Source organism: Diceros bicornis, chromosome 7, assembly GCF_020826845.1.
Source record: "Diceros bicornis minor isolate mBicDic1 chromosome 7, mDicBic1.mat.cur, whole genome shotgun sequence".
Classification (NCBI taxonomy): Eukaryota; Metazoa; Chordata; class Mammalia; order Perissodactyla; family Rhinocerotidae; genus Diceros; species Diceros bicornis.
In genome coordinates this window covers 61370471-61442559 of record NC_080746.1, presented here as the reverse complement: position 1 = coordinate 61442559, position 72089 = coordinate 61370471, and the positions used below count along the sequence as shown (strand labels likewise).

The window sequence follows — 72089 nt, the reverse complement described above, 5'->3', positions numbered from 1 at the left end:
CCACTGGGAGCACTATAATTTGTGTCTTGCATCTTTTTGACATGTGTTATTATTCTTTTAGCACTTGTTATTATTATTCTTATAACATTTCTTTGCTTTTTAGTGCAACAGTATATTCAATGTACTTTCACCAGCCTGGCCATGTAATTATCCATTTTTCCAAGAACTAGGTCTCATTATCATGGAGACTACTATATAGAGACTAAGATTTGTATGCTAGACAGGTCATTTCTGTTGGGGAACCAATGTTCCCAGGCTCTTTCAGAGAACTGAGCTAGGGTATTGCATCTACATTTATTTCTCTAACTAGTTACATATATTGGAAACCTTAAGTGCACACTTACACAGTTAATTCTCATTACTCATGGTAGTTGTGTTCTGTAAAGTTGCCACAAACACTAAATTAGTGAATACAGAACTATTGCTGCTAGGGAAAATACAAAGTTAGGTTTCTACAAGCCTTGGTCACAATATTTTTGCATTTAACAGCATTTTGTGTTTAATAGCATCTAACAGAAATGCCATTGTGTCCTATAGTTCCACTTGCCAATGTCCCTGTAAAATAAGCCAGTCTTTTGCCCACTTTTTGATCAGGTTGTTTGTTTTTTTGTTGTTGAGTTGTATAAGTTCTTTACATATTTTGGAGATCAACCCCTTGCCCGAAAAATGATTTACAAATATTTGAAAATTTGGTTAGCGGTTTGTCTTTTTGTTTTGTTCATGGTTTGCTTTGCTTTGCAGAAGCTTTTTAGTCTGATGCAGTCTCATTTGTTAACTTTTTCTTTTGTTTCCGTTGCCCAAGTAGCCATGGTATTTGAAAAGATGCTGCTAAGACCAATGTCATATAGTGCACTGCCTATATTTTCTTTCACGAATTTTATGGTTTCAGGTCTTACATTCAAGTCTTTAATCCACTTAGAGTTAATTTTTGCGTATAGTGCAAGATAATGATCTACTTTCATTCTTTTGCGTGTGGCTGTCCAGTTTTCCCAACACCAATTATTGAAGAGACTTTCCTTCTCCATCGTATGTTCTTGGCTCCTTTGGGTGAAACGGATAAAGGGACACATATGTATGATGACAGACAATAATTAGACTCCCAGGGGTGAGCACGGTGAAGTCTATCCAAAAACTGCTAAACAGTAATGAACACAATGTTGTAAACCATTATGATCTCAATAGAATTACTGGAGAAAATAGAAATAAAAAAATTAAAAAAAATAAAAACAAGCCAGTTTCATCAGTGTTAAAAACTTGCTCATGCACAAACCCTTTTCCTGTATAATATTTAGCAGGCATTTTTAAAAATTTTGTCTGCAGTTTCCTGTGCTGTAGTACCTGCCCTGCTTGAGGTTTAACATTTTCCCTGCCTTATCGCCTTGTGAAACACGTGAGCCAGCCAGCACTAGCTGAGAAGGGTTAACATTCTCTTAACCCTGGGTATTGTGATCATAAATTCCTTTGGCCTTCAGCCTCACAACAGTGACATCCACTATGCAATTTTTGTGAGATGTCATCTCATGAATCACAAATTTAGCTGCTTTTCCATAATTTCATCACACGCTACAGATGTTACTTTAGCACTTCCCAGGGAGTCCTCACATACAGATCAGGGAATTTTCTCTTCCTTCCTCTGGATGTACCATGTCGTTGATTCATTAACAACGAACTCGCGTACAACTGCAGTCTAAATCACGCCTGAAGGAAGCTCATCTAACGCATGCATTTTCTCTGTAAGGCACATCACAGCCTTCTTGAGTTCAGAGACACTAGACAGCACTACAGCACTATGCTTGGGGGCCATTTCAAACAGCAAAATTACCACCAAAAGCTCAAAAATGTTTAAAACATGGCAGTAAATAGACAGTGAAGATGACAGTTGTTTATAGTATGACACCTGAAACAAGAAAGAAGAGTGACACCTTGTTTGACCTCCGTTGGGAACATGCACATCAGGAAACTCAAATTTTTGCCATTCTCTGCTTGTCCACGAGTGACTACAAAAGCTCTGAATATGAATTTTGGTGTTACAAATAAATTTTAGCGAGTAGGCAAATTTGCAAATATAGAATTGTGAATAATAAGGATTGACTGTGCGTTCAATTCTGATTTTAAAAACCACAGATTTCATTCTAGTGTTTTTTCTTTTGGTGATATCTATAACTTCCGTCTTCAACAGTGAGAAATCTGGCTCCCATTAATTTTAATAGATTCACTTATTTGTTTATTATCCTTCTATATGACCATTTTCTTTTTGCCCTACTGAACGCTCTCCTGTGTGGACACTCATTCAACTTGGACTTTGACACCCAGCACAGAGTCACCTGCCCATGTGTCCTCCCTCAAATCACTTGGGTTCCATGCTCCATGCTGGCCCACCTCGTTCTCTGATGGAATTCTGTCCTCTAGTCCCTCTGGCTCTAACTCCTCAGCCTGAGAAAGCCCACATATGCAATACCATTCTCCTTCTGTTGGGCTCTGATGATTCCCCATGACAGGCCACTCCACATGTAAATACCTCCCTAAACCTTCTCAAACACTGACACCACACATGTCTTTCTTGGAAATGCCCTGTTCTATCCACTTGGACTCTGGCTCCTCACCTGGAAAGCTATTCCTCCCCTCCCAAAATAGAAACCCGCTCAATCTGCTTAATATCAGACATCTCATGTTGGAATTCTCCATCACTAGGCATCTTCCTCAGCTCATTCAGGCTATGCTACTATGTTCTGGTCCATTACTGATATCCTTTCCCTACTGTCTCTCTCTCTCTCTCACACACACACACACACACACACACACACACACACACACACGCATACACTTAGCTGCACAAGTAGTTACTGTGTCTGCCCCAAATAATGTCTTTCCACTGTAATTCCACTGTGGTCTAAGGACATACTTCGGGTAATTCCTATTAACTACCTTAAGATGTACCTTATGACTCAAAATGTGGTCTATCTTATAGAATGGATCTGTATGAGCTTGAAGAGAATGCCTATTGTGCTGTTATTAAGACTGAGTATTCAAAAAATGTCAATTGGGTAATGTCATCGTAAAGATAATGTTAATTGATAATGCTGTTCAGTTGTACTACATCCTTACTGATATTCTGTCTGCTTGATCTATTAACTACTGAAATAAGAATTTTCAAAACCCCAGCTATAATAATGGATTTGTCTATTTCTCCTTGAAGTGCTATCACTTTTTGATTATATATTTTGATATTCTGTTTTAGATATACATTGAAGACTGTTATCTCTTCTTCAAGAATTGACCCCTTTTTTACTATGTAGTGCTCTCATTCATCTGACAGTTTTCATTGTTCTAAAATCAGTTTTCTCTGAAAGCAATATAGCTACTTCAGATTTCTTTCTATTAGTTTTTTGTGGTATATCTTTCTCTACCCTTTTACTTTATTTTGGGGGAGGGAGGAAGATTGGCCCTGGGCCAACATCTGTGCGCATCTTCCTCTAGTTTATATGGGACGCCGCCGCAGCATGGCTTGACAAGCAGTGCGTCTGCGCGCAGCACCCGGGATCCGAACCTGCGAGCCCTGGGCCGCCAAAGCTGAGCACACGAACTTAATGCTACACCACCGGGCCAGCCCCCTCTACTCTTTTAATTTTAACCTGTGTCTTTATATTTGGAGTAGCTTTCTTGTAGACAACACAAAATTATATCCTGTTTTTTTCTAATCCACTCTGATAATCGATCTTTATTTCTTCTGATATTTAGATTATTTACACCTGAAGTGATTATTGGTTTAGTTGAATTAAAATCTACTGTTTGTAATTGTTTTCTATTTGTTGCACTTGTTCTTCTTTTCTTTCTTTTTTTTCCTCTCGTTTTTGGCCTTCTCTAGTTTTAATTGAGCTCTTTGGATGATTTCATTTTATCTTCTATCTTAACATATCAATTTTACTTATTTTTAGTTTTTGTTCAGTGGTTGCCCTAATCCAAGTCTACATTCCACTAACAATATACACTTCAGAGGTATTTAAGGAAACTTACAGTACAATATTCCCAATTCCTAATTCCTCCCTCCCATCTGATATAACATTGCTATCATTCATTTCACTTATCCATATGCTATAATCACAAAATACATTCTTACAACGATTACTTTGAACAAATAGCTATCAATTATATCAATTAAGAGTAAGAAAAATAAAAGATTTTGTTTTAGCTTCAGTTGTTCCTTCTCTATTGCTTTTCCTTTTTAATAAGATCTGAATTTCTGACAATATCATTTCTCTTTATTCTGAAGAGCTTCTATTCACATTTCTTGCGGTGTCAGTTTATTGGCAATTACTTTTCTCAGTTTTTGTTTGTCTATTATTTTATTTCACCTTTACTTTTTTTTTTTAATTTTTTTTGTTGAGGAAGATTGGCCCTGGGCTAACATGTGTTGCCAATCTTCCTTTTTTTGCTTGAGGAAGATTGTCTCTGAGCTAACATCTGTGCCAATATTCCTCTATTTTGTATGTGGGATGCTGCCACAGCAAGTGTTGATGAGCCATACGAACTCGCGGATTCCAGGCCACCAAAGCAGAGCGTGCGAACTTAACCCCTACGCCACCGAGCTGGCCCCTCTCTTTCACTTTTGAAGGACAATGTAACTATATGTAGAATTTAGGGTGGTGTTATTTTCTTTCTTTGAATACTCAAATATTTCACACCACTCTTTTCTTGAGTGCGAGAGGGGAAAAATTCTATAATCTTATGATAACTCTCAGTCTTTTAATGGGCCTGAGTCTTTAGGTTGTGACTTTCACTAGTGTTTATTTGCTCCTTGCTCCCTTTTAGGTGAGATAAGAAGAGTATCGGGGTTGGAGTTGGGTAATTCCCCTTCTCTCTTCTCCCTAACTAAGATAGGCTCTAGTAAAGTCTTTTTCACTGGAGAGTTGGCCAATGAACAACACACTGGGTGTATTTTAAAATGGTTACCTTACCCTCCACCTGCTAGATCCACAAGATGATTTTTTTTCTTGACTTTTCACCATGAGAACTTTTTGGGGTTCTTGGAGGTAAAGATTACGAAAGTATGCCACTCCAAGATTACAGTCCTTAGAAGCCTCTAACTCGCATGCTAATCCATACTGAGCCCCCAGAAATTTATCAAAAATGCTGGTTAAATATTTCTCCCAGTTTATGGCTCCTCAGCCTTTGCTCCTGGCAAGCTGGTGTTGTGGTCACTCTCTTAAGTCACCTTTCTCTTTGTATTTCTGAGAGGTGGTTCGTCCTGTGACTTTAATTCTCTGACAGATTCAAGACAAGTCATGATTTTTAGTTTGTTTTGTTGTTTTTGCTGTAAAGAGATGGAAGTGATAACTTCCAAAGTCTTTACATGTCAGAACTGAAAGAAGAAATCTAATGATTTGATTTTGAAATTAAAACATTAATGCCATTATAATTGCATCAAAAAGCATCAAATATTCAGGGTTAAATGTGAAAATATTTATTTAAAATCTGTAGGATAAAAACTCCATACTACCAATGGAAAAATCAAAGAATACACAAAAAATTGAGAGATTCCATTTTCATGGACTGGAAGACATATAAATTTTCCTCAATTTGATTTTTAGATTCAATAAAATCTCAAGCAACATCTCAGCGAGTTTTAGGCACATTTGACAAGCGTATTCTAAGATTTATATGTAAAGACAGAGGAACTATAGTAAACAAAACAAATTTGGAAAAAAAGAACAAATTCAGAGGACTCACTGTACTGAATTTTAAGACTTCTTGTTAAGCCACAGCTATCAAGGTAGTGTGGTATTTGTGAAAGGATAAACATATACATTAATAGAACAGAATAGAGAGCTCAATAGACATCAATGTATTCAGCAGATTTTTGGCAAAAGTTTAAAGACAACTCAATTGAAAAATAATAGTCTTTTCGAAAAATGGTGCTGGAAGATAAAAATAATTTTGACACCTTATAAAAAAATAAACTCAAAATGAATCATAGACCTAAAGGTAAAATGTAAAACTTCTAGAAGAAAACATATGAGAAAATCATGTGATCTCGGGTTTAACAATGAGTTTATAGGCATAAAAAAAATAGCACAAATCTTAAAAGAATAAAATAAATAAATAAGATCTATCAAAATTTAAAAAAACAGCAACTTTGCTTTGCAAAAGTCAGTGTTAAGAGAAAGAAAGGACAATTTACAAATTGAAAATAAATAACTGCAAATCCCATATCTACTAAGGGTTTTGTAATTAAAATATGCAAAGAACTCTCCAAAATCAATAAGAAGAAAACAATCTTACCACAAAAGGGAAATTTATTTGAATAGGCACTTTACCAAGAAGATGTATATATGACAAATAAGCATATGAAAAGATGCAAAAGCAGTATTTTTTATAAGGGGAGTACAAATTACTACCACAATGATAGATCACTACACACCTATTCATATTAAAAAACAAAAGAAAAAAACAAATAAGAAATTTGACTATATTAAGCATTGTCCATGATGCTGAGGAACTATAATTTTCATACACTACTGGTCAGAAGGAAAGATGGAACAGTTGCTTTGGAAGACACTTAGGAAGTATTTTGGAAAGTTGAATAAATATCTACCACCAATCTAGCAACTCCATTCCTGGCTGTTACCCAAGACCAAATATTGGCTTAGTACTTTCCAGTTTAAAATGCATGCTATTTATATTGTGAGAGATCAAGATTTGGCAACCCTGAAATCTATCTCTTTACCTTGATTGTTTTCTCTGAGGGACATTTGACCTCCCCCACTAACTGCCTAAAGAATTTGACATGGTGGATCCTTCCTGGAATAGATCTTCTATCATGATGGCTGTAAAGATAATGTAGGATAGAGGTTATAATAGGAAAGGCACCAACAAGCCCATCTTATCGGAAGTTCTGTCTCTCTGGCCACATTCTCTGGATGGCCCTGCAAGGAGTTGCCAGACCAACATTTACATTTATAAGGGAAATCTCCATTTATAAAAGTATCTCCCTCTCTGTTTTGGGAAAAGGGGGGATGGCCTCATTTCTAGAGGCTTATCAATGTGGAAGGTGAGGCCTTAAATCTGCATAATAACCTTACTCTTGTTTACTGTGCTTTAGTGGTAATCTCTTGTAACTGACTCCCCCCACCCCCAAAATCCTCCTTTGTCATTGGCTGAACATGGTATTTAAGACGAGAATTTCCGCTATTGTGTTGAGAAAACGCAGTGTCCCTGCTTTCTCCCATGTATACATGTTATTAAACTTGGTATTATTTTCTCCTGCTAACCTGTCTTGTTAATTATTTGGCCAGCCATAAGAACCTTAAGGAAAAGGGCTGAGGGAGATTCTCTCTCTTCCCCCGACAATATTATATAGAAGGATCTAAGAGGTAAAATATTGTGAGGGTCAGAAAAGGTATAAATCTGGTACAGGACAGAGATGTATGAAAATAGAGAAGAAAAATATAGAATATAGAGAAAAAGTAAAACTAAAATAATTGCACAAAGGTAAATAATTTAGAGGGGTGCTAAACAATGTGTGGTGTGCAAAAAAGTTCTCATTCTACTCAGTTTGTTAAGTTTCTGTTAGTTCAATTTTATGTTCTGCAAAGTTCAATTGCTTTAACTAGTTCATTTCCTTTGGGGTCTTATGACCCTTTGGGGTTAGTGAAAGGAACGGCTATGGTACCCAAGAGAAAAATTACCCATGCATTTCACATTTTCCTGAGGATGCTGCCAGCTGTGAAAGCAGTACACATCTGCGATCATACATTATCTTCCTTTAGAAACAAATAAAGATTCCCAGCAGTCTAACCCCAAATCCAAATCCCATGTGCCTGTTAACATTATTGTTTCTGCATAAAACTCCTTAGTCTTCTGGCATTCCTAGTCACTAGCACTGGAGAATCTATTTCTAAATGATGGTTTTTTGCCCCAAAATATGAAGAATCAGGTCTCTTTTTTGCTGAGTTTTTAATAATAAAAGAAATTGTATTATATTATATTTTATTTTCTTCTCAAAAGCAGACAAACAGAACTAGAAATTAGGGGGATCATAAACTGATCTAATTTGCAACATCTCTCTAGAAGTATTTTTAGACCTGTATTAATGTCTGCTATCCCTACCTCAACCATCAATAGTTCTAGATTTGTTCTCACTGGTTTTCCTGGCTTGGAGGTTGAATATCTCTGGCTCTCCATCCCTTTCTCCTCCATCTATGCTATGATTTTCCTGGGAAACTGCATGGTGCTCCATGTGATCCAAACTGAGTCAAGCCTACACCAGCCCATGTTCTACTTCCTGGCCATGCTGGCTTTCACAGACCTGTGCATGGGACTGTCCACCATATATACTGTGCTGGGAATCTTGTGGGGATTTATTCAAGACATCAGCCTGGATTCCTGCATTGCCCAATCCTATTTCATCCATGGTCTGTCCTTCGTGGAGTCCTCTGTCCTCCTCTCTATGGCTTTTGACCGTTACATTGCCATTTGCAACCCACTACACTACTCCTCCATCCTAACTAGTGACAAAATCATGAAAATTGGAGTGACCGTCTTATGTAGGAGTTCTTTACTCATACCTCCAGTCATCATTCACCTAAAGTTCTTAAATTATTGTCGTCCCCACGTCCTTTCTCACTCTTTCTGTCTGCATCAAGACTTAATTCGAATGGCCTGTTCAGACATCCGCTTCAATAGCATCTATGGTCTGGCCCTGGTGATCAGCAACCTGTTGTTGGATGCAGTCCTCATACTTATCTCCTATATCATGATCTTGCATTCAGTCTTAGCTATTGCATCACGAGAGGAGAGAATCAAGTCCTTGCAGACCTGTGTTTCTCACATCTGTGCTGTTTTGGTTTTCTACATTCCGATCATTGGTCTGACCATGGTGCATCGCTTTGGAAGACATCTCTCACCATTGGTTCATGTCCTCATGGGCAACATCTATATCCTTTTTCCACCATTGATGAACCCCATTATTTATAGTATCAAGACTCAGCAAATACGAAAGAGAATCCAGAGATTGTTCTACGTGAAAGGAGTGTAAGTCTTGAGATCAAATGTGAATGTATTTAAAAGTCAGCAAGTGAAGCTCAAAAGGGTAAGAGTCAGTAAATAATTAAAAATATATTTAATGACTTGTATTTGTAAAAGGTTTTACATGTTGCAAATACTTTCCTCTCCATTTTCTTTCACAACATTCATAAGTCAGTGAAATTGACATGGGTTATATTGTGATCAATTTTATAAATCAGAAAATACAGCCCTTTCAGAAAGGGCTGAGAGTCATATTAATGTATGAAGCAGACCAGCTATTAAAATTTATATCTTATTATGGCCAGTTGAGTGAAGATAGTTTGAGATCCAGCAATCATGGAAAAAGTAAATTTTGCTGTTTAAAGTCTTCAAGTAATTACTAAAGGATCAATAATTATCTTAGTCCATTTTCACTACTCTAGGCAACATTCTTGTTTATTGTTTAGCCATCATCCCTGCTATGCAGTTTAGACACGTGGTCATGTAATGGAGTCAGCATCATAGGGAGATTGGACTATTTGGAGCATTTAAAAAGGAGTAAAACAAACAACAAAAAACTAGTCTTGATACTAAGTTGCCCACCAGCCAAATGATCTTTTTCCACTCCCATCTTATGAATAGTGATTGAACTGGAAATATAGACAATCAATAATTGCCAGAATAGAAATAAATAGACTTTTTGTGATTAGTTTGTTTATCCAAATAATAATACAAATAGTGGTTACCATTTGAAAATGTTTCCTGTGAGTCCATATCTCATTTAAATCCCCTGTCTCAGTTTACAAAAATAAGAGAGAGCATAGAGTCTTATTTGGGCCAAATCATGTAAATATGTTTCTAATTTATCTCCCTATCAAGACTCTGTGGTAGATATTATTTTCTAATACATACATGGATAGTTTAAAATGCACCAAGGTTAAATTATATGTCAAATTTTTAGGAGGTAGTAGGTGTTAGGATTTGGATATATTCTCTGTTTTAGTTTCAAATCATTGGCAAGCTCTCTTTTCCTTACCTTCCTTCTGTACTTTTTAATATGAAGTTTATTAAATGATTATGCAACCATCACAAAACATTTATATAATACAAAAATGTAGAAAAGTCATCAAAGTAAATCATGGATGGTAATATACTTCACGTATTTGAGTTTGTTGGTATATGTCAGTTTCCTCAAAATATTATTGCCACAATGATATCTATATAATCTACTTAATATATTAAGGCAAATTTTTCTGAGGTATAATTACAAACAGCAATTCATTTTGTTTAGATGTACATGCACCATTTGATGAGCTTTGAAAACGTTTACAGTCATATAATCACCACCACAATCAAGTATAGAATATTTCCAGCACCCCCAAAAGTGCCCTTTTACTTCTTTGTTGTCAGTCTCCTCCCACAACCTCAAATTCCTGGCAACCACTAATCTGATTTCTGTCATACAGTTTTGCATTTAAGAGAAAGTCATGTAAATTAAATCATAAATCATGTAATCTTTTATGTCTGGATTCTTTCACATGCAATAATGCTTTTGACATTCATTCTTGTTGCTGCTTGTATCCCCTATAAATAAAAATAGTTTATTTTCATTGTTGAATCCTATTCCCTTGTAACACATACAGCAAACTGTTTATTCCTTCATCAGTTGATTGACATTTTTGTGTTTTATAGTTTTGATTTTGAATAAAGCAGTTATAAACATATACATCATATGGTTATAAAAGTATTTTCCTAAAATTGGTAGAATTTATTTTTAATGTTTCTATTGTTACTATTAATAATACAACAATTACAGTAATAATATAACAACAATAATCGTTAAAAAATACTTAGTTTATATTTGTCAGATGCCTGTTGAATGCCAGGCACCTTGAAAGCACTTGATACTGATTCTTGCTATTAATTTCCTGAGAAAATCAGTGGGGTAAATCATAATCATTCAATTTCACAGACAAGGAAATGGAGGAAAAGGGATTTTAAATTACTAGAAAATAATGGTGAGGCAATTTAATTTCATAGCATTTTATCACTGTTGCTAATGTTCCATTTTACATCGCAGTTATTTCCTCATTGTCCTGATTGCTTTTGTTGTTGGTGGTGTTCATAGTGTGAGTTAAGAATTTTAAATTGTGCATTGATGTAAATATACGTTTTCAAATGAGTTACCAGTTGAAACAATGATTTAATGAACCACTCTTTTCTCAGGCAGTATTATGATATACCAAATTCCTATTTATTGGATTTTGTTCTTTATTCTCAAAAATTCAGATGTGATATTTTGTTTTTTAGTGTTCTCTTATTCCAAGAGACCCTATCTATGTCAATGGTTGTCTGAAACTCCAACCTTTCCCTTAAAGGTCGATTAAAGTGTCAATCCCCATCCAAGTCCCTTATCATATGCATTAAAGGAGAAGCCACATGTCCCCGAGGAATTGGATGAGAGAACTGAATGAACCTCTGGTCGAAGTCTGTAATACTTAGCTGACTCTTGTTCAACGAACCTCATCTTACCTCCTCACTCTGTATAGAAGTCTATCCTTTCTGTACCCTCTGCCAAATGTTGTCTGATTATTTTCTCTTGAATTCACTTAGTGGCCCATCCATAATGTTGGTGTTTACTTTACAAGCCCTTAAACCTAACCCATTTTCTCTTACTTCCTTGACTCTAACATTTGTTTTTATGGCCCTTAGAATCATTTTTTACTAGCTAAAGCAACACCTTTGTCAACTTGACTAATCACAATTCACCATAATTTTTGTGTTCCTCACATTCTGTAAAGAACTCCTAGATTCATTTGCCACCTCCTGGAAGATAAGTCAACCAATTTTCTAAGCAAACATGCCACATAGTCATTCTTACTCTAATGCCACTGAGGGGGAGCAAAATATGCCATCCCAACATGTGTCATTTTGGCATGTGGATCGTTTTGAGCTGAAGGCAGTAGACTCAGGGAGAGCTGTTTACTTCTCCCTTAACTGCCTAAAAGAATTTAGATAGGGGGCCTATACCAGGAAGAGAACTATTACCAGAGACAACTTTTTATATCAGAAAGACTTATCCACATGGCAGGGCAAACATTTGTTTACCAAACATTTGCTATTCTCTTCTTCTTGTGAATTGTCTTCCTCCCCTTTGAAGCCCAGACGCTACCCCCTTCTATTTAGCTGGTATATGGATGGTACATAAGGCTCAATTGCCTGGCTATCTTTGAGTTTCAAGTCTTCAGGGCTCCTGTACATATGAAATTTGTAATTCTGCTGTTAATCTGTCTTATGTCAATTTAATTGCTAGCCCAGGCAAAGAACCTGGAAGGGAAGAAGAAAAAGTTTTCCTCCCTATACTGCTCTCCCACGTTGGCATGAACCATCTTCCAAGGAAATCTCTCTCAGATATTTAAGCAGGAAATAGGGTATTAATCTCCCTCTACTTTTAGTTTCATCTGTAAAATACATTGAGTTTCTATCTTTTCATGCCCTGACACTTTGAATAAGGGCCACAGAATGTGTAGCTGAAACCTGGACCTTGAAGATTATATCTTCCCTCTCCTGCTTTCCTATCTATGTCTCTTCCTATCTCATGCCAAAGAAGTTCTGTGACTCCACTTTTGTGTCTAAAAGGAAATTCCTCTGCATGCAGAACTTCCTTCCTACCCTTGTTCTAGCTAGTACCCTCTAACAGAAGCACATAATGACAGTAGGACTCGAGTGAAAAAAAAAGAAGAATCAATAGTATTCAAAAGCCAAATTGTGGCAACTTCTACTTATCATAAAATAATGCTAATACATTTTTGGCATAAGTTAAACTTTTTACCCACTTTAACACATTTAAATCAATTCCCAACTCAACATGACCCTGAAACCATGCATGCTAAATTTATCACTAAAATTGTATATAAATACATAAACTATTACTAACATTTACTGAACATTTATTATGTGCCAGATATTATTATAAGTGCTTTAAATATACTTCCTTAATTTAAAAAAAAAGGGCATTCAGATACAATAAATTTCCTAAGATTTCTTACTTAGAAGCAGTGGAGCAGAGATTTGAGCATTGTCAGTCTGACTCCACACATTGCCCTCTTAGTCACGAGCCTATACTCTATCCTGTTGGGGTGGCGGAAAATCCCCTTTCTTCCCTTCTTGGGTTCTTATGGCTGGACTAATAATAAAATTGACACAAGACCAGATTAACAAGAGAAAAATCCAGTTTGATGCGTACATATTGGAGATCACAGAGAAATGATGCTTGAACGGTGAACAAAGCAGGCAGTATATAACTATTTTACACAAAGAAACAATTAATTTGTGAGGAATGACAGGACAAAGAAGCTTAGATTTGAGGTATGTAATTAGTGAAGTAGTAAAATAGCAAGGTTTGTTTATACAGGCTTCTCAGCCAGGAATTCTCTAGTTCTGGGGACAAGGAGGCAGGGAGAGCACCTTTCACATGGGAGATTTATTTCCTGCTTTCAGGAAGAACAGACAAGAGAGTTTGAGTGCCGTTTTTACTTCTCAAGTAACTTTAATTAGTAGTAATCAGTATGCCATTATGGGATATTTTGGGATAGCCTGCCCTGGGCCCCAACGGTACTAGTGCCTAAAACTAGTATTTCCTGATTAATTGCATGAAAATGCTTGCACTCCATAAAATTATCTGAAGTCTCAGTTTTTCTGCTCTTAAGTTTTCCTATGATCCTATATATTCTCTGACCTAGTATGTCTTGTAGACACAAATAATCCATAATCAATTTATAAATCAAAATTAGGGTGAGTGGTTCTTATCTTGTAATGATATAGTTTCAATTTGGTATCAGCATAGAACTGCTGTTATAAAATGATTTGGGAAGGGTTTTCTCCTTTACCATTTTCTGAGAGAAGTTTGTATAGAAACCATATTATTTTCCTTGTAAACCTTTGTTTCTTTTCACCCAGTAAATCTATCTGGGCCTGAAAAATTTCTCATTAAAAGGTTTCCAATTATAATTTCTCTAGTAGATATGACACTACTTAGGTTATCTATTTTTTCTGGAATGAGCTTTAGTAGTTTGTGTATTCCAAGGAATTTTCCAATTTTGTCTGAGTTATTAAATATATTGGAGTAAATTTGATCATAATATTCCCTAATTATGTAATTGGTAATTTATATCTTTTCTGTTTATTGCCTGATCAGTTTGACTAAGTTTGTCAGTTATATTGATCTTTTCAAAGAGCAGTTCACACTTTAATTCCTGTAAATTCCAAGAACATATGTGTAATATCCAACATTTAATGAATAATATTATCCTATGTGAATATATATCAACATTAGCATAAAACAGAACAATGAAACACAAAAATAAGTCCCAGAGCAATATTTAGGCCAAATAGCATTTATGCAAGAAAAAAAATTCACAAACACATTATACATGAACGTACATGAATACACATATGATTTTAAATGTCTAAAAATGCGCTTCAAAGATAAAAGTTACACAACATTTTCTTCTACAGAGGAGAAAGAATAACAGAGAATTATACTGAGTATAACATGTTTAAAAAGTTTAAAATATTACAAAATCTTAATTTTGGGGAGCTGACCTCACGATACTTGACAATGAACTGTTTATGTCTCAAGGAGACATAATACTATTCTCTGGCAACCCTACTATAAAAATGCCCCCAAATATCCTTCAGTGAGCTCCACTTTGGCAGCCCGGGTTCGTGGGTTTGCATCCTAGGCGCAGATATACACCACTTGTCAACCATGCTATGGCGGCGACCCACATACAAAATAGAGGAAGATTGGCACAGATGTTAGCTGAGGGCTAGTCTTCCTCAAGCAAAAGAGGAGGAAGATTGGCAACAAATGTTAGCTCAGGGTGAATCTCCCTCAGTCAAAAAAAAAATTTTTTTAATTTTTTAGGCATATATGGAAGACAAATGTTTACCATAATCATCTCTGTATACTTTTAATATTTTCTTTCCATTCTTAGGGATAATAGCACAGAATTTAAGCGAAGTATGGAATATAAATAAAGTGGAAACACTAAACTAATCAGTGGTCATACAAAAGTTTGAAAAACATGATAAACTTAGATTTCTCTTCCTCATTGCCAACTTGTAGAATAAAACAGAAATTGTTTCTGCCTAATTTGTTAAATATTATACTTAAACAAAATTGTGTTTTTTTTTTAACAAACTATCTTATTATAAAGTTAGGGTTATAGTGGAGAGCATAGTTCCTGATGTCGTGTAGTGTAAGCTAAAACTATACCTCACAACCTATATGTTCCAGATATACAGAAGTCTCATGCTAAATATGGTATCCCTACCTGGTTTGTCAATTTTATTTGATGATTTTAGAGCAAACTGTCAAAGAATTTAAGTTATAGATAATAAAAATATTCTGGTGATATTTAAACAATTTATTTACAATTTATCTTCATTGAGGTTAAATACAAAAAAAAATGAATCTATTTATTTACCAGATTGAATGATTCTGTGAGGTAAATTCCATCATAGATAGTGGGATATAAAACTGAACAAGTTAAACATGGTTCGTCTGTATGGAGTTTACATTTTGAGGGTGATGGAGAAGATGAAGGAAGACAATAAACAATTCATCAAATACATAAAATAATTATACATTTTGAGCAGTTCTATGGAGAAAACAAATAGCACAGTAAGATAAAGCAATAGATATTAAAAGTGGGGGTGAGAGAAGTTCTGTCTTTCAAAATATTATCAATTCCGAGTGATTGGCAGGCCGAAGTGAGCTTTGTCTCCAGACTACCATGGGTACACTTCAACCGATTCTGCCCTTTGTATACTTAGGTAAATGTTTTTGAAGAACTCATATCTAGAATTTTGAAAAAGAGATTGTGAACTAAGAATTCTATAACCAGCCAACTGTTTTTGTTGCTCAAGCTTGACAGCAAATTGATTATGTCTCAAGCAGATATAATACTATTCTCTGGCAACCCTGCTATGACAATTCCCCCAAATGCCCTCCATCAGTGATAGAAAAATCAGAATAAAGAGGTAAAAAATAATTTCAGGAGGCAGTAACAGTAACTAAATATAAAGCCTGAGTCCTTTCTTAAACAATTAATTATTGGATGATAATTTACATAATGTAATAGTAACTTGGATATAAGGTTCTATACTATGTAAAGAAAACAATAGAAATAGCTGTAGGACAGGTGGAATAATATAAGGTAGTGTTAATGCTAAATATCTCATCTTGAACAGCACAGAAGTGACAGACATAATTTATTTTAAATTTATTTTTAATTAAAATGTCTCTTTTAAAAATTTACACAAAATCAGTAGACTTCTATCTATTCCTCCAGAATTTTTATGCAAATATACATGTATATATGGTTCCATATATGAATATGTGTGTGTATACATCCATTTGAGATCATCTAATATGTATCATTCTGTAATCTATCATTTCTCTATAAAATATTTTAAACTTATTTCCATATTAGCACTTTGTTGTAACTTTTTCTTAGTAATTGCACTATATATTTTTAGAATGTATTGTAATATGGTCATCCTGTGCATTTGTAACGTTTTTAGTTTTCATGTTCATCATCAATGCTATGAGCATATAAACATATGTTTGTGAGTTTGCATGATTACTGGTACAAGTGAACATGTAAAATTCTTTTATTATTTAATTATTATTTGGTTTTTATTAATTATTTGTTTTCTCTGACATCCCATTGGTACTTTTATTCCCTGATGAATACCTTCCACTGTTGCCAGTAGCAGTAATAATTATTGCCCCTATGGGGAAAAAATGAGTTCCATACTGCCATCTTGCAATGACCAAGAGGATAACAGTTATTTTTACATTCATTTGAGGAGCAGATATGGAATTTTGATCCATTCTAATGGCTTTAAATAACATGTATACTAATAATTCTTAAATTTCTATCACTGCAAAAATCTTTCTCCTGTCTCCACACTGAGAAATTAAAGTGGTTTGACGCCCCAAGATTACCTAAAATCGTCATGTTCCATAAAGTCTGACATTATGTGTAAGACAGAAGAAATATAATAAAAGAGCCTCTTTTCTCTGTCCTGTAGATCCAGTGTTTATGGAATGCAGACTGATTATACTACTGCTAATAATAACAATAGGCAGCATTCTTTGATTTTCATTGTGTGCTGTGCACTATTTTGGGACCTTTGTGTAAATTATTTTATTTAATCTTTTCAGCAACCTTATAAAATATGTAATAATTCATGCCCATTAGAAAGGTAAAGATACGGAAGTCCAAAAAGGGTAAATACTCTTTACCAAGGCCAGACTTCTGGAATTCAAAACTTGAACTCAAAGCCCAAATTCTTAACTACTAGATCCTGATGCTAGATATGTGAGTACTGTTTTATCTGAATTACAGTGGTAAATTATAGGAAAATAGACTGAAAGCCTGTTAAGTTGATTTGATTCTGTGTTTTCATTTTTTTAGTGTGCGGGGGCTATATCTTTAGTGCCCTTGTTTTACTGTGTCAATATGAAATTAAAATTAGTTATTGAATTATTATGCTGTAAGCCTGTTGTAACAAAGCTCAATATTACATAGTCCTTGCTCTGCTACTGTCCTGAAAAAAATCAGCAAAAAAAGTAAGATTTTAACATGATCTCATTTACTCAAAAATTTACTACTGTGCCCTCTCCTAATGCTGGCATGATACAAGATGTCCAACATAATTTTAGATACTCTTCAGTTAGTGGAGTTACATAGAAAAATGAAGAACTAAGCTGTTCAGTCTACATCAGCAAAATTTCTTGCTCAAAGAAAACACCTGGATAAACTTCTCCTTAATATGCTTGGTCTTAATTCCATAAATGATGGGGTTGAGAGAGGGCGGTACCACTACGTAAAGATGGGCAAGGAGGATATGTACATGGAGGGGTATATTGTGGCCCCCAAATCGGTGAGCAAAGAATGAAAAAAAGGCTGGGGTATAGAAAAGTAAGATAACACAGACATGAGAGCCACAAGTACCCAGAGCCTTCAGTCGGGCATCTTCGGAAGGAATTCTAAATACAGTACAGAGTATAAAGGCATAGGAAATGATGATAAGAACCACATCCAGGCATGTGGTAAATAGGGCCACAATCACCCCATAGTAGATATTGACTTTGATACTATCACAAGCTAGCCTGGCAATGCCCATATGTTCACAATATGAGTGACGAATAAGGTTCTTCCCACAGTAAGTAAGCCGATAAACCAGAAAAACCAAGGGGAAGCAGATGAAGAAACTCCTAATCACAGATGCAATACCCATTTTTCCAATGACTGAAGGGGTTAAAATGGTAGTATATCTTAGTGGATAACAGATGGCTATATAGCGGTCAAATGCCATGGCCAACAATATGGCAGACTCTGCCACAAAGATGAAGTGGAGGAAAAACATCTGGGACACACAGCTACCAAAAGAAATTCCTCCATTTTGGAACCGGAAGATTGCTAGCATCTTTGGTGTGGTGACTGTGGAGAGAAAAATATCCGCTAAGGCCAACATGGAGAGGAAGAGCTACATGGGTTCATGAAGACTGTGCTCAGTGAAGATCAGGAATAATAAGAGACTGTTGCCTATAGCAGCAACTATGTACACGGAACAGATGGGGATGGCGATCCACGTGTGTGCATCTTTCAGTCCTGGGATCCTAATCATGGTGTACCAGATGTCTCTAAGGTTGGTGTGATTTGAAGAGCTTGTCATCTTTTACTCTGTCCTCTGATACTGAAACCTGGACTGAAAAAATAAAGGGAGAATAAAGAATCAGGGTTATTTTATTAGGGTGAGTGTGAATCTTGGCATTGCAATAAAGTTATTATCTTAAGAAAGGATTGGTAGTCAGTAATAATTCAAGGATGATAAGCCAGAGAGGGTTCATTGAGATGAAAGTTACCCTGACTTTATAGAGCAAATACTATTGGTAATGGTAACAGTAATAACAATAATAACAATAAACATTTAATGGGTTTATAATTTGGTCTAGGAACTATGGTCACTATGTTATACTTGTTGACTTCCATCATACATGCAAGTCTCATGAAAGCTCTTGCACATCATAGTTTTCCTCCTTGTCTGACTGGTATTTCCAGTGATTATTCACACTGTCTTTCCTGGAGCTCCAGAAATAAAGTGTTCAGAGTACTGGCGTGGTCTTTTGGGGAATTTAAGACTACTAAATTAATGACAATCATTATTTTTGTAATTTAATATGAAACCTTTCATCATCAAATGAAAATACCTTGGAGAGAAAGAGAAATAGAAATCTAGACAGTCCTTGCTTTGCACAGTGTTGTATTAAGTTAATGTTGTGTATATTTGAGCCATGTTGTCCCTTTGCATGGTATCAATTTGCATGTTTCAGTTAAATCAATACTGTGCAAAGCAAACACTCATATAACATCATTCTAACTCAGCAGCGTTCTCTCTTCCACACATGTTACATTCCTCCCTCCATTCTCCATTGCCTACACTGCTTTTTCCTCACATTTATTCGTTCCAGCTTGTGTTCAAATGTTTGTCTTTTCCTTCCCTTCTTTTTTTTTCTGTTCAAATTTGAATATTATTACTGGAGAAGAGAAAAAGGCAACTCATAGATAACAAACTAACAACAAAAAATCTGATTTGCAAAACACATGCAGGAATTAAATAAGTTAATGAACATTTCTTTAAGTTCACTCTGTGTATAGTACTCTGCTAAAGAAGGAATCAAATATAAACCCAAAATATCCTCTAGTTCAAGGATCTCCTAAACTTGTGAGAATCATGAAACATGGACACAAATAACCCCTCTTCAAGTCAGATCATGATAACAACAATGCGAGATATTCAATCATATGTGTATAACACAGAAGATGCGTTACCTTTAACTAGAGGATGGTGCAAAGATTCACAGAGCTGCTGCCGTTAGATCTCTTTATCAAAAACCTTTAGGGGTCAACCCCAGTGGCCTAGTGGTTAATTTTGGTGCCCTCTGCTTTGGTGGCCTGGATTCAGTTCCTGGGCATGGGCCTACACTGCTCTGTTAGTAGCCATGCTGTGCTGGCAGCCCACATAGTAAAAAGAAGAAAAAGAAAAGAAAGAAATAGAGCAAGATTGGCACAGATGTTAGTTCAGGGCAAATCTTCCTCAGCAAAAAACAAAATAATACTTTAGGCTTTCAAGAGACTACTTGGAAAGAATAAGCAAGACAAGTAAAAAACTAAAATAAGAAATGTAAATAACTTCAGAAATCGAGTTGTTTAGCATATTGAGGGTTTAGAGGCATGCGATATATGATCAGACAAGTAGATTGCACCATGAAGATTCAGTTTTAAAAATCAAGCTGAAGGCTTTGGGTTTAGCTTTCTATACTAAGAATATTTATTATTCTACAACACTTACTAAGTCTCTAATATTGACCAAAGTTTAAGGAGAACATAATATGGTCAAAATTTAAGATTTATCTTTTCAGAGAAGTTTTTGCTGATGGGTAATATGCTTATATTTCGTTATTTCTCAATAACACACCTATATAATTCCTAATTACATATTTTGTATTGTTCTTCACCAATATGTCTTAATTTCCAGTTAGTTATGAGTGTATCTTGAGCATATAGTATAATACATTTTTTTGAGTAAAATATGGTTTAAAAGGCACCAAGAAGGATTGAAGAGAAGGAAGACAACTACTTAGAAGTGCTCTAAGAAGCTTTTACAGCAGACCAAAGCAGACCAGGAACATGGCCTTACCTATGAAAACAGTGAATAGAAAAGAAATATGTTTAAAAAAATAAACAAAATAGAGAATTCCAGTTGATTGGTTAGATGAGGGATAAATGAAAGGCAATAAAACATTGAGACATACTGTCTTGAAAACATAATGATGCCGCTAAGCAATATAAGGAATAGAGTAGGATATACAGGATTCAGAGAAAGTTAATGCAATTGTTTTGAAACTATTAATATATCACATGTCAATGGAACCACTAAGGAAATAAATTTGACAGACTGTCTCAAATCTGCAGAATGCACTGGAAAGAGATGTGGACTAGCTATGAGGCACAATCTGAGCTGTAACCTCAACCAACTAGAAACATGGTAGTGACATTTCACCACTCTGAATTCTCTATCTATATAGGTTGTAATGGAATTAGTACATAGTTATGTTCTCTTCTAGATACTCAAATCTAAAATTCAGTCATGGACCTGGGGCTCAAAGCAAAAAAAAAAAAAAAAAGGCAAAATATATATACATCAGGCTGTACATTTTAGTTCTACTGTAAGTCTATCTATTAGATTCAAAAAAAGAAAGAAGAAAAGAAAAATTCTGGGTACTAAATCTTTTCCTTAGCTGTATCTGCAACACATACTCTATTTGATCACAGTGACAGCCTTCAGTCACGTGGGTTTGCCAATCCAAAGGACACATTTTAGTCCCCATATTAACTTATATTGTTAAACTAATATTTTTGAGCATTTATAATGAGTTATATCCTGTGTTAACCACTTATATAATTTAATTCTCACAAAATACCATTTACTTATAATAATAACCTAACAAAATTGCTGCTAGTATGTTCTCCATTTCACACATTAGGAAACTATGGCATGAGTAGGCTTACTAACTTGTCCAAGGTCACACAGCTAACCTAGCAGAGATTCAAACTCAGCTCATCTTGCTCTAAAACCCAATGCTTTTAACACTTTTTCATTTGCTACACAGGAAGCAACGCTTTCTTTAAACTTGATTTTCTTTTGGTTTCCTTTTTCCCATTATATTGGTATCTTTTTACTACATTTTCACAGTTCTGAGTATTTTTTCCAGTGCTATTCTTCTCATTATTACTATTTCCAGTGTTGTTGTTGTTGTTATTATTATTATTATTCAGTGCCATTCCCATTGTTGTGTTGAAAGTAGTATGTGAAATAAAACTATTAGACCTTCACTACTGTCTAGTACAATTTCAAGGATTTAATCAGAGTGAAGTCTGATCACAGACTGCAAGATGTTGGATGTGTAACAGCTGAAAACAGCAGTGGTAAGCAACTCTTGAGAAGGCTGGCACTGAAGGAAAGAAAAACAGTAACTAGAAAGATCAAAAGGTACTGGGAAGTTTTCTTTTGAATGAAAGTGAACATGTTGGTTTAGGTCAGAGGAGTTTGGTAGTCAAGAAGAATTTGAAGCAAAAAAGTGAATAATTTTTGGAATTAAGTCTCCATCATGACAAAAGACAGTTCAATCAGGTTATTATATGGGTGCTCCGCTTCTTCCTTGGAGGAAAAGAAAAAATCAGAAAAATATTAAGGGGTATATGGAAGAATTTCAAGAGACTTATATTTGATCCAGATCTTTATAATAAAATAAAAGGCAGGGGCCGGCCCCGTGGCTTGGCGGTTAAGTGCGTGCGCTCTGCTACTGGTGGCCCAGGTTCAGATGGCGAGCGCGCACCAACGCACCGCTTCTCTGGCCATGCTGAGGCGGCATCCCACATACAGCAAGTAGAAGGATGTGCAACTATGATATACAACTATCTACTGGGGCTTTGGGGAGAAAAAGTGAAAAAAAGGAGGAAGATTGGCAACTGATGTTAGCTCAGGGCCGGTCTTCCTCAGCAAAAAGAGGAAGATTGGCACGGATGTTAGCTCAGGGCTGATCTTCCTCACACACACACACACAAAAATAAATAAATAAAAGGCAATGTTTATTAGCGTTGGTGCCAAAGCTCATGTGGAGACATCCACAAGAGATATTTGGAAAAAGTTGTCAGATACACGCAGTCCAACAAGACTCATGGGTTTGCTACTTACCAAGAAAGAAGTTTCACTAAATGCTCTCCTTTGAATTTTTTTCCTCCTTCTTCCCAACCACTTAGATATCTCTCTATCTCATACCCTTGGATTCTCATTTATGTCACACTATATCATTTCCATTTTCTTTACCAATTTAACTCCACTCTGCCCCAAATAGATAAATATTCCCCCCTCCAAAAATTAAAAAAACAATAAGTAAAAGCCTCCTGATATTCCAGCTCTTGCTGTCCTGTGAAACTGGCTTTTACACCCACTACACCTGCCTTTTGTTTAACTCTTTCTCGGTTTTAGATAGAATGAGGTAAACACCTTCTGCCCTAAATTGCTCCAAAAAGACTTTTAACCAGCAAGCTGAAAGTAAATAAAGAAAACCACACAGAATCCTGTGAGGTAGAACCTAAAAAAACTCAGTGATCTCTCTTCACCTATAGGAAATCTTACCTGAGACTGATTATATTTGGGCAACAAAACCCCAGGCGTTTTCCTTCTGCTGAACCCCATTTGTGAATCATCTCAACTTTCACAATCTGAAATAATTCTTTCTCATAGAGATTGTCTGTTTCAAGAGCCATAAACCACCCTTCAATGAACGCTTCATTGGCTCAAAAGAGCATGGTGTGGTCAGGTAGCCAGACATTCCAATTAATAGGTGACAAATATCATTTCACAAACACCAGACATGCCTCCACCCTTAGCCTGGATCTGCTTAAGCCATAGCCCTGGTCAGGTGCCATAACATCAGCATATATGGCAGAAGAAAAGTCACTGGTCCTTTCCTCTGTGCCAGGAATGCATCTAATCTGAAACCTGAGACACTTGGGGCACCCACTAAATGCAACAGTCACCTACTGTCCCATATGGAATATCAGGGTCTTGTTACCTTCTCTATTCTGCAACTGTAGACTCAACTGACACCCCACAAGATAGGCTGTCTCTTCTTGGTCTAGGTTTCAATGCTGGTCTAGGTTTCAATACCTCATGTGGGCGCATGGATTTTGTATTGCATTTTTAAAATCAAATTGTTTATACCAACAGGACCCCACACAAATAAAATATACTTTCCTATCGACTTTTATATCTGGGAGAGGCCCTAATGAAGACTATTGTTAGGGGGTTTATACTAGCCTCCAGTGAGACCCAGGAATTCCCTGGACAGGATAATTCTCCTGTATAGTAAGGCCAGATACATTGTGTGATCTGCTTGGCTCCTGCTCTGCTGGCATTGAATATTCTCAGATAAAAGATAAGACTGTTGAGATGCCAGATTAAGGTTTAATTAAGCCTAGAGAAAGCTCTGAGTCAATGACACAAATTTTTTTATTATCCTTGGACAAGAGACACAAATACGGAAAATTCAGCAGTGGGTGCAGTTAAGGATCCAAGGAAGCATCAGGCAGTACAAACAGTATTTTGTTTTTTCTTTCAGTGTCATAAAATTTTTAGATGGAAAAGGTTTCAATATAGGGATTCAACTTTGAGTTTATTGAATATATTCATAGTAAGACTCTATAAGATAAACACAAGTCCCTTTTTAACTCAAGGGACTTGATTTACCCTTAAAAAGTAGATTATTTCATGAAAACCTCCACTTGCTTTTGCGTACTCATGTGCTGCCATCAACAGTGACCAAGTTGAAAACAGTACTATAAAATTTGAAAGAAAAAAAGGCTCTTTGTAACTATTTGAGACGTAGTTGAACATTTTTAACACTATTAAATATAGGAATTTAGTTTATAATAAAATCGATATTGAGCTCTTAAATAACTTGCTAAATTGGTAAACTGTTTGAAAAGACTTAAGTGTATAAATTAAGATTTTTAATTTACAACTTAAACAAAAATGAGAATTAGATGCAGTTACAGGGACACAATAAACCTAAGAAGCAGAACATAATGGCTATGAAAGCTGGTCCTGAAGCCAGACTGCTTGAGCTAATATTCCTTTACCATCATCAGTTAATAAGATACTTAACTTACCTAGCCCTCAGATTTCTTTTCTGTAAGGTAGAAATTATACTAGTACAATTTCCATGAGGGTAAAATGAGAAAAAAAATGCAAAAAATTTTGTGTAACAGTGTTTGATACTTAAAAATCACCAATTGATTTTTACTATCAATATTAATATAATTTCTGAACACAAAAGTTAACTATAAAATTAGTGGACTGTGTAAGAGTTTACTTTTATAACTATTGAAAATCCCTTTCATTTCATGATATAAATCCAGAAGCTCTAATCTAAAAACAACATAAATTTGGGGTCAGCACTGTGGCGTATCGGTTAAGTGTGCACGCTCTGCTGCTGGCGGCCCAGGTTCGGATCCCAGGCGCGCACCAACACACTGCTTATCAAGCCATGCTGTGGTGGCTTCCCATATAAAGTGGAGGAAAATGGGCACAGATATTAGCCCAGGGCCAGTCTTCTTCAGCAAGAGGAGGATTGGCATGGATGTTAGCTCAGGGTTGATCTTCCTCACACACACAAAAAAAAGACAGACAGATTTATTACTAAAGATATATGAATGCTCACGATTGAGTCAAGGCAACATAGAAAAAAATGTTAATTTTAAGGAAATGATACTCAGAATATATTAGCATCATATCTAACACATGATGGATTAATTGCCATAGTTTACAGTTATTTTTAAAATCAAAATCAATCTAATTGAAAAATGGACAGTAAAATTAACCATATTATATTCAATATAAACAAAGTAGGCTCTTCACCTTCCTCTTCCTGTTTTGTTTCCCTTTCCTTTCCTTCGTTTTATTCTCTGTCTCTTCTTGAATGATTTAGTCTTAAATCCGTTGGTGAAGCACTGCAGTGTAGACAACTGTGCTGATGTGTGTGGGGTTGGGAAGTCACCAATAACCAAAACAGGGTGTTGGACCCTGGTAGTTGTGACATGGGTATCCATGTGAGGAGTATACCAGCACAAACTGTGAGAACACGATAGTATGAAGAGCAAATTCACATAGATTCCAGACGTCATCCTAATGGGGGGGTAGTCTAGTGGGGAGACCCAGAGCCTGAGCAGAGTGGGAAGGATGTACATATCAGTGGGTGTCCCAAATAAAGTGTCAGACTGTGTGAGTTGAGGAGGGTGTTCCCACATGGGAAGATGGCAGCCTGACGTGAAGTGCTGTAACACAGTAGGGTGAGGAGTCACCCAAATGGTTGGCGGGGAGCCCTGTGGTGAATGTCAAAGCCCTACTTGAGTAAGAAGACAAAGGACATTGGCAATGCTAAATGGGTTAGACACAGATAAATTAATCATATAAGGAGTGTTATTAAAGCTAATGGGTACAATATGTTTCACTGACAGATGAGTTACAAATATGAAAGGGGAGAAAATTAAAATAAAACCTATGGTATTGGATTAGACAAGGTTGCATCTGTGTGTGCTCATGATCTTCAATGTGAGTAAATAGATATAAAAAGTAATAGAGATTTAAATCTGTGTGGATGTGTATCTATTATCTATCATTTATCTATCTATATCTATCAATCTATTTATATCTATCTATATCTATCGTCTATCTAATCTATATCTATATCTATTATCATCTAGCTGGCTAGCTAGCAGCTAGCTATCATCTATCTATCTTATCTAGATCTGTCTATGTAATCTAGATCTATCTACCTATCTACCTGTCATGTATCTATATTTCCTAGCTCTATCCAGTGAGACAGTCTGGAAAGGGTTACACTTCAACAGCAATGAGCCATTTAGCACTCAGATTTAGCTTATAAATTCTAATCTTGTTTAAAAACAGCCAGGGCTTTCTAAATAAATAGCTGATTTTAGGGCTAGTTTAGGGGAAGTACAAGATTACATGGATTATCTTGTTGTGACAAAAAGCAAGGGAGTGTACAAATAATGAGGGGCATATGTCAAACTATGGGGAAGCTAATGAGGGAATTCCACTGTCCAAATCTGGTTTAAATTTTAATTGAAAAAATAATGGTATTCATTGGTAATAAAACAGAATAAAATGGTAATGGAAAATAGGATACTTACATATTATTTTATTATATTTTGAAAAAATAAAATATTCTTTATAAAATCAATCTTTCCTTTGTGTGTTTTTTACCTTTTCATCTTTTGCTTTATGAAAAATTTGTTTATTTCAAATATATGCTGATATATTGTTCTTTATAGTATCTTATGACCATCTCTTACCATTTCATTTCTTGTATTGATTAAACTTTTTAAACATTCATTTCTCTTCACAACAGAATCCTCAGAATGTCTTAATCCTCAGAAATATTTTGCTTTTATTTTAGAATTTATGTTCTTCATAAAATTGCTTTCTGTGTTATAAAATCTGTCTTGCATTATTTCCTTATTCTATTTGCCCTCTTAATCTAACCCACCTTGAAAATCTCTTTCAGTGACACTAAATATTATTGTTCTTTCAACAATCTGGGATCTTTTTCTTAAAATTTCTAAGGCATTTTCTTCTTTGCCATGTTTCTTAAATGTAGGCATTTCTCTTTGTTCTAACATCATTCCCTTCACTATAGTCCATCTTTGAGTGATCCCCTTTTCTCTAATGCAATTTCAGCCATTTATAAGCTACCACTTCTGTGTTAATGGTGGATAAAATTTAATTCCAGAAATGATATGGAATTAAGTCTTATATATCTCTAGTAAATGTGCCACAGCCATGCCAACTTGGCATGCTACTCTCTCTACTCTGAATTGATTCTTCCTTTATTGTCTCCTTTACTATATACACATATACATACACAGATTAGAATATACATATATATATATATAGATATAATCACAGATATACATATTCATTCAAGATAACACTTTCTACTTTTTCATAAACTTTTCTTTGTTTGATATATTACTCTCACTCTGAATGAGCTTGATACATGATGACTCCCATATCTATACTTCCAATTGAAATCTCTTTCCTAAGCTAAATACAAATAAAGTTACCAAATGTATCTCTCCATTTGTCTTCATATGTATATTTCAGACTCAACATTACTTCCACATCTCTATTTAATTTTTTCACATATGGAACACACTTATAACAACTGTTTTAATGTCCTTGCCTGCTATTTCTAAAATCTATGTCAGTTCTGGGTCAGTTTCTATTGATTGACTTTTCTCTTTGCTATGGATCATATTTTCCTGCTTCTTTGCTTTCATATTTTTGATTAGATGGTAGACATTATGAATTTTACCTTGTTGAGTATAAATATAATTTATATTTAATGTAAATTATTCCTAAGTACAATTATTTACATACCTGTCAATATCCTTAAGCTTTGTTCTCATATTATATCTAAATTACCTGGAAACAGTTTGATCCTTAAGGACTTGTTTTAAAAATTTATTAGGTATGACCAGAGAGCATTTACCCTAGGACTAATTACTAATTACTTCCCACTAAGTAACATACCCAACGCCCTGTGAGCTACAAGTTACTCCAATCTGTCTGGGAACAGGCATTTATTCAGGCCATGTGTGAGCACTGGGCCTGTTTCCTCTCATTCTTTTGGATGGTTGTTTCTTTGGCCTCAGATGGTGTCCTTACACACAAGCACCAATTAGTACTCTGATGAATATTTTAGCGGGCCCTCTGCGGATCTCCAAGGCTCTCTCTTTGCGTAGTTCTTTTTTCTCCAGTACTCTGTCACATGAAGTCTAAATACTTTGGTCTCCTTGGGTTCTCAACAATGGTTTCTCAACTCAGGGAGTTCACAGGTTCTGTCTGGGTTTCTGCTAGCTTTACGGTGGCCTGGAAACTATCTCAAAGTAGTGACCTGGGGCAATTGCAAGGTTTATTGTGTATGCTTCCCTGTCTGTCAGGGATTACAGTCTTTTGCTGACAGATATTGATTGTCTTGAAAATTGTTGTTTCATACAGTTGTCTAATTACTTTGGTTGTGTTAGACTGAAAGGTAAATTCAATCCCTCTTAATCCATTTTGTCCAAAAGCAGAAGTTCCTGTCACCAATGATCAACTATATGTTGAATGTGTTCTAAATATTAAATATCATCCTAGGCATTTTGGATAAAGTATGAAATAAATTCAAAATTTTGAGCGGAGAGGAAATGTTATGACCACAGAAAAGACATAATAAAATCTTAAAAGGAAAGCAAATGACTTACAACTAACAGCTCTACAGGAAGAAAAGGAAGATAAAACTAAAATTATAATAAGGCCATGTTAATTCAGACTAACATAAATGATGCTATATCTCTCAAAAAGCTACAGCATTACAATGTTGTGAAACAATATAATAATGGACACTCATAACAATGGTAAAGAAAAATAGTTTCCAATTCTCAGATTCTCAAAAAGAAAGTAGAGAATTACATTTCAAAATGACTTGCCTAAAATATGATCTAAACTAAGTCTGGATACTTAAGACTCACTCATCGGGAAAAATCACTTCTAAAGAAGAGCTTATCCTGTTTGTGGTGAACAGTCAAGATACAACTGGTTTCATGCTTGAATGTATGATTAATTATAAGGACTCTGGAGTATTGAGAAAAGCAAGTTTGGCATGGCCTGCTTCCAAGTAATTTGTTTTGAGAGATGTAGTGTGTAGAATATTGAAACCACTATCTCATGAGAATATTTTGATAACATCCCTCTGGCACTTTCCATCTAAGATTCTCTATTTGTTACAATAAATAACTCTGGTGTCAGGCAGATACATTTACGACAGGTTTCTAACATCTCATAAGAAACCATCCATTCTCTTTTCGTGCCAAGGAGACTGAGACTAAAAGAGAATTGTGCCGCTGAACTTCTTTTCAATTTGTACTGAACGTTTCTGGTTTCATGGTGAGAAGTTTGCACAACACGTAAAAATGACTGTTGAATTTATTTTCTTTAAAAGAACGGAGATGCAGCATCATCTTTAGGAGCTGCTTAACCGAAGATTTCCATAGATTCGGAATGAAAGTCATGGAAGTTCAGTGTCCTTAGAAAAGGAATAAAAAGGAGAGTTGGAACAAGGTGTGAGTACAGACACCTACTTGAGGAACCAAGAAAAGTATTATGGAGTTCAAGGTTAATTGATGGGGAGTCACAGTACGTAAGTCAGAGACCAAGGTTTTGTTTTGGGCTCTGGGGGAAGACTGGAGAGATCATGTGTCTTAACAGGATTTTTTAGGAGGTTGAAAGTGGGACATACTTACTAGGAGAAGTAAATTTATTTTGGATCTCCAAGAATAGTCTATGAAATATCTTTCTGGCTAGGATGCGTAATCCACCACATAGAAATGGAAATCCAGTACTGGTTGAGTCAGTGTCAAAAACAGAAGGGAAAGACGAGTATAAAGAGAGGAGATTGAATTCCAAGAGATTATGGAAGATACTTGAAGCAAAGGGAGGACTGCTGGCTATATGTGTATATATGAACCTGTGGTATATGAATTTGTGTATGTTTAAATGAGGTGCATAGTGTGTTGGGGACAGTACTCAATGTCTTCCTAATGAATTTTGTGTTTATAAGAGTCTCACTTCTTAGTGTCGTGGAATGCAGTGTGTTGAGTGACTGTGAGTGTGGGAAGTGTCTGTGGTATGTTTGGATGCTGCAGTCTATTATGAATCATAATTTTCTTCTTTTTTTTCCAATATGAGTGACTCTGATACTCCACATGTACAGCTGAAAAAATTATACAGAACTTAATACTCTAAGTCCCTAAGAAGTCAACTTCCTTATTAGGGACCCCTCATGAGGGGCTGACTCAGTCCCTTAACTAAAAGGACATGCTTGTAGAAAACTCTTTACTAGGCATACTATGAAAGAATGTAGTAGTATATAGTAGACTATAGTAGACATTCACTGCCAAGGGTATGTGAATGGACAACTGAACAAGCATTAGTCTTTACATCAATGGATGAAAATGTATACATTGTGATTTATCTAGAATCTGCTCTTCAAACATATACTTATATTTATAAAAAGATAATTTTGTTTATTTACACTTACCTGATTTTAAAACAGCACAGTAGTTCTAATTTTGGTTGAGGGCAAAAAAGAATAGTATCTTGTTCCAATCCTCCCTGTCTATAACCTTTTTCCTGAGCAGGAATCCTTCATTAATTTCTGTTTAATTTTTCTTCTGGTGTTTTTATTTTTGGTCATACTTTTGAATAATATGATTTTACAAAAGACACTGTGTTTTGATTTCATGCTTTTGCAAATAAGAGTTTAGGCCAGTTATATTATCTCCCCTCCTACCCCTTCCCACATGTCCAAATGTAGTGGCATCACTATCTTGTTTCTGCTTGCAATTTTAAACAAAACGCTTAAATCTAATTGTATTCAACAAATCAAATATAATCTCTTCCTACCTTTGTTTGTAGGACAAAGATATAAGTGCTAACACCATTTCCTCCAATTATGCCATTTTTATTTACTGAAGTATTGGTATGTATTATTTCCTAAGACATTGTATTTGTGTTTTGAAATAGAGATATTTCAAATTTTATGTAAGAAATTGTTTGTTAATGTTTGATTCTATTCTAGTACCAGCTAAGATGTGACAATACTTGCTTTAATGTTTAATCTCTCATATTTTGAAAAATCAACATATCATTTAAAAAGAAAACATCAAACAACATAGAAATTAATTGTAAAAATTATGTTATCATATGAAGATTTTTTAAAATGACTTGAGGTGTATGTGGGTTACTGAAATATCTTACACTTTATTTCGGCAAGTGTAAATAACAGGGAAAATGCCCAGGTTTCCAGATGCCTGAATATTTATAGGTACGATGTTGATGCAGAGAAAGTGCAGGAACTTCTTTCAGAGTTTTGGCTAAGGTTATTAGAAATAAAAGTAGACACAAACGTGATGAAATAAATTGTGAAATAGAAAGAGATCTGAGAATGAAATTTTTCTAAGCATTGAGATAAAAAAGAAAATTATGTGCTTAATTTTTATTGTTACTTGATCAATGATTGGAATGTTCTAGGCCAAAAGATCTCTAGGAGCTCTTACATTTTAATAGCAGTTATCCATTGCCCTAACTCCAGATAGTTATTCAGATAAATTTGGAAATGTTCTAAGGATCAATTCCTTGATGTAAAGATGCCTAGGATTGGTGCTGCCCCAGAGGAGTTAGATGCATTATATTCTCCTATCTTAAAATCTATATTTTTCTGCCAATAGGAGCATTTAGAAGCTGATCTGGACTGGATCCCAAGAAACATCTTTACGGGGTTTATAAACAGTAGCTGGCTCCAGCCACCCACTCTCCTTCTAACAGGCATTCCTGGACTGGAGGCTGTACAAATATGGATCTCTGTTCCACTGTGCATCATGTATCTAATTGCCCTCTTAGGTAACTGCACTATCCTCTTTGTTATTAAAAGCACTTCCAGCCTTCATGAGCCTCAGTACATCTTCCTGTCTATGCTGGCAGGCACAGATATGGGTCTGTCTTTATCAACTCTACCTACGGTACTCAAAGTCTTCCTCCTGAATCACAGAGAGATTGAGTTCCACTCTTGCCTGACACAGATGTTCTTCATCCATACCTTCTCCTCCATGGAGTCAGCCATCCTGTTGGCCATGGCCTTTGACCGATTTGTAGCTATCTGCAACCCACTGCTCTACACTGTGGTTCTAACCCCTCCTCGGATTATTGGGATGGGGATTGCAGCCGTGGTTAGGGGCGTGGTGTTGATAGTACCCTTGCCAGTCCTGCTTCAGCGATTATCCTTCTGCAAAGATGTTATTCTATCGCATTGTTACTGCTACCATCCTGATGTTATGAAACTGGCCTGTGGCCCTGTCACAGTCAACACCATCTATGGGTTGTCCATTGTTCTCTGCTCCTTTGGAGTTGATGCTATGTTCATTGTCATTTCTTACATCCTTATTTTGAAAACAGTGCTGGGTATTGCCTCAGAAGATGGTCAGCTCAAGGCGCTTAATACTTGTGCTTCCCACATTTTCACTGTCTGCATCTTTTATGTGCCACTCACTGTGCTGGCTCTAATTCATAGGTTCGGTACATTCACGTCGCCTCTTCTCCATGTCACCATGGCCAATCTCTTCCTCTTCTTAACCCCGGTGCTTAATCCCTTGGTTTATAGCCTAAAAACCAAACAGATAAGGTCTGCAGTGCACAAGGTATTCAAGGGCAGGAGAAACTTTCTCAAGTAGTCAAGTGTGGCTTCGTGAAAAAGACACCCTGACTCCTACTTCCCCTTTCATCTATTTCCCTCTAGGGAATATGTCTTCAATTCAATATGCCAGTTTTTCTGAAAGTTGAGGCATTTTCTTCTCTTCTGCCAAGAAGATGGTGTTATTTTAGTTCTTGTCTTGATCTAATTCATTATTCATAGTGTTGAATGAGGGATCTTACTGAAATAATTTTTTTCATGTCTCTCTTCTATTTAAATATTTACGATTACATAATGAAGTGGTTTACAAATAGCTATAGGATAAAGGTCAAGTTACTAACCTATTTTAGAAATTTTTCGGTTTTCTTATCCCTGCCTTTTTCTCCAGCCTCAACTCTGACTATACAATGCCACTTTTCTTCAAACTGGATAATTCAATACACATTTACACATGTATTCCTGCCTTTATGTGACTCCAAGCTTTACCAAATACTTGGCTTCAAATCTGAACACCAATCTTAGACACAACTTCCTCTATTATGAAGTTTCCAATGTTTTAGTAGAACTGGCACTTTCCTTTTTCCCTCAATCTACCCCATAAATAATTTTATTATAATACTCACAAGATAGTTTTACTTACATCTTCATGTCTGTCTTCTTCAATTAATTAATAATTGTTGTGAGAAGGCACTGTGTTGCTTTATTCTAAATCTCTGGTATATACCCTATTCAGCCGCACAGTAAATTCCAATTGTTTTTTTTAATAAATAAATAAATATTCATGGGCTTAGATAATTGCACTTGATAATCACAACTCTTACCTGCTAGCATAACTACTGTTTAATGACCCTTCCCTTCTAAACAATCAGGGACCAGCTCTGTTGTCTTTGCCTTTGCATCTTCAGTACCTTATGGAGTATCTGTAATATTGTATACAATAAATACATATCGATTGATAAAAGCCTAAATTAATAAACATGTCAACTGATAGATATCATTGGTAATATGTTGTACCTGGAAAGTGTGATTTTTCCACATTAAAATGTAACTATAAAGCAAGTGAGGGAAATCATTAAAATACTTTATTCTTAAAAGGAGAAAGGAAATTGAGTTTTGAATGTCTACCTCAAGCTCCAAACTTTAGTAACATTACCAAAACTAGCCTCTCTTAAACCAAAGGAGGTGAGTTTATTAGCTTTACTTTTAGGGAAAAGAGATAGATAGTTAAAAGATACTAAGTAATTTGTCAGTATATCCCCAATCAAAAATGAATGGACTCAGGATTAAAAACCACCAAATATTATATATAAATATACATAAATTCTAGTAAATCCAGCCTTTTTTTGGCCCCATTTTAGATTTAAAGATATGCAAACACATAGGTGTCATTGAACCCCATTTATTTAATTATAGTATTTTAACCAAATTTTACTTTTTATTCATGGTCACTAACATTAAACACATTATGAATTCCCTGATTCCAGCAAACAATTGTCCTGTTCAAAGACACACTCTTTTGATTATCAACCTGTGTCTGCCTGAGTGATACAGTACCCAAGAAAGCTGCTAGTTGTAGAACTAGGACTTAAACTCATATCTATACTCCTTCAAATGTCACGCTCTTAACTCTACTCCGTATTTCATGCCTGTGAAATCTGAGGTCTAAGAAGAAAATTGCCAAAATGTGTAGCTTTAGCACATTGTGAAATGTGTAGAGCTCAATGTGGAATATATGTATTTCTATTTTGTTTTCTTTTTTAAAGAAATGTGGAATAATCAAATTCAAAGTCTGTACGGACAAAGCAGTTAACAGCCATCTTCTGATGGCTGAAACCAGAATTAGCCAAGCCAAGGGGAAAAATTATCTTGTTCTTATAAATTTCTATTTATCTATGAAAAGAATCATTCAATGAGACAGAATATTTTACTTGGGGGAAATACAAGTAATAGAGTATGATAGAAATGTTCTGGATGAAGGGTGACAGTGGCAAGGTAATATTAATTGAAATATTAACATATTGATTCTATTAATTAATTACTATCACTTTGTCTTCTATTAGCCAATTCAGTATTTTTCCAGGGCATTGAAATGCTCTGTTACTGTAGGCTAATGCTGTCCTCACCTCATACTATAGTAATACAATAATTAACTATTTCACAGTAGTCAAGGTTACACTGATAATCTGTTAGGACATAATTTCGCACACATCTTTTTGAAATTAGTCAGCAATCAGCAGTTAGTAGAGTTTCCATTTTTTAAGCCCCTTGCCTTGAACTGGAGAGTATTTCATTTTGTTATTATTTTTTTATGTTATTTTTCTTAGGTCCTTCTCTCTCTCTCTCTCTCTCTCTCACTCACACACACACATACACACCATGACACGATGCTCCCAAATGGGAATTCTTTATATTCAGTATGGCCAATGCATTTCATTACCTCACTATTACTATTTATTTTCTATAAATTTTATTTGGAGAAATTAATTTATGCAAGATGGAAGATGGATGAGTACTGTAAATGTATATAACAATATTTTTCATTCCCTTGTTTTAGATATTGTTATGGAGTAAATAATGAGTCAAATGTGAAACACCCTTTTTTCGCATTGGACTGGATGATTTCAGACAGCATGGCAGAGAAAATGTGCCTTAAAATTTCATCTTCATACTGGACTTTAGCTGAGAATTTTCCTTTGCATTATACAGTTTTTTTCTTTAACTGTATTTTCTGTCATCAGTATAGAGCTCTTTTATGTGAACTCTATCTACTGATTCCTAAGTTTTCTCTATTTCATTCTTCCATAGTTTCTTCTAATGAAGTATGCCTCAAGTCCATCCATATGATTCAGAGGCCAAAACATGTTGAAATGATTTACTATTTCTTGTTGCTGCATGTGTGCATGCTTAAGTCTCAGTTCTGCAAGTACATATCTCTGTTTAAGGATCCAGCTCCCCCTTGTACCATTAGTAAATACATATACAAGGAAATAGTTTGAGTAAAAAAGACTGCACATCCTTCAAGTCATCATTAAACTACCTTTATATCATCTTCCACATCCCATTTCTTACCAAATTATTCTTTATTGCTGATGCTATTGCAAGAGTTAAGGCTTTTTAATCTCTAACCTAGACTTTATATTTATCAAGTAACTCAACTGTATCCCAGAGCAAAGCCCTGAAGTATTTATAGGAATACAAAAGTATACAGTAGCCAGATTTATAATGTTTAGCATTCAATAAAAAATACCAGACAGGGGCCAGACCCAAGGCCTACAGGTTAAATTCAGAGCACTCCACTTTGGTGACCCAGGTTCAGTTCTCGAGTGTGGACCTACACCACTCGTTGGCAGCCATGCTGTGCCAGCAACCCACATACAAAATAGAGGAACAATAGCACAGACGTTATCTCATGGTGAATCGTCCTCAAGCCAAAAGAGGAAGATTGGCAACAGATGTTAGCTCAGGGTGAATCTTCCTGAGCCAAAAAAAAAAAAAAAAAAGTACCAGACACACATGAAACAAAAATATAGCCTATAATAAGGAGGAAAAAATTAATCAAAACTGACCAAGCTGGATAACCGACAAGATGTCATAATAAAACTATGCTTAGTGGTCATTGTGCCAACAAAGAAGTTGGATTCACTGAAATTTTGGATGTTACAGAAGGCATAATATAAGAGGTCATCATTAATCTAGTTATTAAAGATGAGCAAAAATTTTCTCAATGAGGGATGAAAAGTGCATATTAGGTACATGAAGCAAGAAGTCAAAAACATTTTTGAACTAACATACACTATTCAGAGTACTGAAAATTGTTTTGTAAGACTGGGGTATGGAAGAAAGATAGAGAGGTCAGGCCATGGAGAGTCTTGCATATCATATGCATTACATTAAATTTATCAAACATGGATTGTATTGCAAAAATTCCAACTAAAGTTTCAACTTGATCATATTTTTTTTACAAAGTTTATACAGTAGTGTAAACAATAGTTGGGGCATAGGGTAACGTTACATGATGAAAACTCAGCTATTGTAATAGATAAATAGGGAGATAATAAAATCTTGAATTAGTGAAGGGACTATAGAGATATAGATAAATGAATCTATTTAGCACATATTTAGGAAATATGTGAATAAAATTAATGAAGATTAAATGTGGGAAAATGTGAGAGAAATATACAGAGATCATAAGATTATTTTTTTCTCTATAATAACATAGACGATCCAATTCATGTGTGGAGAGAATTTAGAAGAAAGAAGAATTTGGAGCAGAAGTTCATGAATTTGAGGACTGCTTTCATAAGAATGTATCTATGTGCACATACCTATCTGGAGATCAAAAAGAAGTAGAAAACTTAAAATGATTATATAAAATGTACTCCCTAACCCTATCAAAGGCAATATATAAACTAAAAATGGTATAATCTATAGGAAACTGGCATAAATATTCTTTTCTGAAGAATATGGCTTTTCATTTATTGGGAGGGAGTGGGAAGAGTTTTCTTGAATATGACTCAACTCTTGGATAAAAAAGCATAATACAATAAAAACTAATTTAATAATTTACTACTATGACTCAGGCAGTCTGCAATTTGATATGGTTAAACTAGTGTAGAAGATATAAATGTTTGTTCTCATGGAGATTTTAATGCAGGAGAGAAGAGAGACAATTAAAAAATAAAATAAGGCCAACCCCAGTGGCCTAGTGGTTAAGTTCAATGCATTCTACTTCTGCGGCCTGGATTCAGTTCCCAGGCATGAACCTATACCTCTCTGTTAGCAGCCATGCTGTGCTGGTGGCCCACATACTAAAAAATAGAGGAAGATTGGCACAGATGTTAGCTCAGGGTGAATCTTCCTCAGCAAAAAAATAAATAATATTATAAAACACAGTGAAAAGAAGAGAAATAAACTAGAAAGTTCGAGAATGGGGTAAGAGATTTGTTGAACTCCTTGGACTCTTTGCAAAGTTTCTGAACTACAAACTATATCTGGAAAGATGGACTAATACTACATCTGAATATAACAATGGGATTATTGTAAACTCTCTGCCCAAGGATCTCTCATTTGTCTCAATTTTGTTCCCAATATGTCTGAAACCACATGTTGAGAAAAAAGTGGGAACAAAGAATATATTATGAATACATAATTTATATCTTTATTCATAAAAGCCATAATTTACAACATTTCATCCTATATCCATATCTATATCCATATCTTACCTCTAAAATGACAACAAAGCTCAACTATTCTTAAATCAGTATAGAACTTGGAGTTTAATTTTTCCCCTACCTAAATCTCCACTAACTTCCCTAATTCTTCATCTTCTCTGGATCTTGAAAGATTTCCTCAGGGAAGCACGCAGCTGCTTGGTCTTTAAGCTGTACATGATTGGGTTAAGCATGGGGGGCATAAAGAGGTATATATTTCCCAGGACAGTGTGTGCTAATGGAGAGCTTCTGTGGCTGACTCAATGCATGACTGTTATTGCCAGGAGAGGCCCATGATAAATTACACCAATAAAGATATGAGACAAAGAAGTGTTGAGTGCCTTTACCTGGCCTTCTCTGGAGACAATGCCCAGCATTGCTTGCAATATCAGAGCATAGGAAATGGCTATAAGCAGAAAATCAACCTAAAAGAAAAGATAACCAAAACCAGCCCATAGAAAATGTTGATTTTGACTTGGCCACAAGCTAGCTTCATGACATTGGGATGGAGGCAGTAGGACTAGGAAAGTGTCTAGCCCTTGCAGAGGTGCAGCCTCTTGAGCAGGATAGGCAATGGAGTCATGAGTGCTACCCCCCTCAGCAAGGCTGCCAGCCCCATTTTGGTGACTCACGAGTTGGTGAGTATGATGGTATATTGCAGGGGGTTACTGATGGCCACGGAGCGGTCAAAGGCCATGGTCAACAGGATTCCTGAGCCCATGGAAGAGAACGTATGGATGAAGAAGAGTTGAATGAGGCAATCATCAAATCTAGTGTGATAGAGGCCAGGGATAAAGACCTTGAGCACAGAGAAAAGTGTGGAAACAGACAGGACAATATCTGCTCCAGTCAGCATTGACAAGAAAAGGTACTGAGGCTCCTGTAGACTACGCTCAGTCTTCACCAAGTATAACACTGTCCAATTTCCCACCATTGTAGTGATGTACATCAGGCACAGGAGTGGTCCCAGCCACAGGCAGGCACCCACCAGCCTTTGGAGGCCAGTGAGAACAAAGAGAGAAGGCTGAAATGCTGTGGTGTTAGACTCAGACATGGAAAACTGTGAGAAGTCCTACTCAAAACAGTTTCCCAGACATGGATCCTAAGGAGGAAGAGAAAATGAAATGTCAAATTCAGGAGACTCCACTCATTTGGCAAAATGCTCCCAATGTATGTTAAAGACTGACAATGAGGGACTTACCAAAAGGAAAATGACATTAATAATTTTTATGCCTGGAAATGAAAGCTTTCTTTTTCTTCTGAGCTTGTGTGGTATCAGGCAATTTCTTAATATTATAATTAGACTATACCACTGTCACTCAGTAGTGTAATTAAATTCTTTGGTCCTTAACAACATTTGATCATCAAAATTATTTTGTCCTTTGAAAGTTATCTTTCTTTGATTTCCATAAAATTACAAACCTTCATCTTTTTCTTACTTTTATGGATATTCCCTAGACATTTTTAAAAGGTTTGTCATTCTCTGTGTATCAATAAATATTAGTATTATACTGTTCTCACTCTCTATGTTCCTCAGGATTGATTATATTTATTTTTGTGTTTTCTTTGCTTTTAAATATATATCTTCTTTCTAGTTCTCTAACATTAGCTCCACATACCTCAAGCTTAACATTTCCAAAACTAAACTCACTTTCCACACAGTTAGATGTCTTAAATATCTCTGTTAAATATCCGTCCAATAATCTCTACATGCTATCCTGAGAAAATCATTTTATCTAGCTTAAATTAATTAAATATATTACATCCAGTCCCAGATCCATTTAACCTGATAAGAATAACAAGCTCTATAAGCTTAAAAATGTGTATAACATTTGATCTTTAACTTCCACTTCATTCTTTATTAAAGAATAAGGGAAGTTCACACAAAATTCATCCAAGAGTACTGTTTTACTATGGAAATAATCTAATTGTTCAAAAATATAGATGGATAAATAAAATGTTGTACCTCCTAATACTAGAACACTAAAGAACTTTAAAAATTGATATTATCCAAATTTTTAAATCAAGAAAATTGTCTATACATAAAAGTCTTTATTTCTTCTTAATCTCTTTTATAACTATATATACTCTTTGTTTCTAGTCCTTCCCAAGATTCCAATAAAATAAACATTAACATAATCTAAAAGTTAAGTAAAAAGGGGAAAGTAAATTAGTTGAAAGACCAAGTTCAACAAACGTCTAGGGCAAAAGTAAATAAGAGATAAAACTAAAGGTGCAATGTAATTCCATTTGTTCATTTTTTATATTATTTGTCTTGCCCAGTTAGACATGGTGCTTGAAAATATGTTGCTAAGACTAATGTCCAAGAGTGTACTTCTTATGTTTTCTTCTGGAAGTTTCATGGGCAATGACCATGCTCAAATATGCATGAGGAAAATACTGTTAAAAGATGAGACATCTACTCCACAGAGTCTTAGAGACTCCTCAAGAACAGAATGGCATGCACAAAGATTGTTGAGAGCAAGAAGAGAAAATAGAATCAGAGGCTAGGAGTATTTGAAATTCTCTTTATTAAATATCTTTGCCATAGGCTTACTGTATTAATTTCCATCTTCTTCTCTTCTCATATTTCCCTTAGTCTATTCATCTAGAGATATACAGAATATAGACAGGGATGGTGCTGAGGTCTCTTCCTGAAAGATATTAAAGAAAATACTTGGGGAGGATTAATAGCACTAATGCCTGTCATTCAGGTATAGTGAAGAACTTATCCATAATGGATAATCACTTAAAGTCTGTTTCCACCCAGGGCACCCTCAAATTGACCACTGTCAATGGACTAGATCAACCCTGACACAAAATGTTTCAATATTGCCTTCTAGCCCTGAAAGAGAAATGTCAAATTAATAGTAAAATAAAACAGAAATAGTAGAATAAATCTATATACCTACTTAGTAAACACAGTCCATTAATGATAAATATAAATGGATAATAAAGTTTTCAGATCTATGAATAAAACAAAAAACATAGACTAGCAAATTGACTAACTCTTAGATAAAGGCAATTTGTGTACTAAAAAATAAATTTGGGCCAGCCCACAGACGTAGTGGTTAGGTTCATGCACTCTGCTTCGGCAGCACAGCGTTCTTGGGTTCAGTTGCCAGGCGTGGACCTACACACCATTCATCAAGCTGTGCTGTGGCGGCATCCCGCATACTAAATAGAGGAAGATTGGCACAGATGTTAGTTCATCGACAATCTTCCTCAAGCAAAAAGAGGAAGATTGGCAACAGATGTTAGCTCAGGGCCAATCTTCTTCACCAAAAAAGAAAACAATAATAAATTTAATATCTAAATTAACATAGCCTGAAATATTTAGGAAGTTATTGCCTTTATAAAACAACAGGTTATGATGTAAAGCAGAAGTTCTCAAACTTCAGCTTCCACCAGAACTGCCTGCAGTGCCTGTTAAAACATCTATTGTTGAGCCTCAACCTCAGTTTCTGATTCAGTAGGTCTCAGAGGGTCCTGAGAATTTGTATTTCTAACAACATCCTGGGTAATGCTGATGCTGCTGGCAAAAGGACCCAACTTTGAGTACCATTGATGTAAGGGACTAATGTGAAGATAAGAAAAACTCCTATAAATTAATCTTTGACAATCTTAATAAAGAAAAATATTGGTGGTTACCAGATGGGAAGGCGGGAGGGAGGAGGGTGAAAGGGATAATTTGGCACATGTGTGTGGTGATGGGTTGTAATTAGTATTTGGGTGGTGAATATGATGTAATCTACGCAGAAATAGAAGTATAATGATGTACACATGAAATTTATACAATGTTATAAACCAATGTTACTGCAATAAACAAAAAATTAAAAAAAATAAAATAGTAAATTGTAAAATAAAAAAATAATAATAAAAAAATAAAAAAATGAAAAAGCAAATACAAAGAAAAACCACAAGGAAAAGTAAACAAGTATTTATAGGAAAAATAAATAAAATGAAAATGAAACACATAAAATGGAGGGGCAATTAGAGAGAGACAGTGTATGACACTTGAATTTCCAAAAAAAAAAAAAAAAAAAAAGAAGAAAGACATTGTGGGAAGGATTATATAAGAAATTATGTAATATGTTATCAGGGTGGGGAGCTGAAAAGAGATTGTTGTCATCAGTTTGAAAGAACACATGGGGACAGCAAAGAGAAAGATTATAATAAACCCACCCTTATCACTATGTCATTTGAGAACACAGTGCAAAATGAGAATACCTAACTTCTTACTGATAGACAAAAAGAAAAAATCAAAACAAAGAAAAGGAAAAAGTTTACAAAACAGAGAGGCCCAGAGAGGCATTACATTTCTAACTATTAAACCTGGAATAAATAAACAGGGAAACAATGCTACCCTGTTATTGAAGAACTGTTTTTTATTCTTTCTCTTTTTGAGTATGGAATTATAAAGATATCTTAACTAACAATTATGTGCCATTTACAATAGTATCAAAAAGAATAAAATACTTAGGACTAAATTTAACCAATTTAATTTCATCAAGGATGTGAAAGATCTATACAGTGAAAACTATAAGACTTTGAAGAATGAAATTGAAGAAAACACAAACAAATGGAAAGATATCCCATGTTCATGGATCAAGAGACTTAATATTGTTAAAATGTACATACTACACAAAGCTGTCTATAGATTCAAAGAATATCTATAAAAATTCCAATGACAATATTCACAGAAATAGAAAAAACATTGCCAAAATTTGTATAGAACCACAAAAGACCCCAGAGAGCAAAGCAATCCTGATAAAGAAAAACAAAGCCAAAGCTGGGGGCATAACACTTCCCGATTTAAAACTATACTACAAAGCTATCATAATTCAAACAGCATGGAAGTGGCATTAAAAATAGACAGATAGACCAATGGAACAAGATCAAGAGCCCAGAAATGAATCATCACATATAGTCAACCAATATTTGACAAAGGAACCAAAAAAGCTCAATGGAGAAAAGATAGTCTCTTCAATAAACAATGTCGGGAAAACTGGATAGCCACATCCAGAAAAATGACACTGGACTCCTATCTTACATCACTCAAAAAATTAACTTGAGGGCCGGCCCCATGGTGTTAGCGGATAAATGTGCACACTCCGCTGCTGGTGGTCCAGGTTCAGATCCCAGGCGTGCACCAAGGCACCGCTTGTCAGGCCATGCTGATGCGGCGTCCCATATAAAGTGGAGGAAGATACACACAGATGTTAGCCCAGGGCCAGTCTTCCTCAGCAAAAAGAGGAGGGTTAGCAAGGATGTTTGCTCAGGGCTGATCTTCCTCACAAAAAAAATAAATAAATAATAAAAACCTTTAAAAAAAAAAAAGTAGCTTGAAATGGATTGAGGACTTAAACATAAGACCTGAAATTGTTAAACTCCTAGAAGAAAATATAGGAAAAATTCTCTTTGATGTTGGTCTTGGAAACAACTTTTTAGATATGACATTAAAAATACAGATGACAAAAGCAAAGTAAATGTGAGACTACATCAAACTAAAGAGCTTCTGCACAGCAAAAGAAACAATCAACAAAATGAAACGATAATCCACAGAATGAGAGAAAATATTTGCAATTTGTATGTCTGATAAAGGATTAATATCTAAAATATATAAGGAACTCATACAATTCAATAGCCAAAAAAAAAATTGATTAAAGAATGGGCTGAGGGTGCAGTCCCCGTGGTGCAGCGTTTAAGACCGCACGCTCTGCTTCGGCGTCCCGGGGTTTGCAGGTTTGGATCCCAGGCGAGCACTGATTCACTACTTGTCAAGCCATGCTGTGGTGGCATCCCATAAAAAGTAGAGAAAGATGGGCACGGATGTTAGCCCAGGGCCAATCTTCCTCAGCAAAAAGAGGAGGACTGGCATAGGATATTAGCTCAGGGCTAATCTTTCTCACACACAAAAAAAGAATGGGCTGAGGACTTGAATAGATGTTTCTCAAAGAAGACATACAAATCGCCAAGAGGTACATGAAAAGATGCTCAACATCACTAATCATCAAACAAATAAAAAAAAAAAACCACAATGAGTTATCACCTCACACCTGTTAGAATGGCTATTATCAAAAAAACAAGAAATAACAAGTGTTGATGAGGATGTGGAGAAAGAGAACATGTGCACTGTTGGTGAAAATGTAAATTGGTACAAACGTTATGGAAAACAGTATGGATGTTCCTCACATATTAAAAATAGAACTACCATATGATCCTGCAATCCCACTTCCAGGTATATATCCATAGGAAATGAATATCTCAAAGAGATATTAGAACTCTCATGTTCATTTCAGCCTTATTGACAACAGCCAAGATACAAAAACAACATAAGTGTTCATCTACAGGTAAATGTATATATATATACACACACACACACAATGAAATATTATTCAGCTATGAGAAAGAAGGAAATCTTATCATTTTCAACAATGTGGATGGAACTTGATAGCATTATGCTAATTGAATTAGCTGAACAGTGAAAGGAAAATACCACATGATATTACTTCCATGTGTAATCTAAAAAAGCTGAACTGATAAAAACGGAGAATAGAATGGAGGTTGTCAGAGCCTGCAGGGTGGGGGAAATAGGGAGTTGTTGGCCAAAGTGTACAAATTTCCAGTTAAAAGATGAATAAGTTTTGGGAATCTAATGTACAGCATGGTGATTATAGTTAACAATATTGTATTATATATTTGAAAATTGCTAGGAGTAGATTTTAGAGGTCCTCACCACACGCAAAACCCTACTATGATAATCATTTTGCAAGATACAAGTGTATCAAATAAACTCATTGTACACTTCAAACTTACAGAATGTTATATGCCACTATATCTCAGTAAAACTAGGAAAATTTTGTTTTTTTGTTTTCAAAAAGAAGAGCTAAAAAATGAAACCTAAACAGTAGAATGAAGGCCCAAACTGGCAGAGAGCATCAGGGTCACGATAAAGAAAGTTTATGTTTCTTCTTCAATAAGAAAGGAAATATTCAATTTGAAAATCCCCATAAAATAAATTTTAAAGTACAGATAAAGTCAATGTTGAAATATGAAGCACACTAAAATATGCCATGATTTTAAGCAACTGTTGGAATGCAAGAAAAAGGGATGATTTTACCTGGACATTAAAGCTTTCTCCTTCTAGAGGCGCAGTGATTGTCATATTAGAAGCCCAAAGAAGAAAATGTGTTCCTAAATAAGATTTGGCTCATCTAAAAGTAATAATGGTTTTAAGTGCAGACTCCATCTAGAGATAACACAGAATGTTTCAAAAATATTTGTAAAACAATGTAAATATCAGCATTGGCAATGTAAACCTAAGGTTAAAAAATAAGATGTGGGGGAAGAAAGGTGAGCAGAAGAGAAATGCAGGGAATTTTAGAGGTGAAAACCTAATATATCTTGATGGAGAATTAACATATACAATTACATAACTAGAACAAGAAATAAAAGTTTACATACATAATTTTATGTCATAATTTTATGATTGCCAAAGGCTGCAAGGTCATTCTTGTCTCCTTTCTTCCTTTGTCCAAATGGAAAATTCTTAAATTTTTGTTTATTTCAGTTAGCTACTATTTATAGGGTAGTACATTAAAAGAATGATATTTCCGATTTATGAACAGGGAAAAAATGAAAGAAAGGCAAATTGTTGGGCTGGAGATGTACATTTCCTGAAGTCCTGCTAACTAAACTTCCACTTTTTCAAAAATAAAATATATGAACCCCTCCCAGTGTTCTCCATCCTATAAGAAACAGGTTGCGCATTTTTTCTCATGCATCCCAATGGCCCATGCATAATCCCTCTCCTGTAAACTCTATGTGTCTCTTTTCCTTTGGAATCCATTTATTCATCATTTCAATCACTCAATAAATATTTATCAGACACAGTCACTATGCAGGGGCTTGTTTTGTGCTCTGAGGATTCATTAGAAAAGTGTATTCTTTGCTTCTAATATAGTGTATATAGTATTATAAGTCTATTTTAACTTAATTTCATCAAAACATTATTACTATAAATAATTTATATTAAAATCTGGAAGTGTAATGATATTAATTTTTCCAGAAGGTGAGCATAATGGCTGTTTCTCAATCTTATCTTAAAAGGTTTCAAAACCTCTGAAGAGAAAACTAACAAAATTTTCATGCATCATACAATCATTGTCATAAAGAAGAGAACATTTCTGGCTACACAAATATGATTATTGTCCTAAAATGTACTAAAAGGTAAAACAGAAATTTGAAAGGATACAGCTGCTATTTGGATAATTCTAACAATCTTTGGGAGAATCCCACCTTTTTTGTTTCCATTCCAGTATTCCTGGTATCCAAATTATGTTAAGCTAATATACTGTAGAACTGAGTTATTGCTTTTAACTTGCTGAAGAATCTATAGATCTAGATTTTAGGAAAATAAGTACCAGTAATAATTTCCAGTTCTTTAATTATGTGTCCAATCTAACAGAGCCTAGGAGAACTCACATAGTTGTTAGCACAAGTGTGTGGAATGAAAAGGGTAAATAAGTTACACAGGAGAGTATATAGGGAAGATAAGTCCATTCAAAGGAGAGACCATAAGGGTGGCCTCTGATGTATGTGAGAGACAGAAAAATTAAAAGCAAAATCTGAGTTACTAGAATATCTCTATTCTAGTATTCTGGCTGAAATAGCAGTGAAATGTGGCTGGATCTATTTTGCAAGATCCAGGTTGTGAAGGACCGTGGAAAGTCACGAAAGATTTTTAAATACAGTGGAAATACAGTAATATTTTCATTTTAGGAAATTCCCTCTGGCTACAGCAGGAAGAATGGCTTGAAAGGGAAGAAGTGGATGAAAAGAAAAAACGTTTTGAGCCTATTTCAGTTCCCCAGGAAAGAACCTGGATTAGGATTGTGTTTGATTATATGAATGAAAGTGAATGGGCTCCAGCTCCATCTTGGAAGAGCGTCAACACAAGGTTTTCTTTGATCTCTGTACAACCCTAACTTGAATGTTACCCAGGAATCGACTAAGCCTAAGAAAAAGACATTTATGCCTTAACACTAAAAAGCTTTTCAGTGCTCAGAAAAAGAAAAAAATAATTTCTGACTATTACATCCCTATTACATTTTCTTATTAGTAATTGTTTATTCTCCATCCATATCCCATGTCAGTTCTCAAGCACCCAAATACTTAGGTTTACCTAGATGTCTATGGCTGGAGAGCTTGAGTGATGCTGGCACTCTAGCTCCAGTGCCTGAATTTTGATGAGAGTATTTATTGCTTGGCTAATCGTCCCAGTGGTATTGGGTGTAAAATTTCAAAATTTCAGTCTTTCTACCCCTCCTTCTCCTCCTCTGCCCCTCATTTTCCTCCTCCTCCCTCTTCTTCTTCTCCTTCTTCTTCTAATCCTTGTCTGAATTTTGTTGTTATTGTTATTGTTTTTTGACCACTTATCATCACCAAGCAATGAGGAGGTGGAAAATGGAGAGCAGCCTTCTCTGACAAGCTAACCTGCTGTGATTATTGAGCCCTGGGACTACCTAGAGACCCATATCTTAATTATCAGGACTAAGAATTAAGGTTGGCTACATCTACATGACTTAGCTAATTGTTTCAGGCATTGATTACTCTTCCAAACAAGACTCTAAACCAGAAAATAATTTGTTTGTTTCAGGAACATCCCCAAATCTATTTATGGAAAAAACAAAACTTCTCAACAATTCCCCATCTCAGGACAATAAATTGCTCAATTAGGTAAAGAGGCCCTTTCTTAGGGTAATACATCACTTAACTGGGCATACTTGCTTGCTTAGCAAACAATTGTTACTCAACAAGACTTTCTTCAAGACCCTCACCTCACAGTATCTATCAATCCTGATTTATTATATCATGAATTTTGCTCAATCTCAGTTAGATTCTTTAATTGAAAGATCTGCTTAAGCCACTTGAAACAAGACCCCACAATATCCACCCTCCTTGATATCCCCATGCAGAAATTCTACCAAGTCCCAGTCAAGATATTATTCTTATTTCCTGCAATAAGTAATGTATTTGGCTTTGCTTAATGAACATTTATACTGCTGGAATTTTTGGGAGAGTCAGAAGTTGGCATCACTATCATGTAATGTCCGAGTAAGAAGAGACCACTCCTCTTCTACTTGGGATACTTTTCATTTTTCCCATCTTCAACCCTTTCCTGTCTTCAGCCCTTTAAATGCCTGTTTGAATTATCCTCCTACTCAAGGGATAGAGAAATTCTGCCAGCTTATGCAAGTTTTCTCTGTTTATTAAAACCCTGCTTATACCTATGATTTATTATTAGAAAATATTACTGGGAAAAATCTGTTCAAAATGATTCAAAACCTGGAAATAAAGCAAAATATAATTTCATGTTTTTTCAGTGTCATACTGAAGAAATAAACAGGCCCACTTAAAGACTTTAATCTCAAGGAAATTGTAACTTTAATTTTCCTATTTACTATATGATTAGAGTTCAGACTCTATAAAGTAACAAAAACATTTGTTATGGTCCAGTAAACAATGCAAATTATTTGTATCTGGTAGAGAAGATAACCCTAAAGCTTATGATTTTTGTCCTATAATACGTTAACCAGTTTTGTATCTAGCAGTCTTTCTAAAAAATTCTCTTTCAATTGCCTATGAATACCCAATGCCCTTGTACACCTTTACAATCCATTGTTTCCCTCTTCAACAAGTTGAATAAGCATCAGAAGATTACCCACTCTATATTTGTATGAGATTAATTAATTAACTTTAAAAAGTTAACTATTGACAATTTTTTTATATTCATGCACATCAATCATTCGTCAAGTTTTAATGGGCTAGGTCTTCAAGCATTTTCTAGTTTCAAGAAAAGCCAAAAGTTAACAGATTATAACTTTGAACAAGGATCACTAACAAGGCATTTTAAGCATTTTTAGAGTTAGATGAGGAAAATTAATTGAGTCCTAGGGTATGTTGGGGACAGGGAAGTTTTCTCTTTACCCTTCTTGAGTTCTTTAGGCCATACTAATGAAAAAAGCTCAAGGCAGATTAACAGGAGAAAAACCTGTTTAATACAAATGCATTGGAGATCATAGAGAAATGATGTGCTGAGAGTGAACCAAGCAAACACTATATATATCTTTTACACACAAAAAAAATAAACTTGTGGGGAATAACAGAACAAAGAAACTTAGGTTTGGAGTATAAAATAAGAGACAAATTTAAACAGAATTTAGGCTTGAGGTAGAAATTAGCAAGGTTTCTTTATGGAGGCTTCCTGGCCCTGAATTCCCTAGCTCTGGTGATAAGGATTCAGGGAGAACACCTTTCACACGGGAGATTTGTTTCCTGCTTTCAGGGGGAAAAGAGAGAAGAGGATCAAAATGCCTTTTTTTACATGGGCTTCTTCTCAAATAACTTTAATTCAAAATAATCAATATTCCATTGTGGGATATTTTGGGGTGGCCTTCCCAGGGCCCCAACATACTCTCCTAATAATTCACACATACATACCCACACACTCACTCAGACACAACACTAGATGTTACTATGGATCTAGCTGTTTCCATTGTCTGTTCACAGAAGTACGGGCGAATGAAGGAACATTTTGGTAGGCTGTGTTTTTTACTTCTACCTTCCTGACTCTGCTCTCTGAGGGACTCTGTGATCTCCTAAGACACCACAAGGCCTGGCAAATCCTCAGAGAAAGTGGAAGACACAAAGAGCCTTTTAGCTTTTCCACCCGGAGGAGGAATAAATGCTTCAAGTTCTATACATGGGCCCTGCAGACGCTACTGTCTTTCCTAGGTGCCTTGGCCCCAAATGTGATCGAGGACTTTTCTGACTATAGTTTACATATGAAGACCTGAAAGAAGTAAGTTATTACAGCTCATAGGAAGTTCATGGAAGATGGGTATAGGTGGGTTAAAGCTAGAAATAAAAACACTGTTATAGTGGCTGAATTTAAGGCAACCAAACCTTTAAGATTCCTTACTCTCTCTCTTTTGTTTATCAGTTTTAACCTTTATTTTTCATTTCTTCCCATGCCCTAAAGTACTAATCTGAAGCTGATGTACTTCCTGTTCTGTTTCTTTTCCTTTTTTATTTAAACATCTCCCTTTCCACAGGCTCCCCATTATCCATTTTCTCTTTCTCAAACACCTTTCTATTTCCAATAGTTAATTCTTTCCGTGGAAAGAACTGAGTTAAATCATTTTACTAAATTATCTAAATGTTAAATGTCAGACAGATCAATTAGCATAGTAGTATTTATCCTCTCTTGTTAAAGTGTAGCAGAATCTCACATAATTTATTTTGTTAGGATATTTGAAGATAACACATGAGATGAGAGTTACTAGATAATTTAGTCTTATTGCTCTTCATACCTGATCCATGAGATCTTCTCCTCCTTATAATAAGTAGTACAGGCTCCCCCAACCCCCCAACCCAGGAGGAATTGAGAGACACTATTGCTCAACAGCTCTAAATTGACTTGCAAAAAGTAAGATTCCATACCTAAGTAGCTCCTTTCTTGTCCGGCTCCCTCAAAGCAAATATATGATACACTGTGTATTTTCAGAAAGTGCAGGTACACTTTAGAAGAAAACATAGTTCCTTGTATGTGTGTTTGCAGTGACAAGAAACAGACTCTAATAATGCAGTTGTTCTCTTGTATTCTACAATTGAAGGGATTTTCAGAATTAGGTCTTTTAAAGGAAGATGCTCTCTCTTTCCAAATCCCTCTCTTTCCTCCTAAGATCGTTCTCCTTTCTTATAGTTCTCTACTTCCAGTAGTGCACACTCTGCTTGTCTTTTTAATTTGAAGTCTTCCCCTGATGGCAGTGTGGTAGATTCCACTTGATCCGTTTTACAGAAGGGTTAAATAGCTGGTCCAAGGTCACAAATCTAGTCGATTGGAAGAGTGACGGTAGCTGGATTCTGATTTGAGTATCTCTGACTCCAGAGCTTAAGCTCTTGAACCCCATTTCAAATTATCTTTCTGATTTCCATTATCTTGTGAAAAATACAATACTGTTTTTCCTATAACTTATATTTTATAGTTTATATTTTTTCCACTGCTAGTCCCTTACTACCCTTTCACTCCTCGATGCCTCCTCTCATTCTTGTTTTTTGGTGTTCTATTCTCCTAAAACTATTTTTATCAACAATCTTTCCAATCATCAAGTACAACAGAGGGGATTTATCAGTTCTCCAGCTTCAATTACAAAACATTTACTTCCATTAATCATCTATTTGTTGAAACAATCTCATTCTTTGATTCCCAGGACAATTCTCTTTTTTCTTAATTTACTATTGTGTATTTTCTGCTTCGTTGCTCTTTTTCCTCCTTCAAGTTCCTGAATATGGACATCTAAGCATCATTAGCCTTAATCTTCTTGACTACCTTCCCATTATTGGCATCGTCTGTTCTAAATTATAGCTATGGCCTCCATGTGAATGATGTTTCTTTCATCATAACTAACTTCTACCTCTGTGTCCAATCCAGTGTCTCTAACTATCAAAAAAGCCGTTAGAGATAATGCTAGCAAGCAAATTTAAATGTTTTCAAAATGGATTTTTTTCCCATAACTCTCTCTTTGAAAAGCATAGTTCCTGAAATATCCTCTCATTCCATTCACTAAGCCAGGAAACCAGGCTCAAAATCTTGGTGTAAAATGAGAGAAGGGGGACTTCATCCTCTGTATCAAGTTAATTAAATCCCGTTTGTTCAGTTGTAGTTTATTTTTTCCCTTAAAAATCTTGTTGGGCCAGCCTTGTTGGCTTAGTGGCTAAGTTCGGCATGCTCTGCTTCAGCGGCCCAGGTTCAATTCCTGGGTGAGAACCTACACCAGTCATCTATCAGTCGCCATGCTGTGACGGCAGCTCATGTACAAAATAGAGGAAGATTGGCAACATATGTTAGCTCGGGGGTAATATTCCTCAGTCAAAACAAAAAAAGATGCTCTTGTCTATGTTTCTCTCTACTGAATCAAACACTCTTGCTTAGATTCTTGCCACTTGACATCTTAAAGACTTTAAAAGTTGCCAAGACGCTTGTCCTGAATCCAAACTGCCTTTCATGTTAATGAGTTTTCGTTCTGATACTTGGTAGAAACTTCATTATACCACCTCCTCTTTACCCCGACCTTATGGTTTCCAACAAGGCTCCATATTACCTATTCTATCTTATTTTACTTTCCCTCCCTTTTACAACTCTTCATTCTATTCAGGAGAATATTCTTTGTGCCCTTCCCTAATAAATCTTATTCTGATTTCCATACCTCTGCTCTTTGAATCAATCAGCCTGGAATTATTCCTAATTTCGCCTCTTCCTGTTAAAGTTTTTCATCACCCAATTATGAGCTCACATTCCATTCTACCTGTAAATTCTTCTATGACTCTTTAAGTCCTCATTTAGTACTCTCTCACTGTATGCTTACTATTCATATGTTTATTTTTTATACTATAACAAAAGAGTGTCATTGAAAGAACACAGTAGCAGGACAGAAAAATTAGGTTTTAATACTGGCTGACTCAAAGTCATGTGACCTTTGGATCTTATTTACCCTTCCAAGCTTTCAAAGACTTAGTGTGTTTTGGTTTGGGTTCTGCTTTGTTTTATTTATTTATTTATTTAATTTTGGTTTTTGTTTTGTTATAGTAAGCCTGGTTTCCTCCTTCATGGGATAAAGTAATGATCAAATGAAATTAGCTTTGAGGGAAAAATACTTATTCAAGTTCTGTTATTTGTGAGAGACCATTATATATAATGTCTTTCCTTGTTCATAGTTTCGAATTGATGCTTCTTCCACCAAAGATATCATACTCTCTAAGGAACTTTAGAGCAGGGATAATAAGTTGCATGTCAACTGTATCATCTGCAGATTCTATTACAATATGTGGTACATATTAAGTACTCAATAAATACTTGGTAACTCTATGTCTCTCAGCCCTCTATTCTTCTGTTCCTTGTTGTATCTGTACAAAAGAGTTGTGAGTCACAAGCAGTTGCTATTCTTTATTTTTCGTTTATCAATTTTCTTTTATTTCTTTATTATTTTTATTAATTATATAAATTTTCTATTATTGTTTCTTTTGTTTAAATGTTCTGTTTCTTCCTTTTTTTAAGCAAGAAGCTTGATGTAATATGATATATATTGATATAGAAAATATGGGTTGAAAATGATTCTTAGCCACCAGCAACTGATTCATAAATGTCACTTCTACCTACTATGCCTCCATCACTTCCTTCCTAAAATAACAGTGAGCTCTGTTCTGCTTATTTTCTAAGGTAATGGTGATAAATATGGAGATAAATGCTTGTTTGGAAGTTATAAATAGCTAGTAACTACAGTCATTAGGGCTGTAGATTTATGTGAGGTAATCCTACACAGCAACTAGACGACCAGCAACTGTTGGTTTTATACCAACATACTTTCTTCCAAAGTTCTGTGAAAACATTCTCATGGCTATGTTTATGACAGAAACGTTTAAAGGTGACCTGGTGTTCTGGGTTCAAAGCTTTTGTGGGTATTTAATCCTAGTGTGTCCTCTATCAATTATGGTCTGCCCCATGCAATTGTAATTCATTCATTTAGTTCTCATTTTATTTACAGATGTATCTGATAATGCTATTATTGCATTACATCAGTCATACTTGCTTATTTGTTCTTATTTGTTTATCACACTCACCTAACACTGGCTTAAATGTAGGTAAAAATCTTATCTTAGTAAACTTAGTATCCCCAGAAGTAGCAACATATATTAATTATATTATTTGAAAATATTCAATTCAAGTACAGAAAACAAGAAAATAAATGGAGTAGATGAAAGTCATGAGATGCATTAAACACATATAGTGAATAAACTGGTAGTTTTTGAGATATATGTAAGATGCATGGCATTTGTTAAGTGTAGTTGTGAAGAGCAAACAAGTAGCTATAAGACATAGGCAACATTCATCGATTATGGTAAAAAGAGATAGTAGGTAAGTTGTAGGACATGTTAAAGGACATGTTAAAAATAGAGTATATGAACTATGATTGAATAAACAAAAATGTTTTTTATAAATTAAAAAAAAATGTCATGAGCTATGATGATGCCATGTCTAGAATTACAGTTGTGTTATACATAAATCAGTCACCTGTTAATGATACACACTGTGGTTTCATTCTGGTCCCACATATTCTCAGCACAAGAAATACAGGTAAAATGTGTAGGTGTTCAGCAGTGTAGTTGGTGCGTTAGAGCTCTGGCCATGCACACATGATGTTGTGTGTCTGATAGAGTAAGTGTGACTTTTGGCCCCAGGTACTTTCCATCTGTAGGGTTCCCTTGCTCAACTCTCAACTCTGGTCTTTCTGACACCATCAGCAGAGAGACAGAATATACGAATATTGCATAATCCAGCATTCAGATACTTCCCCCTACTCGCACACTATTTTAAGTGTCTTAACCAACTCCCCCTCTGTCCTCCTGCTTCTCACAATGTATTTGAAATTTACTAAGTTAACGATGTGATTTGTGAATCTTTTTTTTTTTATAATTATATTTATTTATTTATTTTTCCCCCAAAGCCCCAGTAGATAGTTGCATGTCATAGTTGCACGTCCTTCCAGTTGCTGTATGTGGGACGCGGCCTCAGCATGGCCGGAGAAACAGTGCATCGGCGCGTGCCCGGATCCGAACCCGGGCCGACAGCAGCGGAGCGTGTGCACTCAACCGCCAAGCCATGAGGCCGGCCCTGATTTGTGAATCTTAATTTGTTCTATGAGCATTTCTGTTCAAAATCCTTTGCTATAGTTTATCTGGTAGTGTATTTGGAGGCTACCATTGCATCAACAAAATTGCTCACAAGATAACAGTTATAAATCACCCAAAAATTACCTATATAGGCTTTTTGAATTAAACTGAACTCAACCCTATTCAATTTTCTCTGCATGCAACAGACATTTAGTTTGCATCTACCTCTAAACTCTCTCTTCGACAATTGAATGAACTTGAATTAACTTCACTGCTTGACTTTCCTATACATGTTCTCTTTTTTAGGTTTAACCACCATGTCTATATTCAATGGCACCCACTACCCGCCACCCTTCTTCCTTCCTTCAGGAATCCCAGGGTTGGAGGAATCTCATATCTGGATCTCCATCCCATTGAGCATGATGTACATGTTTGCCATCCTGGGGAACAGCATCATCACTCACATGATACATAAGAATCCCAGCCTTCATGAGCCTCAATATGTATTCTTATCCATGTTGGCAGCCACTGACACAGGCTTGCCAGCATCTACACTGCCTACTGTACTTAATGTCTTTCTTCTCAACCACCGAGAGATTGAGTTCCATGGTTGCCCGGCCCAGATGTTCTTCATCCACACCTTGTCTTCCTTGGAGTCAGCTATCCTGCTGGTCGTGGCATTTGACCTCTTTATGGCCATATGCAACCCACTGTGCTACACTGTGGTCCTGACCCACTCCCGAATTACTCAGATGGGATTAGCTGCTGTGGCTCGGGGAGTGGTGCTGATGGCCCCCTTGCCCATCCTGCTCAAATGGCCTCCCTTCTGCAAGAACATCATCCTATCCCACTCATTCTGCTTCCACCCTGATGTGATGAAGCCAGCTTGTGGGTCCATTCGTGTCAACATCATCTATGGGCTGACCTTAGTTCTCTGTTCCTTTGGTGTTGACTCTGTCTTTATTGCCCTGTCTTATGCTTTGATCTTGAAGACAGTTCTGGCCATTGTTTCCGGGGAGGGACAGCTTAAGGCACTCAATACATGTGTCTCTCATATTTTCACTGTCCTCATTTTCTATGTCCCACTTATTACCTTACCCCTGATGCACAGAATAGGCAGGTACCACTCCCCTCTCCCCCATGTCACTATGTCCAACATTTTCCTTTTCCTCACACCTGTACTCAACCCTTTAGTTTATAGTATAAAAACAAAACAGATTAGAAGTGCACTACGTAGATTGGTTGTACTCAAGGTAGCCTGATAGAACAAAGTGGTTGCTTTTTGAGGAACTGATTGAAAGATACCAGGGATATTGAAAAAAGAAGGAGGAACAGACATTCTTTTCCTGTGTGCTAAAGTACCTCTTTTGGTATATCTCTGTATGGTTTTAGTAGTCTTTCTGGAAATACAGGATTCCCTTCTAGCTTTAAATTTTGGATCAGGAAAGATATTTCTAAAGCCCCTTCACCTTCAATTTATGTTTCCCATTCCTATTCTTAGGAGTTCACACCACTTACCTATGAGCACCATTTCAGTCCAAATAGTCCTACAAACATTTTCTGTATGAGAATCCCTCATATATAGCTATATGGCTTAAATCTGATTTAAAATAAAATATTTATATTGTTACACAGACATTTATTATTTTTGTGGAGTTTGAGATATTGTAGAGGGAAATATTCCAAATGAGAGAAAACAGAGTTTATTTTCATAGTTTTTTATTTAAATCTATTTAGGTTTGGTGATTCTTTTTTTGAAATCATCCTGATCTAAGCCTCATCTACATCAAAAATTCAGTGAGATAGTAAAGTAAAAATATAAAAAAGCTGTGTACCTAAAATTTTCCATTTATGTAATGTGTATTTGATTTCCTCAGATTGTATTAAATTGGATTTCACATTTAGTTGAAGATAAGTATGTACTGATTAAACTAATATCAGGACTCTGTAACTTATCTGCTATGTTTTCAGGGAACTCATCCCCATCAGTGAAAAGGAGTTTATAATGGTATCTACTCTCTAAGGACATTGTAAGAAAAAAAAAACTTGATAATTTATATAATGCATTTGTAACAACGATGGCATATAGTAAACGTTAAATAAATATTAATCACTATGTTACAAACCAAAAATATGGTAGAGGACAAGGGCCAAGCCAGGATTTAAAGGTAAATACAAAAGAACAAAGGCTTCTGTCACTCGGACGGTGATATCAAAAGTGACCAGAGAATAATATAGTGATTCTCCAGTTCAAAGCCATATTTAGAGTTCTCTTTTTATACCTATTTTATAAAATATGGGTATTTGCAAATGTGTAAAAAGGTTCAGATTAGTTTTATACATTTGTATTTTTATATATCATATATTTATCTGCTCAATATTGTAATTGCCAATCAAGGACAGGTATCAAATTCTTTACATATACTAAATATGTCTTCAAATTAACAATCAGAGAGTAAAGCCAGACATTATTATGTCACCTATTTTTAATTGTGTTATGAGAACATTAATTCATGATTCATTAATTTATTACTTCAATAATCATGTATAATCCTTCTTATTTTTCACCTTTTATCCTTTGTTTCTCCTTATTTTCTATCTTTACAGAAGTATTCTTGGAATTTTATATGCCATGCTTTAGGGGACAGATGAATCAGACAAAAATGCCATCATTTAGGGAATTACAGTAGTCTCTCTTTATCCATAGGGACTACATTCCAAGACCTCCGGTGGATTCCTAAAACCACGGGTAGTACCAAACCCTATATACACTGTTTTTTCCTATACATACACGCCTATGGTCAATTTTAATGTATAAATTAGGCAGAAGAAGAGATTAACAAAAACAACTAATAATAAAACAATTATAACAACATAATTTAATTGTATAGCATATACTATACAAACTGCAGATCTCAGCAACCTCAGCATATGATTTTTCTTTCCCTATTAAGTAGAAAACTTGCACCTTTTCGTTTAATGGAAGCACTTTATGGATTCTCTTTGGCATATCTGAATTGCCATCATCACTATTCCTGGGCTTTGGGGCTATTATTAAGAAAAATGAGGATTACTTGAACACAAGCACTGAGATACCCCAACTGTCAATCTTATAACTGAGACGGCTACTAAGTGACTAACAGGTGTGTAGCGTATACAGCGTGGATATGCTGGACAAAGGATGACTTTCATCCCAGGCCTGACTGAGCAGGACAGATCAGGGTTTCATCACACTACTCAGAATGGCATGCAATTTGAAACTTATGAATTGTTTATTTCTGGAATTTTCCATTTAATATTTTTGTACCACGGTTGATTACAGGTAACTGAAACCATGGAAAACAAAACTGTAGACAAGCGGAGACCACTATACTACCTAGTGTGACAAGACAGGAATAAATTTGCCATATTTTAAGACAGAATTAAATAAATCATCCAAACTACCTCACACTGGACAGGAGATGCCATTAAGTTTCTTCATTATTTAATTCATAAGTAAACAATTATAAACAGAAATATCAGAATAGGTCACAAATTCAAAGGCAGAATCTCAGGGACCCAAGCTTAAGGACTCAATACTGTCATGTTGCTTTTCTTTCTGAAACAATCTCTCATATTGCTTCTACTTTGTTTGTACTCATTTTCTCCTAATGTAGACCAGCATTGCTTCTACGTAACTAGGGAAGATGATGACCACAAGTGGCCTTGTGTCCTTCACGTGTTCCAAATTGAGAGGTGACTCTTTCACACTAGCTCTACCATCAAACATGAAGCAGAGGAAATTTTTTCTTAAGTTTTTAGTCTCTGCAGCTGAAAGATCAGGGGAGGGATTTATTAGAATTTTGATATTATTGGCCTCGCCCAAGCTATATAGAGAAGTAAGGAGTTCCCCAAAGGAAAATTGTCTGCTATCTTCAAAAAGTGGAAAAATTGCTGAGAAATGGTCCCCAGGTCTCTATACTCATGCTTAGGGAAGTCAGAGTTAAGAGACTTGACTGGAACATGTCACAATAAAACAATGTATTAAACTGGGGCTTAAAAGATGGAGAAACAGTTTAAGAATCAGAATTTTGTTTTATGTTTTGAAGGTACTCATTATATTTTTCAAATGATTTCTCAATAAGGACAAAGCATACCTTTAAAAAAAAAAAAAAAAAAAAAACCTCCCTCTATCCTGTTAATACCTAACAGATCACAGCTTATGGGATGCTTTTGGAATTGAGATAGATTTCAAGCTTCCATGATATTTTTTCTCATGATCTCCGTCAGTCTTGCAGGCAGAAGTTCCTAACAAACCCAGCCCTCAATGGCTTACTTTCCTCTGAATTCATATAACAATTCAAACCAAGCCCCAACCTCACTAATTATATTCTGTAACATAATTTCCTGCTGTTCTGTGATTTCCATTTGTAGAGTGTAAGCTATATGAATATTATATTTATGTCTTCCTGTGTGACTCTGATTCCTACTAATTATGTCAACAGATATTAAAAATATTTTCTGATTAATTGCTTGACTTATAATTTAGAAATTTATTTAAAATTTTCTTAAAATAGCTTGAAATTCTTACTAATGTGACTACATGTTTATTTATTGCCACCAGCAATTAAGTCTCTCTCTTTGACTTGCCTTCTATGCTGACCCCAGCAGTATGATTCTTCACTTGTTTATGACTCTAACTTCAAGAATTGATCCCAGAAGAGAATAAACTAATTCATTATTCATCTTGGAAAGTTCGAGAAGGGAGATGCATCCATGTTTCAGAAGTCAAGATATAACCCTATCTATTCTCAGTATGGAATGGGAAACAAAACAAAATCTAAATAAAATATGAATTCTGAGTGAAGTAACAAGATGAGTAAGAATAACCATTTCTCAGATCCTTACATATTATTTCTTTTCAGATAGCTCCTTTATCTTTTGTTATTAGCCAGAATGTTCAGACATTAGCCAGTATCCAACTACAGGAAATAGTCAGAAATATTAAACACACATCAGCCCTCTCTATTTGGGAGTTCCTCATCCATAGATTCAACCAACTGTGCATGGAAAGGCCAACGATGGTTACATCTGTACTGAACATGTACAGACTTTTTTTTTCTTGTCATTATTCCCTAAAATATAGGGTATAACAACAATTTACATAGCATTTACATTGTATTAGGTATTATAAGTAATCTAGAGATGATTTAAAGTACACAGGAAGATGTGCATATGTTATATGCAAATACTATGCCACTTTGTATAAAGGACTTGAGTATCCGTGGATTTTGGTATCCACAGTGGTCCAGGAACCAATTCCTCAAGGATACTGAGGGATGACTGTATAGTCATAAATTTATCATGAATTTTGAATTTTAATGCCTCAATTTAAACAACTCGGCCAATCAAGAATCAGGTGACATCTTGCTTTTTCTATAAAATCAGCCCCTCATTGATCTTTTACAGTCTAGAGTCAGACTCCTCAATTTAGCAGTTGGGGCAATGTGATCTCCATCCAACTCATACACCAAAACCATTGAGCTTGGGTTTCTATTGCCATTTCTCCTTACCACTACCAAACAATCATCATTCATGATCACAGTTTTGATCATTTATCTAAGCATTCTGCCTCTCTTTCCCTCCTTAGTTAGATTATGTATTTCTTGAGGGGGAGACCCGAGTATTTTTTATTTTTGAATTCATGGTGCCTAGCATACTACTTGGCACATAGTAGAACCTGAATAGCGTTTTCTTTTAATTGGTCGTCCCTTCTGATATAGAGATAATATCATTCCCCAGCAATGACACGTTGCACCCAAAATCGCTTGCGCAGGGCAGCCTGGATCTGCTGAGATTTGAGACTGTAGACAAGAGGGTTGAGCAGTGGTGTCATGAGGAGATAGGCATTACTCATGGTGGTATATACAATTGGGGGAGTGTCTTGGGTGTAATGATGCAGCACTGCCAAGCTGATGAGGGGCAAGTAAAACACAAGCACTGTGCATAAGTGACAGGCACAGGTATGCAGTGATTTCCAGTTTCTGTCTTGTGTCCCCAGCTTCACAATAGTGCCCAAGATCTTCATGTATGAAGCTAGGATGAAGACAACATCCACTACAAATGTGCAAATCAATCCATAGGCACTGCTGAAAGTGACATCCCCACAGGCCAGGTTCAGCATATCTGGGTAGTAGCAGTAGGAGTGTGAGAGGATATTGGCCCCACAGAAAGGAAAGGTCCTGAGGAAAAAAGGCAGAGGGGCCAGCAGAGTGGCGCCTCGTGGGAGAGCAGCTCCACTAAGGCAAGCAACAGTGTAGTGGGTCAGGATCCTGGTGTAGTTTAGTGGAGCACAGATAGCTACCAAGCGATCAAAGGCCATGGCCACCAGGACACCTGATTCTACTGAGGACAGGGCATGGATGAAGAACATTTGGGTTAGGCAGGCATCCAGGCCAATGTGGTGGACATTAAAACAGAAGATAGCCAAGACACTGGGCATTGTAGACAATGAAAGGTCTAGGTCAATAAGGGCGAGCAGGGCCAAAAAATAGAACTGAGGTTCATGAAGATTCTGTTCTGCTCTAACCAGGATGAGCAGAAGAGCATTACTCACAAGGGCTATGAGATATAGGAGACAGAAGGGGATGGACATCCACATATGCGCAGTCTCCAGACCAGGAATACCAATGAAGGAGAAGGTGGGCCAATTAGAGGCAGTGTTATTAAAAACCAGCAGGGTAAGATGTAGGTGGAACTGTAGTGCAGGATTCTTACAGGTCTATAAAAGAGAAATCATTTGTCAGGAAAGTTGAAAACCAAATTTAAAGTAAATAGATTGTTAATGCACAGTTATAAAATTAAGACATGGAAAACTCAAAATTGAGATATTTTTAACTTCATAATTATATCTTTTGATATATGGATGGCAACTAAGCATATGAAATGATGCTCAATATCATTATTTATTGGGTAAATGTAAATGAGAAATACAATAAGATATCGTTAGAATAGCTAGAATGAAAAAGACAGCAAATATCATGTTTTTATGAGAATGTGGAACAACTGGAAATTTCATACATTTGCTGATGGAATGTAAATGGTACAGCCTCTTTGAAAAACTGACAGTTTCTTATAAAGTTACACATGCACTTACCATGCAGTTAGCACTACCCAGCAATTTCACTGCTAAGAATTTGCCCAAGAAAAATAAAAACATATGTCCACATGAATACTTGTACACATTTATTCAGAGCAGCTTTATTCATGATAGCAAAAACTGGAAATAAACCAAATGAACATCCACTATTGAATGGATAAACCAACTGAGGCAGATCCATATAATTTAAATTAAAAAGGAAGAAATTACTGATAGATGCAACAGCGTGAAAGGATCACTTATGCTACATGAAAGAAGACAAATACAAAAGATCAAATACTATATGATCTCATTTATATGAAATTCTAGAAAAAACAAAACCATAATGATAGTTGATCAGAAGTTTCAAAGGTGAATAGAGAATGTGAAGTGATTGGCTACAGACAGGAAGGAACTAACTTTTTGGGAGATAAAAATGTTCCATACCATGGCTGATGAGTTTTAAAACTCATTGAATTGTACTACTAAAATTGGTGAATTTTGTTGTATATAAATTATACCTCAATAAAGCTAATCAAAAAAAAAGTTTTTTTGGTCTAAATAGTGGTTTTTAATTATTTTAAATCTGTAGTTAATCAAAATATTTCTCTTTAGATTTTCTTCTCTAAATCCTTCCTTTCAACTCATTCATAAAGGAATGTCACTGCAATTTGTGAAATAAATTGACTCCCATTTCCAGAAATTCATTATACATGGGATGAGTACCAGGTTATTTTATTTTACAAATTCATCTATTTGATTGATCTAAACGGTTCACATACCACAATGAAAAAAATGCAAAGTTCTATGTCCTTTGGTCAACAGTGTCTTTTTCATTTTTTTCTCTGTTTCAAAGAGCTCTAACTCCCTACATGCATCCCCTTCCTTCGAAATTTAAAGTTCCCTTTGGAAAAAAAGCGTACCTCCTATATTTCTCATTGATTTACTTTTCCGATCCTTCTCTTCTTTTCTGATTCATTTAAATTTCTGGGGAAATTGAATATTCTCAAGGCTTCTGTTAACTCTCAGATTTCCATATTCCACCCAGATACTATTTCTGAATATATATTCAACTGACCCATTGACATCTCTACCCAGATGTTTCACAAGAAATTCAAACCTGTACCCTAAGCATAAGGGCTAATATAGTCCTTCCCAACCCTTACAATTTATTCTTGTATTTTGTTCAGAAATATTATTGATGAGACAATCTTGTATGTAATGCCTGTTTATTTTACTGTTGACACCATAGTTATGAAGAGCAAAGGGTCAGGAGATGGACTGCCTGGGTTCAAATTTGGCTTCATCCTTACTAGTAGTTTGTCTTTGGTTAAGTAAGTTATCTCTCTGTGACTTCCCTATCGGTAAAATGAGAATTATAGTGTCTACTCTCCCTAGGATTTTAATGAGAAATAACTAGGAATAATGTCTCAGTATAGTAAATGCTGTTTACCTCGAGGCTATTATTATCAAATCTCACCATTATTCTTCATCTTAATCACTGTTGCTTTAAAACAAACTCTAGTAAGTTCTTGTCTGAAAGCTCTACCTTAAGTATTTCTCCATAAATCCATTGTTCAGACATTTTTCAGAGTGACTTAAATGTCAATATTACTACATTACACTCCTTTCAATATTTTCCTGTAAGCTACCAAATAAACTTAACTTCCTTTGTTTCTTCATTTAAGGAGGCACAGGACTTTTATGATGTGGACACTACATATTTCTCTAAGTTCATCACAAATGCTAAATGACCTCCTTCCACTCTATATTTTTGTTGTAGTAATTCTGAAGATATTTGGGGCTCTATCCTTATGCTTTATCATTTTATGTTTTATACCTTTGCTCAAGCCAAGCCCTCTGACTGGATCATTTGATTCTCTCTCTCTCTTACATACCTAGTGAATTTCTCTTCAGTCTTAAAAATTAATCTCAGATTTTCTCTCCTCTAGAAAGTATTCCCTAATCCTTTAGAACAGAAGTACTTCTTTGTTACCTTTTAATACTTCCATGATTGTACCCATAAAGTTTTGAATTTTTGATTATTTTTCTGCCCTATGCTCTAGTCTGCAAGTACTTGAGATCACAAGCCTCTTTGTTTCTCAAAGTGAGATTTTTTTTCCGAAAAATATTATGTACTATGGTAAATTATTTTTATATAAGTGAATGATTGATTTCATTAAGAATGATTGAGTGATTTCACTAAATCCCAGTTTTCTTTTTAGAAATTTGTAATAATGATACTGTACTAAATGTTGCTGTGAGGCTTAATTGTATGAGACAGAGTAAAAGCACAGAGCACACTGCCTAAAAGTTATTCATCAGGATTTGTTTCTGAGCTTTCATAACATTCAATTCAATACAAATGTATGTATAAGTGAATTGTAGACATTATAAAATAAAATCCCATAATAATTTCAGCAGAAAAAACATTAAGAAATATGAATATATTTCTGTAAAATAATAAACTCATGTCTTTTGTATAGTCTAAGATTTCATGTTAAACCATATATGGATTTTATTAAAAATCATAGTATATGAAAGAAATTATATATATGAATGAGATTATATATATATATTTACATGCATTCAGATTATATTTACATATACATATTCACATATATACATATATGTGTCTATCTATATCTATCAAACCTCTTTCATGTATTGTTTATATTTTTAAAAGTATTGTAAAAATAGTAAGGTGATAGTTGATCAAGTCAATATTCTAGGTCAATAATAACAGCTTAAAAATGTGTCGGATAAAGGAAAGAGACAGCAGAAACAGATAACAAAAGAGGCAGAAAAAGACAGCAACACAGAGGGAAAGAAGATGGGAAGAAAGGAATGGAGGGACGGAGAGAAGAGAAAGCAAGAAAAAAAGGAAAGAAAGGAAAAAAGGAAGGAAGGTAGGGAGGAAGGAAAGGAAGAAGGAAAATTTTGGGAAAAATTAATTAAAGAACAGTGATGTCCTGCCTATCTTCATATACCAGTGGTAAAATCAGTTAGTATTTCCTGGATCCTAGTACTGGAATTTCTATAAGCAAACTAAATAATTCATTTAATGTTATATATAAAATAATATGCATCTAAATAATATATGAATATTGAATGCATTATATACGTGCGTGTATTTTTTCCACCAAAGTCCAACCGTAAGTTGTGTTCTTACACAAACTTTTAAAATAGTGTACCTTGATTTACAAAAAGCTCAATTTTACACATGTATAAATGAGAAATGCCCTTATTAGAGGTGGGTTAAAAACACATAACATATCTTATTATAAAAATATCCTGCACTTACGCATAAGCGCATACCCAAGCACACTCATTCACATACACATATCTGTTATGCACGCATCTTAGATATCAGCATAAGAGCTTATTGCTTTACCATAACATCAGCTTCAAACAATAAATTTAATAAAATCCCTTTGATTCCAGCTCATTAGCCTTACTTCTTTTATTTTATTATTATTATTTATTTTTATTTTTTATTGGTCAAGGCAGAGACCATATTTGAATGGACCATTCAAATCCATTCTTATATCAGCTGTGGGAAGGAAAGTTTTATTTCACCTGCTTCCCATTTGAATTTATATTATGTTATATTATGCTATGTCATGTTATATCACCTTGCACCAATTATGCGATTTTTAATGAGAATGTTGTTTGTATCAGGTACCATTCCAAGCAATGGAGATTCAAACGTGTGAAAAATAAAACAGCATTAAGGGGAAACAATTATTATCATTTAAAAATTGGCTTTATCTCTTCATCATTATACGATTCTGAGGGTCATTTAATCTTTCTGAGAATTATTAATTCTTGTCAAAATATGAGTAATCATAACTATCTTAATGAGTATTTAGAAAGATTAAACATAAAACAGAAAAGAGCTTACTATAGAGCTGCAGAATTGAAAAACAAAACTTATATAAAATTCAATGTAAAGCAATGTATTGAGGTCTGATTCAGAGGTATATACCAAATTTATAATCTATATCTCAATCACTCTCTATATTTTAACTTGGGAATATAGGGAAAGGATTCACTGATAAATTGAAATTAAGGAGAATTCTGAAGAAGCATCAATTGGGGAAAGGCAAATACCTTTGCAATGTAAGAAATAACATCTGCAAAATTACAGTGATTTAAAGAGAACTCAGATCAGGAATATTATGGCACCTAGTATTATTAATACAGGGTTGAATTTGCATATAAGCAAGTCTCAAAGTAATAGCAGAACAGTTCTTCACCCAGGTCAATTCTATATTTTCTATCTGAAAACTTAAGTTTGGTTTTGAATGGTTATTTTTTCTAAAACACAAATTTCCATTTGAATATCTTGGAACTTATAAAGAATATGACAAATATTACTAGTAGGCATGAGCTCAACACTTAGATTGGGCAAAGCTCTCTTGCTTAATGGGGGCGTGGGGGCTCCAAACTCTGCAAAAATATTTGATGTTTTCCTTGATTCAGCACTTAGAAATGGAACATTCTGATTTAGTCAAATCTAATTCATGTTTGCAAATTATATTCATGAGATGTTGGTTTCAAGACTCACAAGAAAGCTATCAAAACAAGAAACACAGTCCTTGAAATTTGGGAATCTAAAATCCAGCTGTGCAAACACAATATGCACATATGACATTAACACATATTCTTTAAACTGATCATGACTACAATAATTATTACTTGGAAGCAAACATATATAAAATAAAACCAATCATTCAACTTTAAGTATACTGCTTATCAAACACAGGATTCTCCAATCAATTTAACCCCCAAATCACACACATCCTAACTCAACAGCACTAGCCATTCCTCTTGGTCTCTTTATCCTGGAAAGCTGGTTATTATTATACCAATTTACGTGAATGAACATTCTCAGTTTTCCGACGGGTGTTGATATTACTTATCTCTCAAATGCTTCACTCACTGCACAGTGAATGACGTTTTCACTTTCAGGTGTGTCTGTTGGCAGGATTGTCCTTCCCTATAAGACACAGCTATGGAGATAGCTCAGTGTGGAGAAGTAGAGCCATATTAAAGGCGGGGCAGTTTAACAGTGCTTTAGAAACCAAGTAGAAAGAGTCTCCCAGGTGTCTGGAAAGCTCTGCTGGCATTACAAGAGCCCGGGGATTTCCCAACTATCACAGCCAAGAGCATAAATTTATTTTCACCCAAAGGATCTGAGAAAGGAAGGAGCATATCTGAGTATTATACATCATAGAGCATCCTTTTGTACTGGAAAAGCCAAAAGCTCTCATTTTATTGAAACCCAGTGGGTCTGAGAGATTTCTTCCTTTACTGTATGAAAAGCAACGTGGTGTGAAAGCATATAGATCAGAACTATGTTTAGATAAGATAGATCAACTATTAGGAAATGTTAAGCTATTTAGCAAATAAAATAACTACCTCAAAGTATTTAATACAAATATATAAATGTGTGTTTTCAAAACTTAAAATATACAGAATTACTTCATGTAATTTTGGGGCAGAAACACCAATTCTTTTCCCCAGAAGTAACAAAGAAAACTGTGTCTAAATTTACCTTTCTAAATAGAAAATAAAATAAAATAATTTAGTATATGATATCAGACTGTACCCTTCTATACCTTGTGTCTTTCACTCAAGAATTTATCAAAGGCGTACATCTATTACAGTACAAAAAATGTCCGTCTGATGGGGCTGGCCCCGTGGCGTAGCAGTTAAGTGTGCGCGCTCCGCTGCTGGCAGCCTGGGTTCGGATCCGAGGCACACACCGAGGCACCACTTGTCAGGCCATGCTGTGGTAGCGTCCCATATAAAGTGGAGGAAGATAGGCACAGATGTTAGCCCAGGGCCAGTCTTCCTCAGCAAAAAGAGGAGAATTGGCATGGATGTTATCTCAGGGCTGATCTTCCTAACACACACACGCACAAAAGTCCCTCTGAGTTAAAAAAAAAATAATAATGCATAATAAGAATGTAATATAATGCATTAACCATTTCTCTGATTTTTTAGGTTGTTTATATTTCACAATTATAAATAATTATTCCATCTTACATATCATTTTGTGTGTGTATTTCTATAGGAGAGAATGCTCAAGTTAAATTGCTGAACCAAAGTATAGCAATTTTACATATTTAATTCCTGTCAAACTTTCTTTGAAAAATGTTGAATAAATTTATATCCACAGAGGTGTAAAGATTTGTCTGCTTTAGCTTCACGTTTGCCAGTCTCTCAAATTTTCTAACGCGCTAGACACAAATAAAAAAATGCATTGTTATTCCTTTAATTTTTGTTATATTGATTATTAGTGAAGACAAAATCTTTTTAATGTGTTGTTGGACACTTGTGCATTTTCTTTTGTAAATTGACCAACCAGGTATTTCAAAACATTCAAATTGTTACTTTTAGAGTCAGTCTTAGCTCTAGTCTACCTTTATATTGTAAAATGGATGCAATCCAATTATTTTTCAGAAAATATGTGTCTATGGCAGGGCTTAATTGGGGAACATTACTAACTCCAAAATTCTAAAGTAGGACCCCAATCACAGTAGCCCTCAAAACAAGTTCTTCTCTTTATATCATTGTCCTGATTCGGCCTCCTGTGACGAAATATTTATATCTAAGATGATTCTGGGGAGTACTAGATGGTAAAACTCACAGTTATTTATGCTTTTGTTTGTTTGTTTTTGCAGAGCAGCTTGTTGAAGTATAACGATATAGTAAGTTTCATCATTTTTAGGTGCACAGTTCTGAGTTTTATCAAGTATGTATACCTTCACATAAACATCACTAAGATCAAAATGTGCATATTTTAATCACTTCAAAAATTTCCCATATGCTGCTTTGAAGAACCCTTTCCCCACCAACTCTAGGCGCTGGAAACCACTTTTCTGATTTCTGTCTGTATAGTTTTCCAGACTATCATAAAAATGGAATTATATAGTATATAGCTATTGTGATTTAATGCCTTCAGTTAGAATTACGCTCTTGAGAGTCATCCATTTTGCTGCATGTTTAGGAAACTCATTGATTTTTACTACCAAATAGCATTACAATATATAGCTACATGATGATTTGTTTATTCATTCACGATTTGATGGATATTTGTGTTGTTTTGAGTTTTGGGCAATTATGAACACAGTTCAAACATTCAGGTAGCAAGTGTATCTGTGGACATGATTATATTTTAATTGGTTAAAGACCTATGAGTAGGGATCCTATGTCTAACATACAATTTTGCATTCTCATCATCAACATGTAAGTGTGAGAGTTGCTCCAGTTGTGAGATTTTATTTTTAGACACTATAGAAGCTGTGTAGGGCAGAGAGGTATCATTTTTAATTTGAATATCTTTAATGACTAATGGCATTGTATATCTTTTCATATCATATTTTCTCTCACTTTCTTTTTATTGGTAAAGTATTCAAATTTTTTGCCCTTTTTTGTGATGTTGTTTATTTTCTAATTACTGAGTTGTGAGACTGTGTTATATATTCTGGCTATGCCTTTTTGGAGATATATCTTGTGCAATTCTTTTTTCTTCTTCTTTTTATTTAATTTTTCGTTTATTGCAGTAACATTGGTTTATAACATTGTATAAATTTCAGGTGTACATCATTATACTTCTATTTCTTCATAGATTACATCATGTTCACCACCCAAATACTAATTACAACCCATCACCACACACATGTGCCGAATTATCCCTTTCGCCCTCCTCCCTCCCACCTTTCCCTCTGGTAACCACCAATCCAATCTCTGTCTCTATGTGTTTGTTTATTGTTTTTTTTTTTTTATAATTTTATTTATTTATTTTTTCCGCCAAAGCCCCAGTAGACAGTTGTATGTCATAGCTGCACATCCTTCTAGTTGCTGTATGTGGGACGCGGTCTCAGCATGGCCGGAGAAGCGGTGCGTCGGTGCGCTCCCGGGATCCGAACCCCGGGCAGCCAGCAGCGGAGCGCGTGCACGTAACCGCTAAGCCACGGGGGCGGCCCTGTTTATTGTCGTTATTATCTACTACTTAAAGAAGGAAATCATACGGTATTTGATCTTCTCTCTCTGACTTATTTCACTTTGCATAATACCCTCAATGTCCATCCTGGTTGTCATAAATGGCTGGATTTCATTGTTTCATATGGTTGAGTAGTATTCCATTGTGTATGTATACCACATCTTCTTCATCCATTGGTCCCTTGATGGGCACTTAGGTTGCTTCCAAGTCTTGGCTATTGTGAATAACGCTGCAATGAACACAGGGGTGCATGTATCTTTATGCATTGGTGTTTTCAAGTTCTTTGGATAAATACCCAGCAGTGGAATAGCTGAATCATATGGTAGTTCTATTCTTGATATTTTGAGGAATCTCCACACTGTTTTCCATAGTGGCTGCACCAGTTTGCACTCCCACCAGCAGTGTATGAGAGTTCCCTTCTCTCCACATCCTCACCAACACATGTTGTTTCCTGTCTTGTTAATTATAGCCATTCTGACGGGCGTGAGGTGATATCTCATTGTAGTTTTGATTTGCATTTCCCTGATAGTTAATGATTTTGAACATCTTTTCATGTGTCTGTTGGCTATCTGTATATCTTCTTTGGAGAAATGTCTGTTCAGGTCTTTTGCCCATTTTTTAATTGGGTTGTTAGTTTTTTGTTGTTGGGATGCATGAGTTCTTTATATATTTTGGAGATTAAGCCCTTATGGATGTATGGTTTGCAAATATCTTCTCCCAATTGTTAGGTTGTCTTTTCGTTCTGTTGATGGTTTCCTTTGTTGTGCAGAAGCTTTTTAGTTTGACGTAGTCCCATTTGTTTATTTTTTCTATTGTTTCTCTTGCCCGGTCAGACATGGTGCTTGAAAATATGTTGCTATGACTGATGTCGAAGAGTGTACTGCCTACGTTTTCTTCTAGAAGTTTCATAGTTTCAGGTCTTACGTTCAAGTCTTTAATCCATTTGGAGTTAATTTTCGTGTATGGTGTAAGGTAAGGGTCTACTTTCATTTTTTTGCATGTGGCTATCCAGTTTTCCCAACACCATTTGTTGAAGAGATTTTCTTTTCTCCATTGAATGTTCTTGGCTAATTTGTCAAAGATTAGCTGTCCATAGATGTGTGGGTTTATTTCTGGGCTTTCGATTCTATTCCATTGTTCTGTGTGTCTGTTTTTGTGCCAGTAGCATGCTGTTTTGGTTACTATAACTTTGTAGTATATTTAGAAATCAGGGAGTGTGATACCTCCAGCTTTGTTCTTTTTTTCTCAGGATTCCTTTAGCTATTCGGGGTCTTTTGTTTTTCCATATAAATTTTAGGATTCTTTGTTCTATTTCTGTGAAAAATGTTGTTGGAACTTTGATAGGGATTGCATTGAATCTACGGATGGCTTTAGGAAGTATGGACATCTTAACTATGTTAATTCTTCCAATCCAAGAGCACGTAATATCTTTCCATTTCTTTGTGTCTTCTTCAATTTCTTTCAGCAATGTTTTATAACTTTCTGTGTACAGCTCTTTCACCTCTTTGGTTAAGTTTGTTCCTAGGTATTTTATTCTTTTTGTTGCAATTGTAAATGGGATGGTATTCTTAATTTCTCTTTCTGCTACTTCGTTGTTAGTGTAAAGAAATGCAACAGATTTTTGTACGTTTATTTTGTATCCTGCCACTTTACCATATTCGTTTATTACTTCTAAAAGTTTTCTGGTGGATTCTTTAGGGTTTTCTATATATAAAATCATGTCATCTGCAAATAGTGACAGTTTCACTTCTTCCTTTCCAATTTGGATCCCTTTTATTTCTTTCTCTTGCCTGATTGCTCTGGCTAGGACTTCCAGTACTACGTTAAATAGGAGTGGTGACAGTGGGCATCCTTGTCTGGTTCCTGTTCTTAGAGGGATAGCTTTCAGTTTTTCACCATTGAGGATGTTATTAGCTGTGGGTTTCTCATATACGACCTTTATTATGTTGAGGTACTTTCCTTCTATACCCATTTTATTCAGAGTGTTTATCATAAATGGATGCTGTATCTTGTCAAATGCTTTCTCTGCGTCTATTGAGATGATCATGTGATTTT

The 72089-nt window shown here is 35.3% G+C and overlaps 4 protein-coding genes and 2 pseudogenes across 4 annotated transcripts; 3 read left to right on the top strand and 3 right to left on the bottom strand.

The window, feature by feature from the left end:
- Positions 1-8089: 8089 nt before the first annotated feature.
- LOC131408737 (olfactory receptor 51V1-like) lies at positions 8090-9034 on the top strand. Its single transcript, XM_058545780.1, has one exon. It carries the CDS (start codon positions 8090-8092, stop codon positions 9032-9034), a length of 945 nt encoding a protein of 314 aa, XP_058401763.1.
- Positions 9035-17799: 8765 nt separating this feature from the next.
- LOC131408733 (olfactory receptor 52Z1P-like) lies at positions 17800-18756 on the bottom strand (annotated as a pseudogene).
- Positions 18757-30076: 11320 nt separating this feature from the next.
- Positions 30077-32999, top strand: LOC131409060 (olfactory receptor 51I2-like). The gene is made up of 2 exons (XM_058546261.1): positions 30077-30226; positions 32001-32999. The coding sequence occupies exons 1-2, from the start codon at positions 30077-30079 to the stop codon at positions 32997-32999; spliced, it is 1149 nt and encodes a 382-aa protein (XP_058402244.1).
- A 5280-nt stretch (positions 33000-38279) lies between these two features.
- LOC131408738 (olfactory receptor 51I1-like) lies at positions 38280-39223 on the bottom strand (annotated as a pseudogene).
- Positions 39224-55220: 15997 nt separating this feature from the next.
- Positions 55221-56165, top strand: LOC131409059 (olfactory receptor 51I2-like). Its single transcript, XM_058546260.1, has one exon. It carries the CDS (start codon positions 55221-55223, stop codon positions 56163-56165), a length of 945 nt encoding a protein of 314 aa, XP_058402243.1.
- A 4508-nt stretch (positions 56166-60673) lies between these two features.
- LOC131409058 (olfactory receptor 51I1-like) lies at positions 60674-65336 on the bottom strand. Its single transcript, XM_058546259.1, has 2 exons — positions 65325-65336; positions 60674-61663 (listed from the first exon to the last, which is right to left on the bottom strand). The coding sequence occupies exons 1-2, from the start codon at positions 65334-65336 to the stop codon at positions 60674-60676; spliced, it is 1002 nt and encodes a 333-aa protein (XP_058402242.1).
- Positions 65337-72089: the final 6753 nt, after the last annotated feature.

Coding starts and splice junctions, on each gene's coding strand:
- LOC131408737 (XM_058545780.1), top strand. CDS start 8,090: ATGTCTGCTATCCCTACCTCAACCATCAATAGTTCTAGATTTGTTCTC.
- LOC131409060 (XM_058546261.1), top strand. CDS start 30,077: ATGCGTAATCCACCACATAGAAATGGAAATCCAGTACTGGTTGAGTCA. Junction 30,227..32,000: donor GAGGACTGCTGGCTATATGT/GTATATATGAAC, acceptor TTCTGCCAATAG/GAGCATTTAGAAGCTGATCT.
- LOC131409059 (XM_058546260.1), top strand. CDS start 55,221: ATGTCTATATTCAATGGCACCCACTACCCGCCACCCTTCTTCCTTCCT.